Genomic DNA, 72,089 nt, shown 5'->3' on the forward strand with positions numbered 1-72,089 from the left:
CTGATCTCTTACTTCTTTGCTTTGCTGATAGAAGTAAGCTGCCGTATTGTGAATTGCCTTAACGGGAATTGAGAGTGGCCTCTGGTCAATGGCCAGCCAGTAAGGAGCTGAGGCCTTCAGTCCATGGCCTAGAAGGAATGAAATTTTTCAATCATGTAAGTGAACTGGATGCAAATCCTCCCCAAGTCAAGCCTTAAGGTAACTGTAGCTCCAGACAACATGCTGATTGCAGCCAGGGAGAGACTGTGAGCCAGATAGTGCAGCTCAGCTACGTCCAGATTCTAGACCTCCACAAACTGTGAGATAGTAAATGTTGGCTACTTCTTTCATCTTCAAGAATCTTTACTGCCACCATTTCTTTCAAACCAGAACTTCAGGGAGATTCTATAAGCCAAACAGATCTCCTTTTCTTTAATTTAGCTTTTATATTATAGTTGATTTACAGTGTTGTGTTAGTTTCAAGTATACAGCAGAGTGATTCAGTTTCACATACATATGTATATATATATATATATTTATATATACATTATATATACATGTATCTGTGTGTCCATTATTTTTCAGATCTTTTTCCTATATAGGTTTTTACAGAATATTGAGTAGAGTTCCCTGTACTATACGGTAGCTCCCTGTTGGTTATCTATTTTATGTAGTGGTATATATATATCTTGGAGAAGGCAATGGCACCCCACTCCAGTACTCTTGCCTGGAAAATCCCATGGATGGAGGAGCCTGGTGGGCTGTAGTCCATGGGGTCGCTAGGTGTCGGACACGACTAGGTGACTTCACTTTCACTTTTCACTTTCATGCATTGGAGAAGGAAATGGCAACCCACTCCAGTGTTCTTGCCTGGAGAATCCCAGGGATAGGGAAGCCTGGTGGGCTGCCGTCTATGGGGTCGCACAGAGTCGGACACAACTGAAGTGACTTAGCATAGCATAGCATATATATATCTGTTAATCCCAAACTCCTAATTTATCTCTCACCCCACCTTTCTCCTTTGGTAATCACAAGTCTGTGAGTCTGTTTTCATTTTGTAAATAAGTTCATTAGTATTTTTTTTTTTTTTAGATTTCACATATAAGTGATATGTACAATATTTGCCTTTCTGTGTCCAATTTACTTCAGTTAGTATGCATGATAATCTCTAGATCCATCCACATTGTTGCAGATGGCATTATTTCATTCTTCTTAATAGCTGAGTAATATTCCATTGTATATATGTACCACAACTTCCTTATCCATTCCTCTGTCAATGACATTTAGGTTGCTTCCATGTCTTGGTTATTGTAAATAGTGTTGCAGTGCATTGGGGTGCATGTATCTTTTCAAATTATGGTTTTCTCCAAATATATGCCCAGGAGTAGGATTGCTGGATCATATGATAGTTCTATTTTTTACAAACAGCTCTCAAACAAACATTCTGTGAAGTGAAATAAGGAGACAAAATGTTTGTTGCTTTAGACCACTGAGTTTGGGGGTAATTTTTATGGTACGATAAATGCAAATATAAGCTCTAAGACTTATCTAAAAAAGTCAGACATTCCTACAAAGTTGTATATATATATATATGTACTGATTATATTCATAATGATGGAAAAACAAAAGTAACCTAAAAGTTCAACAAAAACAGAATAGTTAAATAAATTTTGATAGTTTATATAATGTAATATCAGGCAAATATGAAAAATGATGATATTAACAGGATAATAAGGCACAATACATAACACACCATGCCCATAAATTTTACTTCTTAGCTGAAATAGACATATTTCTTGAAAGACAAATTACCAACATTCACTCAAAAGAGAAATAACCAGAAGTCCTACATTTATTAAAATTAATTGAATGGAATTCTGACTTGAAAATCTTCCCACAAATTAAAGCCACATGAATTCATTTTCAACTTTTATCTAAAGTTTAAGGAATATGTAATACCAATTCTACAGAAATTCTTCCAGAAAATAGAAAATGAGGGGATACTTCTTAAATTATTTAATAATGCCAGCCAGCACTACCCTGACACCAAATCCAGACAAAACAGTATAAAAAAAAAAAAAACTTTAAACTAAAATCCAATATTCTTCATGAATACAGTGTGAAAAATATTCAACAAAATATTAGCAATTGATCAAGCAATATTTAAAGAAACCAAGTGAGGCTTATTCTGGCAATGCAAAGTTGTCTCACATTCAAAAATAAATCAATGTTATCCATCAAATTAAAAGTCTAAAGAAGCAAAACCACATTGTCACACATTGGTTCATAATAAAACTCTCAACAAGCTAAGACTAAAAAGGAACTTTCTGTTCTTGAAAAAGGCATTTACAAAACCAACAATAACAGAAAAAAGGTTCCTAACCTCATGGTGGTTGTTGTTGTTTAGTCACTTAGTCGTGTCCAATTCTTTTGTGACCCCATGGACTGCAGCCTGTCAAGCTCCTCTGTCCAGACAAGAATACTGGAGTGGGCTGTCATTTCCTTCTCCAGGGGATCTTCCTGATCCAGGGATCGAATTCGAGTCTCCTGACTTAGCAAGTGATTCTTTACCACTGAGCCCCCAGAGAAGCCCACCATAACATCATAATTAATTATAAAAGACTAAATGCTGCCCCCTAAGATTGGGAGCACAATAAGGATGTTTAGTCTAATTACTCCCATTCAGCATCATATTTGAGTCTTAGTCAATGCAATAAGGCAAAGAAATGTATAGAAGCCTTCAGATGGGGATGGAAAAAATAAAGCTGCCTATATTCACAGGCAACATTATTGTCTATGTAGAAAATCCCAAGGAATCTACAATAAAAGCTTCTAGAAGAGGATATAAAGCCAATATACAAAAAGTCAATTGTATTTGTATAAAATATAAGACAAAAACAATAAGAAATAACAAAGGTATTAGTTTTAAAAAGTACAAAATTGGATTACTCACACCAACAAATATTAAGACTTAATATAAAGCAATGGTAATCAAGATAATGTAGCGTTGGTGAAAGGACTGGCACAAATAATTTGAATGTAACAGAGTTCAGAAGTAACTAGATACAGTCAACTGATTTTTACAAGGTTCAAAGGCAATTCAATGGACAAAGTAGTCTTCTTAACAAATAGTGCTGGAACAATTGGCTGTCCACATGCAGAGTTATGAACTTGAACCCATATCTTACACTACTTAACAAAAATTAACTCAAAATTCTTGTAGTCTCAAATGTAAAACCCAAAACTATAAAATACCTGGAAGCTGATATAGGAGAAAATCTTTGTGACCTTGGCTTGTGCAAAGATCATTTAGATAGGACACACAAAGTACAAACCACAATTGAAAAAAATTGATGTAATTTATAAATTGGACTTCCTTAAAACAAAATTTTTAAAATTGTGTTCTTCCAGAGATAATGTTGAGAAAATGAAAAGACAAGTGATGGACAGGGAGAAAATATTTGCAAAGCACATATCTGATCAAGGACAATGAATCAAAATCTATGAAGAACTCTCTGAGTTCCTGTGGTAGGCTGAATGATGTCTCCCAAAGTTATCTGGGGCTTAATTCCTGGAATCTATGAATGTCATCTTATATGACAAAAAGGAACTTTGCAGATGTGATTAAATTAAGGATCTTGAGATGGAGAGATTATCCTGGATTATTTGGATGGGCCCTAAATATAATTGGGGCTTCCCTGGTGACTCAGATGGTAAAGAATTTGCCTGCAATGTGGGAGACCTGGGTTCGATCCCTGGGTCAGGAAGATCCCGTGGAGAAGGGCATGGCAACCCACTCCAGTATTCTTGCCTGGAAAATTCCATGGACAGAGGAACCTGGCAGGCTACAGTCCATTGGGTTGCCAAGAGTCGGACACAATTGAGCGACTAACACTTTCACTTAAATGTAATCAGAAGTGTCCAAGTAAGAGCGAGGCTCCAGTGTTCTTGCCTGGAGGATCCCAGGGACGGGGGAGCCTGGTGGGCTGCCGTCTATGGGGTCACACAGAGTTGGACACAACTGAAGCGACTTAGCAGCAGCAGCAGAAGGAGGTTTGACTACAGAAAAGGAGAACACAATGTGTCTACGGAGGCAGACAATGGAGCATTGTAGTCACAAGCCATAGATTACAGGCAGCTACCAGAGAGGCAAGGAGTGGATTTTCCCCTTGTGCCTCCAGAAAGAACCCACTCTGCTGGCACTTTGATTGACACCTTGATACCCCAGAACACTGTTTAGACTTCTGGCTTCCATAATTGTATGAGAATTAATTTCTATTGTTGTAAGCTTTTATATATAGATTGGATAAACAACAAGTTCTTACTGTATAGCACAGAGAATTATATTCAATATCCTATGATAAACCATAAAGGAAAAGAGTATTTTAGAAAAAGAATGTAATCGCTTGGAGGAGGAAATGGCAACCCACTCCAGTATTCTTGCCTAGCGAATCCCATGGAGAGAGGAGCCTGGTGGGCTACAGTTCATGGGATCCCAAAGAATCTAACATGACTGAGTGACTGAGCACACACACAAGCAAAAAGACATTTCAAATTGGTACAAGCACTAAGCTGAGAAAAATGACAATGTAGATAAATATTTATGGACATTGGAAATTGTCCTTGAATATGTTTAAGTGGGGGGAAAAGTTTGAAAAATAACAAGAAAAAAACGCTGTTTGTGGTTACACACATGCATATACATGTGCATATGTTTATATGCCTGGAAGAAAATGCATAAAAATATCAATTGTGGTCATCCGTGGGCACCAGGATCTCTCCTTTATACACTTCCTCCTTGATACTTGGCCTTGGAAAAGACATTTTCCCTCTTTTGACCTTGATTTTTGCAAGAGTGAAGTGACAAAACTGTACTAACACATTTCTGTTTCAGGGCCCTTGAGTTTGCTACTCTTCCCTCACTGTTGCATTTGCCTGGGACACGGCTTGACTTACAGCTTCATTCAGCACTGACTCAAGTCTCAGCACCTCAGAGGAGCTTTCTCTGTCCATCTTGACTGAAAAAGCACCCATCACTTTGAGTCCCTGTGTGCTGTTTTCTATCTTCTTCATGGCAGCTCTCACTGCCCAACATTGTCTCATATATGTATTATGCCTATTATGTGCCTGTCTCACTAGAATATGAGCTCTGTGAGGGAAGAACTTTGGTTTGTTTTCTTCATTGCTGCTTCACTTGCAATGAGAACAATTCAGGTACTTAGTAGGTGCTCAACAAATATTTATTGAATAGTTAGCTAAATACATCTTTCAAAGTGACCCTTCTAAAATCTGTCATCTCTTCCAAAATGTTCACGATCTTAAGGAACTTACAGTCCAATTGCAGGGACGCAATCCAAAAGTGAACCGGCCACCACTTGAGTCACCACAAGCAGCACTGGAACAGAACAAGGGGGAAGCGTCGAGTCAGGAAGCAAAGAGAGGACTTGGGATTGGTAAAGTGACCTTTCAGGTTAGCCCTTGTGTGACAGGTGGTGGGGATGCCAACTGGGAAGACTCACGACAAATCCTGCCATCAGAATATGCCTTGATTTTACAGCTTTCTCAGGAGTCATTTCTCCAAGAAATTCGGAAAACACTCTCTCTGAATCCCTCATAGCCAAACCTTCTGTAGATCATGCCTCATTAAAAATTCAGGATATGCCCAGTTTGTTCCACCAGCCTTCCCAGGTAAGAGGAAGCCCAACACATGAAAAAAGTGATGCAGTCCCATGGGAGTGACAAGGCGGGAACCAAGCTTCCTATGGCAGGCCCTCAGTAGCTAAGATGCTAAAGGACTTTGGCTCCCCAGCCACCTCTGTGCCAGCTGCCAGGGCCGTGTTTGCTCCGCAGAGACCTGGAAGCTGCCAGACTTGGCCACAAGTGTTTATGCTGCTCTGTTGGCCTTGGCCCTGGTTCCTTGCCTGCTTCTGCGCCTTCTCTAACTCAACAGCAACTCAAGGCACCTGGTCTCTGAGAGTTCTCTTGAAGGATCCCCTACTCAAAAGATGCTTCTGAGCGCAAGCAATCTGTGAGCCTTAGTGAGGGTTAGGAAAAGTGTGAGACGGACTTCCCTGGTGATCCAGTGGTGAAGATTCTGCCTTCCACTGAAGGGGGTGTGGGTTCAGTCCCTGATAGGGGACCTTGCGTGCCACATGCCATGGTCAAAAACAAGCAAACACCTGCAAGATGGTCAGCCCCAAGCTGCAGATTCAATATGCAGATATAAGCTCATAAGGGCAAAGATTTTCATCAGTTTTTTCACCAATGTATATATTTATGTATATATTTATAGTGCCTAAGCTAATCGCCACTGCTTAAATAGAGCTTACTATGTACCAAGACAGGTTTCAACATTCAATATCAATTCAATCATTTACAATCCTCACAAGAACTATTATGATCCCCATTTTACAGATTAAGAAACTGAGGGACAGAGAAGTAACTTGTGCAAGATCACATAGCTAGTGACAGAATTGGTGCACTACCAAAGAAGAAAACAAAACACCACCTTACACGTAGTAGGCACTCCATAAGTAAATGGGTGATTGAATCCATGAATGGAACCGTGCAGTGTTCCTCCTCACGTGGCAAATCTGCTCTGCTGTTCCACCAGCACCGCCATCCATCACTGGTGTCTCACCTCAGGAGGCTCTCAGGATAATCAACGCCTATGTACTTTCTCAACAGTCTTCCCTCTCCCCTCCCTCCCTCTCAGCATTCTTTCCTCCCATCCTTTCCTCTGGGGGATGTTGGAGGGGAAGTGCAACTTTCTGCGGTGGGTACAAATGGGCAGCCAATCCCGCTCTTCAGTCATTCTTTCTTCTGGACGTTCAAGTGGGCCACCAGTGTTCCCTGAGCACATACAACACCAAGGACTAGAGACGCCACAGGTACTCATGAAACAGGTTCTCTCTGCTCAGTGAATGAACAGTGGGACAGGAGGTCTGGGCAAGGAAGAGAGACAGCCGATATATCGGGGTGATCCAGGAGCAGATGAATGGAAGGCAGATGGAGATGAGTGCTGAAGAAGGGGGCATCTAAGGAATTGACACTGAAAAGTGCTTCACGGAAGAGGCCGTATTTTGGCTCAACTATTAAAGATGAAAGGGATTTCAAGATTCTCAGTGAGAAGTGCATTCTGAGCCCCCAAGGCTGTTGGAATTGTAAATTGGAGATGGAGGGTCCCACCTTCCGCTGAGGGCAGGGGTGGGGTGGGGAGAGACTAGGCTTTGTGGACCATGCTTGTCAGCCAGGGAAGGGAGGCCCAGGGTCTGCTCTGAGTTCTGGAACAGAAGGACCTGTTCAGTGTTGGCCAGAACTCCCTCCTCTACAGGGATGACGACTCCTCTTGAGCTTCCAAATCATACCTGAGGGAGGTACAGGCTGGTGTTCTTGGTCCTGTCACATCACAGGGACCCATAGGGTGATCTTCCCCAGAGGAACCTCCCTTGTCCTTTCTTTTATGCCTCCTTTCCTGCTCTCTCCCCTCTGTCCACACAATCTCATTTCCAGTTCCTGTCTATACTGTCATCTTACCTACAGCCACCTTTGCATCTAAATTGGGCCCCAGTGCCTCGTCAGGGTGGTGGCAAAATCTGATCTCTGGGCCCACTCTGCCATTGCCCTGGTGGGCTTGCCATCAAGCAGGCAAGCAGCGAGGCTCTGGTAAATTCCCACTGTGTGCCAGGCCTTGGGGAGAGAAGACATTCCCCACCCCTCTGTCCACGCCTGGTGCCTTGGCTTCACCATCTGGGAAATGAAAGGGTTGGATTCTGTGATCTTGCAATTTCCTTCCAGCTGCAACCTTCCAGGGGAGTATCTGAATGCCCTTTTGAAGCTCTGAGTTCTGTAGGAAAATGATTACCATAAAAATGTTTCCAGGTTGGTGCACTGGCTTCTGTCAGGGCCTCACTGTTTGACAACCACTGTGAAGACTTAAGTGATATTTACATACAAAAATGTTTTACTATGGGACACCATCATTGCCCCTGATGTCAGGAGCCAAAGATAACACCCCATTACAGGCCTTCCCTGTTAGATGAAGAAAGAAAGATTCATTCACTCATTTAGCTAAGCCCAACTGTGTACACAAATCTTTAGTAGGTGCTATAAAAACTATGCCTGATCTCACCAAGGGCTCAGACAACACAAAGTCATCTGATGTGGGGAGGAAGAGACTAGTCCTCTAAGAGCGTCCACCTTCCACTTCCACCTCCTTCTCAGGGTGAGAGGGCACCAAGGGGGCAGATGCTTGTGTGCAACAGCTTTAAGAGTCCCACGGGCAGAAAGTGATTCTTGAGAATGAAAGGAAGCGACCTTCCGTGGTTTCTGCCCGGGGATCCTAATTCCCTACCCACTACAATCTGTACTCACTGCTCGTTTCCTTTCCCTTACCTGTGAAAGCCCTCCAAACACCTGAAGACAGAGCTCCTCCTGGCCACCTCTGCCGTGGGTGCCACGGCCTGTTCCTGCAGCCGTGTCTCAGGTGACACCTGTGTGCAAGGCGCACCACCCACTGCACTGACTCTTTGCTCTCATTCCTTTGAGGCGGCTTCCTGCATTTCATCCTGGGAATCCTTCTCGTGCGGCAGATCACGAAGCTGTCTGCGGGACAAAGAGATGCCTCGGCTCTTAGAAAAGAACTTCCACTCTCAAAGAACAGACAATTCTTCAACCGACCTTTATTCACATATCCTGGAAAGCCAACCAGACATGCCTTTAGTCCCACCCACATCTCCTTCTGACATTGACCGATGGGGAAGTGAAGTGACTTGCTCAGGGGCACATAGGAGTCCCACACAGAGTCACATGTGGTCCCCAGTTCTCTTTGCCACCCCCCCCCACAGTCCAGTTATCAGTCTCTTGTACCACCTCAGGAGCTGAAACTCCAATACTTTGGCCACCTGATGCAAAGAACTGACTCATTTGAAAAGACCCTGATGCTGGGAAAGATTGAAGGCAGGAGGAGAAGGGGACGACAGAGGGTGAGATGGTTGGCTGGGATCACCAACTCAGTGGACATGCATTTGAGTAAACTCTGGGAGTTGGTGATGGACAGGGAGGCCTGGTGTGCTGCAGTCCATGAGGTCACAAACAGTTGGACACGACTGAGTGACTGAACTGAACTGTACCACATCAGGTCTTTGCAGTTTATCCAGTGACTACTACACCTGCTTGGTCATCAAATCCTCATCACAAACCATTTCCAGATGAAGTAAACGAAAGTCCGGAAAGGGACATTGATGTGTGTGGTCCCACAGCTAAGAAGTAAAAGAGGGACTCAGATTCAAGTCCAGGTCCTTGGCTTCAAGTCTTGTTCATTTTTTAAAATGTGTTTTTAATTGGGGAAGGAGTGGGTAACTGCTTTACAATGTTGTGTTGGTTTCTGCCATATCAAATCTAGTTCTTTCCACTGTAACCCAGCTGTTTTCCCACTGGATCTTTTGTGTCTACCTTGTGGACACAGAGGTGAGATGTCACAGTGACCAATGTGGGGACAGACATTTGGTTCTAAAAATCCACCTGGGACAGGACAGAGAAGACCTGCAGAGAGACGATGTAAGGCCCTGTTGACAGTGAGATGACTGTGTTTTGGCAGTGAAATGTGGTCACTAGTAAGTGTTGGCAAGGTTAATGGGAACAGGGGAGGACATGGTTAGGCTGACCTGTGCCATCTACAGGCTACTTATGGAGGCAAGAAAAAAACTGGGGACATCTTAGGAAGCACTGAGCTCCTTGTTTCTGGAAGGGAAAATACAGGCTGGATGAGCACTTGGCTTTCCAGGTGGCACAGTGGTAAGAATCCACCTGGGCTCAATCCCTGGGTGGGGAAGATCCCCTGGAGGAGGAAATGACAACCCACTTCAATATCCTTGCCTGCAGAATCCCATGGACAGGGGAGCCTGGCAGCTACAGTCCATGGGGTCAAATAGTTGGACATGACATAGTGACTGAGCTCTTGGCACTTGGCAGTCAGCAGTTTCAGAAGGATCGCTTTTGTGGTGGTGTGAGCCTCCATTGCCTCACACGTTCTCAGAGGCAGTGTTTGCTCCAATTTGTCTCACGGAGCTCAGGGCCTTTTTGAGAGAGAAGATAGGAAGGGTAGATGTCTTGGCCAGGCTCTGTGACAGGTGGAAGCCTAATGTGTCCAGACAAAGCAGGAGACACCAGTGCCAAAGTGGCTCCTGGAAAGTGAGTGGCAGATTGCTGCCTGGGCTGCCTTATTGGTGTAGAACTTTCCAGGCGAAAGTTCTATTTTTGTCCTGCAGTGGGATCTCTGCCTGACCTGAAATCAGACGACTGAGCATGCAGCTTGTCTAAATCAGGATTTCTAAAGGAGGGGCTATTTTGTAATGCAAACTTCTGCTTTCTTTGTTGACAAGGCTATGGACAGATCTGCCTGGATAGGCCTTTCCAGGAAGCTGGCTCTTCTCTCACCCCTCCTGGCTTCCTCAGGCCCGAAGTACTGGCTTGCCCACCACAAGGGGGTGCTGGACATAATTCCTTGCAAGAAAACCTAGATTCCCTAGGGCTTTACAGAATGAGGTGCTCAGAGCATGGAGGGTGGGAGGCAGGGAGGCAGCATGGGGAGGCACGAAACTTGGTCCTTACACATTTCTAAGGACTCAGGGGATTGTTTCAAGAATACGTCTTGTAAATTCTTATTCTTTGGGCTGTAGTATTCTCACAGCACAGTTTAGGGAGCAAAGAAGCAGAAAGAGGGTAGGAGGGGTGAAGCCAGACAAGTGGGCCTTGCAAGATTTTCAGTGCAGCTCTGATTGCAGGCATCTGTTCAAGCCCCTGTGGTTATGGCAGTAGAGAGATGAGAAAGCCACCAGTCATGTTCTCCTCTCCCCCACTAGAATAGAGCCTAGTGGGATGACTAGAAGTGATGTTAACTGAAAAAAAAAGTGTGACTTAAAAGCTGCAAAGTTATGTTATTTTGGGGCCTTACTGAGAACTATAGCCTGGAAAACAGCCTCTCAGCTCACAGGAACTGTTCCAAAGAGGTGAGGGAGGAGCCAGGATAGGTAGGAATTTTTGCTGGGAAAAAAAAAAAAAAGTGTAGTTGAACATCAGAAGATTAGTGCTAATCACAAAAACCAGACCTCTCAAGTTAATACATTTAGTACTTTTCTATGTATGGGAAGTATGGGCTCCTTGAAATTCTTTGTTAGATACACTCTTATCTAGGACCTGTATACTATTATTCTCCATTCTGAATTCCCCTCAGGGCACACGTTTGGGGTGGCCGTAGCGGCTGATGGCTTGATAGTAGGCAACAGTTTTTGTCTATAGCAAGATAGAAAACTATCATGTAGGCTGAAGGTGCCACAGGGAATACTGAAAGGAGAAATGGGACTTGGCAGGTGGCAGAAATGGGGGCAGTGTCACTTCAGGTGGGGACATAGAAGGATTCGGTTCATGACTGAGTTGTTTTGGATGTCCTGTAAAGTGGTCCAAGGTGTGGGTGTAGGAGCAAGAGGGAGTTGGGGGGCATGAGAAGGGGAAATGAATGGGGAGAGGGAAGCACACTGGAGAGATGGATGTCCTGGGGCTATGTGGAGCTGGCCCTGACCTGGGAGCTAAATGAGCCAGTAAAGGTTTTAATATGGAAATGTTTTTAATGGCTAAAGATGCCTCTTGCAGTCTCACAACTCAGGAATTTCTTTGAGGGTCTTGGAGCCAAATCCTTGCAACATAATTATCAGGGAAGATAACATCCTGCCTTTGGCTGTCACATGACTCCAAATTGTTAAACCTAAGAATGGTATGGCTTGTATCCTAGCCCACTTAGCCCAACTGAGGTTTCTGTCTTTGCAGTCCCTAGGAGGTGCAGCCCACTCTGGTTTCCTGCTTATTCAATGACAACAAATATTTCTTTTTCTACCTTTCTGGAAATGTTTCCTGGCCTGGAGGGAAGTTTGTTTTTAACCCAATTTCCCCAGCAATATATACAAGCTTGCCTACACACGGATGCCCACACCTACAGCCCATAGACACGTACACACCTGCACATCCCTCAGCCTGCCCTCCTGGGAGGCAGAGTCTTCTTCCCAGCACTGTGCCTAGAATGGCTCAGCCAGGAAGGCCAAGGCCACACGTGGTCATCCATCTCCTTCTTCCTCTTTTATTGTGTATTTTCCACTGTGCCTAAATCACCAGCTCCTCGATGTCTTGCTTCTCCTGGGCTTCATTTACCCACTTCTGCAGCACTTTTCCTTTCTCTAGTTTTTGTAACTTTTACAACCAAATCACAGAAAAAGAACAAGTAAAAACAAAGAACACGGATCATTAAGAACACGTGTACCCCTGAAATTCAAATAATGTTCTATGTTCTATCCCTGGGTTGGGAAGATCCCCTGGAGAAGAGAACGGCTACTCACTCCAGTATTCTGGCCTGGAGAATTCCATGGACTGTATAGTCCATGGGGTTGCAAAGAGTCGGATAAGACTGAGCGACTTTCACTTTCATGTCTATTAAACCTCAGTAAAAGAAAAACAAAACGGAGAATAAGAAAACGAAACAAAAAAAGAAAAAGAAAAATCCTGAAACAAAACTTATAGCTCTTCTGCCTTGAGAAGCTGCCTAGAACTTTTGGTTTTTCCTTGGGTGTCTCTCACTCACTCATTCATCAGTTATGTATTAATTGTATTGGATGAATATTGGGAGTGCAGCTTGGGCTGGGCGTGCCAGCCTGGGGTAACAAGAGACCCCAGAGTCCCTACTTGACCGCCTGGAATACACACTGCATCTGCCCCAGACTCCACTGGCTTCCAGGGGTAGTGGGTGGGGTTTTCTGGTGGATGGGGCTTCCCAGCCTTCCAGGGCCTGCCCTGGCCCACCGGGCAGAAGCAGGCCTCCTGCGAGGTGCAGAAGGAGACTTCAGGCCAATCAGAGTTGCCAGAGCTGGGAGGGGAGCCGTGCCCCACCCATCCCTGCCTGTCCACCTGGTGCAGGAGTAGACCATGTGGCAACTCAACCCCGAAGTCTTGGCCCATGAGCTCCACCATGACTGTATTGCTGAACTTCAGTCTCAACGAGCCACAGCCTGGTGGTCTTGGTCTTAGCAGTTGCTTCTTCATTCAACCAATGAGTGCCTGCTCTCAGCCTGGCACTCATTGGGCACAACGTGTGTATATTGTGGGTTGTGACCCTGTCACATCAACTCTCAAGGTGCCATTGTCCAGTCCCCTTTCCCATAGCACAGCCTTTGGTGGCAAGCTCATCTGGAAAGCCCCGGGGCCAGAATTCTTCACTTGGCTTTGGCAATTGCAGTCCTGCCGCCCCTCACGGGCCGGGGTTCCTCTCCTAGTAACAAGCACACGATGTGCCAAGGATGCGGCTCCCTGGATTGACCTTGCGCCACACTAGGTAGGCCGTGGGGCTGTTACACTGATCCCCACCGTTTACTTCCATTTTGCCAGAATGTCCACAAGCTGTGCTTAGTGCAATGTAGGTCTCAACTCCTGGGCTCCAAATCCCGTGGGGTCATGTGGGTGAAAAGGATCCTCAGCCACAAACTCCAAGCATTTCTTGACCGCAGGAGCAGGTCCCTGCACTAGCTCTGGATCTGAGCTTAGCCCTCCAGCAGTAGACCTGGAAGAAGTTGCCTGAGGTACGTTTTAGGGAAATGGAATGAAAGTAGGGGACAAGGGGCACTGTGAGACCTTTACTCAACTCCACAATTTTCCTTAGCCTCAGTTTTTCCACCTATGACATGGGAATATAAATTGCAGGGATCAGTGAATACACGCAGCAAAAGGAACCACTGGACTCTTGCTTAGGGCAATGGTGGTGGCAGAAGTAGAGTGAGATGAAATAATAGAAAGAGGCAGGATTCAAGAAAAAATGCTCATTCTTGAGTAAAACTTGCATTTCATTAATAAGTGTTTGTTAAATCAGTTCAGTTCAGTTGCTCAGTCGTGTCTGACCCCTTGAGACCCCATGGACTGCAGCACGCCAGGCTTCCCTGTCCATCACCAACTCCCGGAGCTTGCTCAAACTTATGTCCATCGAGTCGGTGATGCCATCCGACCATCTCATTCTCTGTCGTCCCCTTCTCCTCCCACCTTCAATCTTTCCCAGCCTCAGGCTCTTTTTCAGTGAGTCAGTTCTTTGCATCAGGTGGCCGAAGTATTGGAGCTTCAGCTTCAGCACCGGTCCCTCCAATGAATATTCATTTGTTAAATAAATTAGTTAATTCTCTGTTGCCAGAGACAGCAACAAATAAACAAAACAACAAAAACAAACTCGTGTGTTTCATTGCACAGGGTGTCCTGACAGAGGAGATTGTTACTAAAAGAACTCCCCTAAACCCCTTATTTATATATTTTTTCACCAGGGGGCATATTTCACCAATTTGTATTTTTAAGAAAATACAAATTGTACCCACATTATAAAGAAGCCAGAGTTACTCCCTCTCTCTCTTTAAGCATGAGTTTTGTTGATTGTGTGGTAGAGCTTATTTCTATTTCCTTCAGGGCTTAGTTTTTAAAACGCCACTCTATGCAAGGACCACTTCAGAAAGTATCAGTTGGTGTTTCAAGTATGGCCATTTCTCTGCAACCCCAGTTCGGGCCACCCAAAGGGGGACTTGTTGGGGGAGGGGAGTGTTATAGTTTTGAGTCAGTAAAGCAAACTGGAGGTTGTTGTCAAATTGGACTTTTTGTGTACACTTTCCATGTCACTGGTTTTATACTACAGAATATAAAACAATACCGTGTAAAAAATATTATTACACTGAAGAATTAGGAATTTATGAATTCTCTAATCCCATCACTGATTCAGTGAATTTGGAGTAAGTCATTTCCCAACTTCAGCTCTCACTTTTTTCAACTAAAATGAAAGGGCCTGACTGGGGCTCTTTCAGTTTGAGAATCATTTTCTGATTCTCAGAGGGAACAACGGAAGCTTTACTTACTGATGCCTCTGTAATGACCATACCACTTGACATGCCATTTCATTCTCATGGCAACAGCTCTGTTTGGGCTCCGCTGCCCTCCAGCTCTTTAGCAACTGCTGCAGGTAGGAGGTTTCAGGCCTTTCCTGAGTGGCCAGAGGGCTGGCTGATTTCGATCTTTCTCTTACAGTTTCTGAGTTTATGCTACAAGTTCTTTCTCCATCTACTGTGAGATGAGCTCACAGTAAATATTGGTAGAGTGTAAAAGTCAGCAAGAAAAAGAGGTACAGAGGTTTAGCTTATATAAAACACAAATATGCTAATAAGATTAGCCATGCATTTTGTCCCACCTCAAATCGTATTTATGAATGGTTGTTGACTGAGTTATCACACAACTGCCCCAGAGGCTGCTAATGTGCCAGCCTAGGAGACAGGATTTGAGTGACGTTCCATTAGATAAATGTGTGACTTCTGACAAGTCCCTTCCAGACCAGTTTCCTCATCTGTACAAAGAGGAGCTTAGAATACCGTTATGGGCTGAATTGTGTGCCCCCTTCACCCAAAGTTTGTATGTTGAACTCCTAACCCCTCAGAATGTGACCTTACTTGGAAATAGGGTCAGTGTAATTTTTTAATTATGGTCATACCGGAGTCATACCTTAATTAGGTCATACCAGAGTAGATTGTTGTTGTTTAGTCGATAAGTCATGTCTGACTCTTTACGATCCTATGGACTAAGGCCCTCCAGGCTCCTCTGGCCATGGGATTTCCAAGGCAAGAATACTGGAGTGCGTGGCCATTTCCTTCTTCAGTGGATCTTCCCGACCCAGGGATTGAACCTGAGTCTCCTGCATTGGCAGGTGGATTCTTTATCACTGAGCTGCCAAGGAAGTCCTGGCATTGGAGACATGCAAAGTCGAAAAGCAAATATCCCTCCCCCTTGCATTCATTCTAAGTTTTAAAAGATTTAGTTGGCTAAATATAGCATAGTTTATTTTAGTTTAGTAATAATTTGTGCATTTAATCATGAGTTAACTAGGATTACCTCATCAATGTGATATAATTAGTGCCAAAAATCAAAGGAAGGTGATGTTTTTAAGTAGCTGTTGATCTCTTATGGTGAGTAAATATGTTTAATTCATTAGGTTTTTAAAAATATTAAAAATTGTCAGGACCCCCTTTACTACATTATTTAAAATATAAATTTATTTATTTTAATTGGAGGCTAATTAATTTACAATATTGTATTGGTTTTGCCATACATCAACATGAATCTGCCATGGGTGTACACGAGTTCCCCATCCTGAACCCCTCTCCTGCCTCCCTCCCCATCCCATCCCTCTGGGTCATCCCAATGCACCAGTCCCGAGCATCCTGTATCGTGCATCAAACCTGGACTGGCAAGTCATTTCACATATGATATTATACATGTTTCAATGCCATTCTCCCAAATCATCCCACCCTCACCCTCTCCCACAGAGTCCAAAAGACTGTTCTATACATCTGTGTCTCTTTTACTGTCTCACATACAGGGTTATCATTACCATCTTTCTAAATTGCATATATATGCGTTAGTATACTGTATTGGTGTTTTTCTTTCTGGCTTACTTCACTCTGTATAATAGGCTCCGGTTTCATCCACCTTATTAGAACTGATTCAAATGTATTCTTTTTCATGGCTGAGTAATATTCCATTGTGTATATGTACCACAGCTTTCTTATCCATTCATCTGCTGATGGACATCTAGGTTGCTTCCATGTCCTGGCTATTATAAACAGTGCTGCGATGAACACTGGGGTACATGTGTCTCTTTCCATTCTGGTTTCCTCGGTGTGTATGCCCAGCAGTGGGATTGCTGGGTCGTATGGCAGTTCTATTTCGAGTATTTTAAGGAATCTCCACACTGTTCTCCATAGTGGCTGTACTAGTTTGCATTCCCACCAACAGTGTAAGAGGGTTCCCTTTTCTCCACACCCTCTCCGGCATTTATTGCTTGTAGACTTTTGGATCCCAGCCATTCTGACTGGTGTGAAATGGTACCTCATTGTGGTTTTGATTTGCATTTCTCTGATAATGAGTGATGTTGAGCATCTTTTCACATGTTTGTTAGCCATCTGTATGTCTTCTTTGGAGAAATGTCTGTTTAGTTCTTTGGCTCATTTTTTGATTGGGTCATTTATTTTTCTGGAGTTGAGCTGCAGGAGTTGCTTGTATATTTTTGAGATTAATTCTTTGTCAGTTGCTTCATTTGCTATTATTTTCTCCCATTCTGAAGGTTGTCTTTTCACCTTGGTTATAGTTTCCTTTGTTGTGCAGAAGCTTTTAATTTTAATTAGGTCCCATTTGTTTATTTTTGCTTTTATTTCCAATATTCTGGGAGGTGGGTCATAGAGGATCCTGCTGTCATTTATGTCGGAGAGTGCCCCCTTTACTACATTTTGGATCCCTAGGGTTTCAGGAACCTCGTCCCAAGGTGATTAGCTAGAGCAAGGGTCCTCACACTTTCCCTGGCAAGGGACAGATAGTAAATACATTAGACTTTGTGGCCCAGTCTCTGTCACAAATAATTACACAATGCTGTCATTGTAACATGAAAGCCGCCATAGGCAATACAAAAGAATGAGCATGGCTGAGTTCCAATAAAATTTTATTAATGGACACCGAAATCTGAATTTCATATAATCTTAACATGTAGTGAAATACTATTCTTCTTTTGATTTTTTTAACCATCTGAAAGTGGAGAACCCATTCTTAACGCACACCTTGTAGAAAAACAGGTGGCAGACATGCTACAGGTATTTGGCAGACTGGCCACAGTTTGCCAACCCACAAGCTAGAGTCTCTCTAATACTACTGTAGTTCTGGCTTTAGGCGGTTCTTACAACCCCAAGGGTCTAGATGAGGCCCACAGAGTGATTACAATTTTAGTACTTAGAACACAAACCCGGGTTTCCTGCTTTCCAGTCCATGGCCCCTAAGGCGGCTCTAAGCTGTTGGTTTAGTCATGATTTCAGATGCGGTCTTTGTATCCATTCGGTGCAGAAAATAGATGTGTGGTCAGTGGCCTTTTCCAGGCGTTGACCATGTAAGGGCTGTCCTCTTATTAGCAGCCAGCGGCAACCTAATTTTGTCAAGCCTGACCCTAGGCTCATGCACCCTTTTCGTTTATACTTCTCTCCAGTTGTTCAGCCCTGGAGGCCCATCTGTCCCTTACTATTTGAGTCCCTGTTGTCTCATTGGCAGCTTTCTGAGCAGCTGCAAAATGTTTTTAACTTTAGGTGGAAGTTAGGATCACCAGCGTCTGGCCTGGAACAGTCACTCTCAGCAAGAGCTCTTTCAGCTCTGACATTCCCTAGCTTGACAGACTCGGGTGAGTGCTAAACTAACTCCTCCCAGCTTCCCAAGGCTGGACTTTCACTGCGGGCAATAATTAATGAGGCGTTTACTCAAGGGCTGGGGAATAATGTGCACTGCTTTTTTGTGTTGTTGTTGTCGTCGGAAACTGCTTGGTTGCCTAGCACCCCAGTCGTCCTCCTGGTCGTCCTTCCTCGCAGATCATCTGTTTCAGCCGCCTCGCAACCACAGATCGGCGGCAGGGGCCGGAACGGAGACGAGAGCTGCTCGCGCGCGCTCAGGGGGCGGCCGCAGCACCGCCCTCCCCGGAGGACAATGCTGCGAGGCAAGTCCCGGCTCAACGTGGAGTGGCTGGGCTACTCGCCCGGCCTGCTCCTAGAGCGCAGGCCGCTCCTGGCAGGGCGTACGCCCCGCAGCCCTGGCCGGTAAGTCACATGCAGGCTCCCAACCGCGCCTGCGCCCGCCGCCGCCGCCGCCGCCACCACCACCGGGCGTCACCTGGGCGCCGCGCCTGCGCGCTGCAGCCCACAGCCCGGCACTCGCCGGCACTTCCGGCGTGGCCCGCCTGGACCGGTCGCCCGCCTACCCGACCGAGCGCGACTGCGGAGCCCAGCCGGCGTCTGAGCGTCTGAGCTGCGGCCGTGGCGACGCCATGGAGCGCCTTGATAAAGCGGCGCTGAACGCGCTGCAGCCGTCCGACTTCAGGTAGTCCGGAGCGAGGCGGAGTCAGGCGGGGGCCTAGAGCACCAGGCGGACTGGCCCGGGCCGGGGGCGGGGCGAGAGGGAAAGCCCGGGCCGACCGGTGGGTAGGCATGAGGTCAGGACCCTCGGGGCTGGGGTTGAGGGCTAGACGAGGAGGGGGGAAGCAGGTTGGGCCCTGCATCGTCTGCACGCCGGGGCCCTACCCTTCCCTCGGGAGCGAGGGACCCGGGGTCATGGTGGCTAGGTGGGCGGGTTCTTCAACTCTTGTTTCTGGCCTAGCACTTCTTTCTCTGTTGTCTGTATTGCGATCTTGCAGCCTTTCTCCCCACTGCAGGGTGAGCTCCCTGAGGACAGGAACCGGGCCTTCTCCATCTCCGGGTTCCCTGCAGGGCCCACATCGTCAGGGCTTAATAAATGTTTGCTGCATGAGTGAACGAGTGGAAGGGATAAAGGGCCGCCCCGGGTTTGAGTCTACTTCCCTCAGGGAATCAGCAGGATGGGGGCTGGTGGCTGAGTAGGAGGAACCTGAGGAAAGAGCAGGTGGTCCTTGTGGACTAGCCTGGCCCATGATACCTCTAGAGGTCAGAAGGTGGGAAGGATTTAACTACCATTCAGTGTGTGTGCTCCAGGCCCAGCTTAGGTGCTTTGTTACATGCCCGTGTGTTAGTCACTCAGTCGTGTCTGACTCTTTGCAACCCATGGACTGTGGCCCGCCAGGCTCCTCTGTCCATGGGATTTTCCAGGCAAGAAATACTGGAGTGGGTTGCTGTTTCTTTTCTGTAGGAGATCTTCCCGACCCAAGGATCGAACCCACGTCTCCTGTGTCTCCTGCCTTGCAGGCGGGTTCTTTACCCGCTTTGTTACATACATTATCAGAATTTTAAAAGTGCTTAGTTTGCTACTTGTTTAAAAACAATGAAGTTGACTCAGGATAAGTGGCTTGCGCAAGATCACAGGATTACCTCGCACAATTAGTAAGTGTTGAAAGCTAACAGTTGTCCAAGCCCACGATCTTTGGAGCCCCCGTGATCTTTTTCACTCTCACAATGGCGATGTAGGTGGTTTTTAAAAAAAAAATTACTGTTTATTAGTGAGGCCTCCAACAAATATTTATATTAAGTGTACTTAAAATACAGCGTACGCCTCCTAGACTGATTTTAGTGTTTCTGCATGGAATTTGCAGTGAAATCTACTTGCAGTATAGGCCTTGCCATAAAGGGGAACATGGTAAGCTTCATCTGCTTAGTGTTTCCTGCAGAAGTTTATCTGAAGTGGGTAAACTCTAGATGGTTCTCAGAGTGGGGGCACAATCCTCAATTATTTGTGTGAGGCTAATTCTAACTCTAAATGTTCGAATTCTTCCTAAGAAGGCTCAGAGACACATAGGATAAATTAGTTGAATGACCTCAGTTGCTTTGTTTTGGAATACCTCACCAGGTTATACCCAAGCTGGCTTGTGCCAGCAGAACCACTGGCTGTAGTGGGCTGTGGCTGGAAGCCAAGGAGAAAATGTCATATAAACACTGGAGGAAGTTTGAAAACTAGTTTTCAAAAGTTTGTATGCTTAACTTAGTCCTGTATTTGAGAGACTGAAAGTCAAATTTTGGGGGCTTAAGATAGAGAGGTAAGAAGGAATTGAAGACAAGCAGCAAGTTGTTGAGATATGCTCTATGTAGAATGTGTGGGCTTAGAAATTAACATGCAGAAAAGATTGTGTTTGGGTGGTGGGATCGTAAGTGATTTTGTGTGCTTTAAAACATGATATTATATTCTCTTTTCAGTAACAAACTTTTCTCAAAGTCAGGCCAGATAATTGATAGTCAAGAGATAAAGAACAGATGAACTGGTTAACCTTCCCTTTCTCTAGATTCTCAAGCTTTGTTTGTTTATCAGATTAGATGATCTGAACTTTGCACACCAAAAACACAAACATTGTGAAGGCCAAGTTTTTTTGGGGGTCGGTCCACAAAAGAATTGGCCAGATACTGACTTCTTGTATGTATGTATGTATTTTTAAATTTTTTTACACAATTTTTAAAGGTTACACTCCATTTATAGTTACTGCAAAATTTTGGCTATATTCCCTGTATTGTACAATACATCCTTGTGGCCTGTCTCCACAGTATTTTGTACCTCACACTCCCCTCCCCCCTGTTGCCCCTCCCAACCCTCCCCACTGGTAATCACTAAGTTTGTTCTCTTTATCTGTGAATCTGCTTCTTTTTGTTACATTCCCTGGTTTGTTGTATTTTTTAGATTCCACATATAAACGATATCATACAGTATTTGCCTTTCTCTGCCTGGCTTGTTTCACTTAGTATAATGCCCTTTAAGTCTGTCCATGTTGCTGGAAATGGCACATTGATTCTTTTTTATGACTGAGTAGTATTCCATTGTATGTATTATGCATGTGTGTGTGTATTGCATCTCCTTTGTTCATCTGTTGATGGACACGTGGGTTGCTTCTGTATCTTGGCAATTGTAAATAATCCTGCTGTGAACACTAGAGTGCATGTATCTTTTCAAATTAGTGGTTTTTGTTTTCTGTGGACATGATTTTTCTGTATTTTTATAGAACTGCAGACACTCATTCTTGATGAAGATAAATTTTCTAAAAATTTTATATTAGGAAACAGTGTAAGGAAGTTTAGGTATATTAGATGAGAATTGTATATCTCAGTGATCACTAAAGTGAGATGTATTAAAAGATGTTTCCTTGAAGTATGGAAAGAAAACAGATTTCTATGTAAATTTTTTTAACCTTAACATTTTTAGTATCTGTTTTTCCTTGTTTTTGTATTTTAAAGACTCCATGACTAATATGTGTATAGATAATTTATTTAAAAATCATTATGCCAATATGGGGGTATGCGACTTCACTTTCACTTTTCACTTTCATGCATTGGAGAAGGAAATGGCAACCCACTCCAGTCTTCTTGCCTGGAGAATCCCAGGGACGGGGGAGCCTGGTGGGCTGCCGTCTGTGGGGTCGCATAGAGTCGGACACGACTGAAGCGACTTAGCAGCAGCAGCAGCTCAAAACTTTAATGATGGATCACACAGTCAAAAAAGTTTGTAGACCATCGGTATAAACTTAAGATGTTCCCTTTCTTTCTGGGCTGCCAGAAGCCTCCCACCCTGTAATGGTATACACACAATTATAAGAATTCCTTTGCCTGGATTTTCTAGGGGTACAAAGCAATGTGTACCTCTGGGTACACATTGGACTGTCTGGGACACAAGCTGTCATGTTAAGTGCTGTGATAACAGGCATGAAGTAAGTGTGGTTGGGTCCCAGAACAGTGAATCGTTCCAGCTGGCATAATCAGGAAAGCTGCCTAGAGGAGAGGCAGCTTATTATTTTGAAAGGACCTTGATGGCTGGGCTGTATTCTTCATAGAGATGTAGATAAAAACTGGAACCTCTTGCTGAGGATTACCAGGAAGAATTAAGTTCAAGTGTTGACTATGAACATAAATTTAGACATGTGTTAAGGTTATAGAGGAGCAACACTTGCGGCCCCAAAATGTCTCTTTGATGTGCAGATTATTTCAAACTGAAAACCGTCAAGGCCCCAGAGACTCAGGAAGAAACTTTAAGCTTCCCCTTAATTGCCTGAAAAAATTTAGACAGAGGGCCTGTTCCTGGAAGGGAGCTGTCACCAGAGATATTTGCAAAGAATATGGGCTAGGTGTGGTGGGGTCGGGGGACAGAGCATAGAAACCAGAGACTACTCTGGGTCCCATAGACTCTACATGGCCTAGGAAACACTTGTTGACCAAATATCTGCTTTTCCATCTCCATGTGTATTGTCTTCTTCCTGTTTGAAGTCCCAAACCCCTACCTACAGCATCTTCTTTTGTCTTTACCTGAAGACAATATTTAAGGCGAGGGTTTTGGCCATTTGGCAAGTTACTCAGTTCTCCTGGGTCTCTTCCGTGTATACATGTTTTTAAACTTTGTTTGATTTTCTCCTGTTAATCTGTCTTGTGTCCGTTTAATTCTTAGACCAGCCGCAAAGAACCTAGACAGTAGAGGAAAATTTCTTTATCCCTGACAAGGTAGTGTGAGAGTGGTTAGATTTAAGGGAAAAGGGACCTTTAATCTACAGGATAAAACTATGGATGGGGGGTGGTGGGTGGGTGGGTGGGGGTGTGTGTGTGTGTGTGTGTGTGTGTGTGTGTCCAGGGTTGCTGGAAGCTTACTACAGCTTCACTGTCAGAAGTGTTATCATTTGTGATGATGCATGGGGCCAATATTGAAAAGTGGCTAAAACAACATTAAGGAATATTTGAAAGTGGGAAAGTTACTTTATTATTGTGTATTAATCTGGAGTCCTTTTTCATGTGCACACCTTTTGAATATAATCGAAATAGTATACATCTATACTGTTGGCAGAGTTTTTCTGGAAAGGACCGGATAGTAAATATTTTAGATTTTGAGGGTCATGTGGTCTGGCACCACTACCAAGCTCTGTCTCTGTATCTCCCTGGAGTCTTAGGTGATGCATAAACAAGTGGGTGTGGCTATATGCCAGTTACACTTTATTTACAGAAGTAGGCAAGGGGCCTTTCAGGGCTTATTTGGCAGACCGCTGATTCTCATAAAAACAGTGTAATCTGCCTTGTTGATTTTTCACACAGATATTTACTGAATAATCGTCAAAATAAATTTTAATGGTTCCCTATTGATAAGCATCATTTGTGAAATCATTTCTCCTTTATTGGACGCTTTTATGTTACCCATTGTTACTGTTTTAAGTAGCCATTTATCTAACTTGTTTTTCTTTAATAGTATGATTTTAGAAACTTGATTACATTCTTCAGAATCATTTTATTGTATTCTGGAACAAAACTTTCCCATTGGAATATTTCCATTGATTTTAAAAGTCTATGAGCGATACAATGCACGGAACATAAAGTGTTTTGATATCAAACTTTTAATGCATCCATGCTGTGTGAAGACCATTTAAATTGTACTCTCGCTACTTAATTACAAAGAAATGTGAGCAAAGTTTCCTTCAGCTGCATCCAGATTGCTCTGGGCTCCTTTGTCTTTGGAGAGTCTCATACGTTGTCTGTACTGTATTCAGCTAGCCGCTGATAGGATGCTTTGTGAAGGAACCTCATTAGTTGTTTTCTGTGTATCTTCTGCCTTGCTACCTCCATCCTGAATTCTGTAAATCGTGTATATTTGCATAGCACTTGGAAGATTCCAAACCACTTTTTGCACTTTACACTTCTTTTCACCCTGGGCCTGCCACTGGATCTCTAGGCTATTCGAATTTTGAGTCCCTGGCACTGCTCTTCTTCTGGCCACTGTTTTCTAGGCAAGGGCAAGGTTCCCAGCATCTTTTCTGTGGGTATTTATAGCATTTACGAACACAAGAATAGTTTGAAATGGCTTTGCAGGCTCTGATTTTCTCTTTGTTTACTTTTTTCCAGAAATGAAAGTTCATTAGCATCCACTCTGAAGACGCTCCTGTTCTTCACAGCTTTAATGATCACTGTACCTATTGGGTTATATTTCACAACTAAATCTTACGTTTTTGAAGGTAATCCTAGACATAAAACAAGACATTTTCGCCCTTAACTATATATGAGATTCTATGCTCTCATGATCTCTTTATATCTGTAAACTGGATATTAATTTGCTTGCTTGCTTCTGTTTTGCTTTTCAAAAATCCCATTGCTCATAATGAATCTTCATGAAATGAATTTTTTATCACTCAGTTATTTGTTTGACATCGTATTGGTTTATGGTTTTCTGTGTGATAGCTTGCAGATCCTTTCTTTTAACAGTCCCTGGAGAGCGAGAGTTGGTTGACATGGGAGGAGGACTTTGGGGGAATGTTTCCTTGCTGGCAGACATTGGAAGGAAGAGAAAATAAAGCCCTCTTTATTATGTCAGAGTCCTTAGATGAAGTGATTAATTGTGATTTTCATTGAAAATAATGTTCTTCATGTGTAGAAGGTATTCACATCTTTACATGAATACTTGATTTATCACCACACAAAGTATTCCTTTTTAATTGTCTGACTTGTTCAATAAATATGTAGCTAATAAAAATAATGTTTTGATTTTTATATTTTTATATATTTTGGAATAAAATGGAAACTTTTTTCTCTTGATAGGCGCCTTTGGGATGTCCAATAGGGACAGCTATTTTTATGCTGCTATTGTTGCAGTGGTCGCCGTCCACGTGGTGCTGGCCCTCTTTGTTTATGTGGCCTGGAATGAAGGCTCACGGCAGTGGCGTGAAGGCAAACAGGATTAAAGTGAACATTACCTTTTGATAGTGTTAAATTGATTTTTTAAAATGGTAAATTGATCTGGGATATTGATGATTTCAATAAAGTTGTAAGAACTTGTTAAAATCAATCTTGAGGAGTCACATTTGACCAATGTAAATTTTGTTCCTTCTAAAACAATGCCTTGTATCATCAGTTTTAATTGTCTGAGTCTCTCATTTGCAAATGAGAGTTTGGAAAAGCTAAATTGATTATAAATAAGTATGTGAAATTAATTATGCATTATTCTGGGAAGAATTTGATTATCTTACAACAAAAAAATGTTTTATAGCATTTTGTCTTTTAGTTGGCTTTGTTTTATGCTCTGGTTGTATTCAGATGTACATAGTGGAGCAAATCTAAATTTTATTTTTCGCTGGAACACTTTTCCTGACTATCATGAAAATACAAAGTCATTAGATTTTGGGTTGTAAATGCCTGTTGAAAATTGCTTAAATTGTGGACACTGGTATTAATCTGAGTGTCACTGAGAAATTTTGCATAAAGTAGTAGTAATCCCTAGTCAATAGAAATCTTTCATTACATTATTTCATGGGGAAACTAGGCTGAATCACAGCCATTCATGTAAAAAGACTGGGTTTATTAAAGAATGCAGATAGCAAAGCAAAGAGCTAGCTGCCTGGGCACCTGGCCTGCTCCCTAAAGGCCTCTTACAGGCCAGCCTCCTCCTTTCAGAGAAGCTCTTTAATGGTCTGCTTTGCTCTGTCACTCAACAGTGAACTTACACTTTAATTATGAGGTTGTGTAAACTCGGTTTTTCCTACTTTTAAATAATGTATATGAAAGAATTTACATTTAAATATGTTCATTTTTGCATACTTACAGAGTGTAAACAATCATGAAAATCAATTATTTTTATCACCCAGGAAGTATTCTTGGAATTTTTAATCAGTGCTATTATGTCCCAGATATATATAGATAATCCTTGAAGTCCTTCCTGATAGAAAAAGACCCCGTTTTTTAGTATCCTTGGTCTGTGTTCTTTTCAACCACTTGGTACTATTTGTGTGTAATCTAAACACACGCAGGGAAGAATGCATCTTAAAACAGGAAGAAAATGTTAATTCCCTGTAGTGTGGCCACCTGGAGATAACCACTGTTTTGGTTTACATCCCTGTGCATTTCTAAATGCTAGTTTGATACACAGTAAAAGTTTGGTTTAAGTTCAGAATCTGCCAATATTATCTGGTGTCTATTTGCATTTTTTCAGATGAGTGATTATTGGATGTTTTCTTAAACAGCACATTCTACCTTACTCTTCTAACTAGATATTTCATTGTATGTATCTCTGTCATTAATAATTCCTCATACAATGGCCCTTGCTGTGAGTGTTTGCCATCTTGGATTTTGTTAGTTCTCCTCTACTTTTGGATGTCGTGGAATTGGACTAAAGGAGCAGAGACGTAGTTAGGCATAAAAACCAAGAAGCCTTTTATGTTTAATTGCCAAGAAAAACCAAAATGATTATTGTAGGACTATTTTTTATTCCTGCTTATAGTTAAATGTTATTTGCAGTTTAAATGTCTTAGGTAGTTATTCTGAATGGAACATGGTTTCTTAAAAAGACTACAGTTTTGGTATACAATTGCACAAATAATATGAAATTGTCAAATACTCCAGTTTGAATCTAATGTACTATAAGGTAGATTTCTAGATGGTCCCCTCTTTAGATGTCTTGTTGTACTTAGAATTTGTCCACTTAATTTCTTTTTCTATAATGCCAAGGTTTTTCTTGTACTTTTGGAATCTTATGCTATTTTTAAAATATTGATGTCCAGTGTTGGATTATTTTGTTTGATTTCAGACATTTGCTGAATAGATAATATGGGTGTTTTTCTGCAAGTATTTAAACTAGGGATTCATGCAAAAACAGTGTAATTTCCTCTTGGAACTAGTACCAAGCGTTTGAAAGTTACACTTGGATGCTAAGGTTGATATATGGAATTATTACAATAAAAACTTGCTTTCCAACCAGTTAATATTTTCTTAAGGTTTTAACTGTTAACTCACTAGTTTGCTGCTGTTGAAATAATACAGTGTATGACAAATAGATTTATTTTTCAAGATGTCTTAGTGATTTCCTCTTGTACAATGTACATACTTCAGGATGTATAGAAAGAAAAGCTACAATTGAGCCCTTATATAAATATTATAAGGTAGGACTATGTTCACTATTGTTTGAAAATGGTTTGTAAGAATAACCTCAATTAGGGGTCTTAACTTGAAGTGTCAGTACAGGCTACTGATTTAACATATGACCTTCACCTCACCTCACCTCCCATTTTGCCCCCCAGAATATAATCTCTTTTCTCATTGTGCTAAAAAATAGTGTGCTGTAGAATGCATCTGATGTCACTAGCTCTTCAAGTGGATCCCATTTTACATTTGAATTCACTTTTGAGTTGTTACTGAAGAAATTTAAACCCTCCGTTAAAAACAATAACAACAACCAACCTGCATTTCATGGGAATCTAACAGAAATATATTGTAAGGTTATTTTCATCATAAAGATCTCATCAACTTTGCCCCCAAAGCAACTACTTGACTTGTTTGGTGTTTTCCATTTTCATATAAATTTTATATATACAGCTAGTGTACTCAAGGACACCAGTAAAAGCAGTTAGATAAGTGTACCCAAGGAAAGATGAAAGGTACATGAGAATTTATATCCTGTTTTAAATGTATCTAGTGTATACTTCTTGTCTCCAGAAAAGTTCATGTTTGTTCTTTTACTTATGCTCAAGTGAAGTTGTAGACTGTTAGGCCCATTTTATAAATAAAATTGTCACATATTAGGTCATCAGCCGGAGAAGGCAATGGCAACCCACTCCAGTACTCTTGCCTGGAAAATCCCATGGAGGGACCTGGTAGGCTGCAGTCCCATGGGGTCGCTAGGAATCGGATACGACTGAGCGACTTCACTTTCACTTTTCACTTTCATGCATTGGAGAAGGAAATGGCAACCCACTCCAGTCTTCTTGCCTGGAGAATCCCAGGGACAGGGAGCCTGGTGGGCTGCCGTCTGTGGGGTCACACAGAGTCAGATACGACTGAAGCGACTTAGCAGCAGTAGCAGCAGCAGGTCAGCAACAGATATCTCTGCTGTCAGGCACTCTGTGCTCCATCAGAAGAGTACAACTTTATTAACTCAGACTCTGCTCTTACATTTAAGATTGTTTTTGCAAGAGCTGGACTGAAGCAGCGTATTCATAACTTGACAAGATTTCTTTTTCCTTTTTGCGGGGGAAAAAGGGTCACCTGAGAAAATAAATTATTTTCAGGGACTTTGGGATCCTAATGGTATATATTACATGTAACAGATGAACAGATTAATCCTTTATATATTCATTAAATAGTCTGGAATTCCTCAGCTTACCATCACTCCTGGCCATACTTTCCTTGCTTGTTTGTTTGCTACGTGTATTTGAAAGTAATACCTGCATTCCTTTGAAGATGTTCTATAGGTCATATTTGTCAGTTACACAGACTAGTCTTCCTTTTTCTCAAGTTCAGTGAAATCTCACTGAACAGTAATAATAGCAATAGCTAACATCTGCACAGCACCTTACAGTTTGCAAAGAACGTTCACATATTCTTGTTTTTTTTTTGCTTAGTGAACCTGTTACCAGATGTCCTGACCTTGATGATAAAAGTGTTAGGAGCTTTAGAGTCACTGAATATGCTGTAGTCTTGAATAGTGCCCTGACAAGGGGCAGAGTTTAGATGCGCTACCTTAAAAGCTGCGTGTAATTATCAAAATGGGGGGGCTTGAGTTCTTTAGCCACTTGAATCAGATTTACTTTTGTAAGTGATGCTTTTCTAACTGTTATCTGGATGGGTTTTGTATTCGTTATATTCTAACCTGTAATTTGTATAAATTTACCATCTGTTGTCATTAAAAAAGTGTTCATAATGCCACCTTGATGTCTCCTCGTTCAATTAATGGTATATTAACCTCTTCAGTTTTTTACATTTGTTTACCTCTCTGTTTATACCATATCAGATATGAACAGAGCTGTCAAGGGTAAGCTTTTGTGCAGGAAATGTAGGCCAGAGGTATTCAAGCGGGTGGGGCCGTGAGGGATGCTGAGACAGGAAGGGTTGTGATGGGCCCATGAGAATTGGTGGAGCAGTGGGGGAAAGACAGCAGCTCCTTGCCTTGTGGGTTAAGAAAATTCATTTGGGAGTGAATGGGCTTCAAATACCACTGAAGGAGTGAGGTTGGGAAATACTTGTGGCTACTTTATTAGACAGGGGTAGTCAGTTCCTGGTGATGCCCAACATGCCATCCCCTCATGCCAGTGCCCTGTTCCTCGGTCCTCTAGGCCACTTGTTGGTTGTACAGTTGACCCTTGAACAACACGGGTTTGGACCAAGTGGGTCCACTTATGCACGGATTTTCTCAGTACTGAATACTACAGCACTGAACACTCAGAGGTTGGTTGAAGCTGCAGATGGGGAACCGCAGGTGGGGAGTGTGGAGCTAAAGGATTTTCCACTGAGGGGAGGGTCCAGTCCCTAATCTTCATTGGTTCAAGGATCACCTATACTCATTCCAGCTGCTTCCTGTGCTTTGGAGAGTTCCAGCTAGTTCTCATTAATAATATCCACTCCAAAAAAGATTTGAGACATCTACATATCCAAATGTACAGGTTACATACAATTGTATTTATATACAGAAGTATGCAATGTAAAATATGCTGTGAGCTCAGGAGACAGAAACCACTGGAATCTCCTTGTGGGATTTACTGCCCAGACCTAACCCTGGCTTGAGTCAGAACCTCAGGAGAGTGGGGGAAATACATACTTAAAACAGGTTGTGCTCTGATGCAGACAGCTTGAAACCACCACTGGACACAGAATTATACATGTATGCTTTTAATGCTGGACTTGATGCCTGTATAAAGCAGGCCTGAAGTAGCAGGCACTTTATTAGGCAAAGGTAGAATCCTGTGTAATGCTATATTGAAGGTTTAGTTTACAATCAGAATTTACGGGGTCCTTGACCATATTGACTTCACTTCACTACTAATGAATTATGTTAACTGAAAACTGGTGTACAGGAAACAGCCCACTTGGAGACAGCTTCGGCACACCGAGAAATGGCCACTGTGCTCCTCTGGTGCCTTCCCCTCATTTGGAATCCTCACTACTGTGGTCTTAGGAGAGAGGCAAAAACCTAACCCAGGAACTTAAGTGAATTTGGTCTCAATGGTAAAGGAAGTCATGGAGAAAAACCAAAGAAGTGGTTTCCTAGGCATATCTGCTCCATTAATAGTATGACACCCCTGCCCCCAAATATTTTCCCTCTCACCACTGACATCATTCCACTTCATCTGACACACATCCTGCTGTTCTGCCCATTAAAGATGCATTTAGGTTAACCCTCAGAAAATGCAGGATTTGGGTGGAGAGCAGCTCACCCCCTTGCCCCTCAGTTGACATGTCCCTTCAGGGGACCATCAGGCTGCCTTGAGGGAATGGATGCTAGAAATGAAACTCCCTGTATCTTTCTGCTTCTCACTGTCTTCCCTGCAACTGCCTGGGTCTGGACCAGCTTCACTCCTCGCCTGCTGCCTCTAACTGCTATTGGCTGCTCTTCTTGCTTCTATAGTCATTTCAACACAGAGCAGCTAGAAGGTTTCCTCCTTTAAAAATCTTCGATCAGGCATGCCATACCTCTGCTCAAAATCCTCCAAATAGCTCCCAGTCTCCCCCAGAGTAATATCCCAGCTCCATGCATAGCCTACAAGCAAGGCCTCTGCCCTTTGTTTCATTCGCTCCCTCTTGCTCAGCATTGGGCAGCCTGTGGGACCACTTTCCCTTTACCAGATCTTCCCTGCTTGCTCCCATCTTACAGCTTTGCATCAACTCTTTACTCTGCCCTAGATCTTCCCACGGCTGGCTCCTCCTCACTCTTCAGGTCTCAACTCTCCTGTCTCCTCCCTAGAGAGGCCTCCTAATTGAAAGTCGCAACTCCCACATCACTCTCACAGCACAAAACTTTGATTGAAATGATCTTATTTATTATCTACCTCTCTCCCTGAAAGCATAAGCTCAGGAGAGTAGGCACTATCTTCACCACTGAATCCCCAGGGCCTGCCTCTGGTTTTAGTAAGGATATTCTTGGTCAATGGCAAGTAACTGAAAATGCAGTTCAAATGATGGAAAAGGCCAGCGATGGGGCTAATCCACTGGCACAGTTTAATCAGGGTGCCTGCTCCATTTCTCTGCGATTCTCTATGCATATCCTTCTCAGTGCATTGGCGACATCCTCAGGTTTCCCTCCCTCATGAGGACAAAATGATGGTAGCCATTCCTGGGCTTCACCAGCACACCGCTGACAGTCATCAAACCTGCGAACAACCCTCTGGGCTTTACTCTGGACTAACTCAGGTAAAACCATCAGTGAAACGATCACTTTGGTAATGCATTGCCAAGCATTGGTGAGTTTGTGCCTGGACAAGTGCCCAGTCCCAAACCAATCACTTGGAGATGATGCCGCTTAACTCAGGCCACTCAGTGCCCACCCCTGGGAGAGGTTTGACGGGGTTGGGGTGGTGGGGTTTGATGCTGGTAAGGCTCCCAGCAATGTTGGCTGCAGAGTTCCACCAATTTCTTAACTGGATGAGGCAATGCACAAGTTCAGGTCTGGCCCATTAACATGCACAAAAACAAAGAATGGAGGGGAGGTGGGCGGGAGACTCAAAAAGGAGGGGATTTATTCTAGAACATCGTATGGAAAAACCTGAATGAACTTTTTGGCTAACCTTATATGCATATATACAGCTGATTCACTTCGTTGTACAGCAGAAACTAACTGACACCCCAATTATAATTTTTTTAAAGCAGAATGAGAGTAGAAACAGAATCTGATTTTCTCAGCTATGTGTAAACTATACAAATATATATTTAAAAGCAAAATATATGTGGCATAGCCAGACTTTGTTATTTTAAAAATATTCACAATAGAAAATGAAAATGTTTTGGGGCTGTAAAAAATGAAGTCTGTTCACATTTCTCTATTTCATTTCTTTTTCAAAAAAATTGGATGTAGGACAGATTGAGAGTATTGTGCCTCTTTTCTCCCTAGTATTTCTACTGCTCTTAGATAGAGACAGTCCTCATCCTCCACACTTTGCTCACTCTTCACTCCCAGTCCACCTTGATCCCAACTTGAATCGCTCAGTCATATCCAACTCTTTGCGACCCCATGGACTAGACAGTCCATGGAATTTTCCAGGCCAGAATACTGGAGTGGGTAGCCTTCCCCTTCTCCAGGGAATCTTCCCAACCTGGGGAGTGAACCCAGGTCTCCTGCATTGCAGGTGGATTCTTTACCAGCTGAGCCAGAAGGGAAACCCAAGAATAATGGAGTGGGTAGCCTGTTCCTTCTCCAGGGGATCTTCCTGACCCAGGAATCAAACCAGGGCCTCCTGCATTGCAGGCGGATTCTTTACCAGCTGAGCTATCAGGGAAGCCGCAACTAGAATTAAAATTGCATAAAAATTGAGTGACCAATAAACACAAATAAAGGTGAGTGGGAAAGGAATAGAAAGCTTGGTAAAATGAGACAAGCAAGAGAAGTTAACCAAGTTCTGACTAACATGGCAAAAGGAGTCAATGGGGAAGGCCACCTGCACTAGGCTGAATTCTAAGATACCCCTCAGAGCCCCATCCCCTGTATACATGCTTGTGTAGTCCCTTCCCCTTGGACTTGAATGAAATCTGCAAATATGGTGGGGAAGTAGCTCCCTTAATGGGGCTACTGTATTAGTTTGCTCAGGCTACCATAAAGTACTGCAGACCAGGCAGCTTGAACAATTGGAAGTTTATCTTTTTACAGTTCTGGAGGCTAGAAGGCAGAGATCCAGGTGTTGGCAGGGTTGGTTCCTTCTGAGGTCTCTCTCCTTAACTTACAGGCAGCTGTCTTCTCCCTGTGCCTTCACATGCTCTTCCCTGTGTGGGTGTCTGTGTCATCATCTCTTCTTTTAAGGACACCAGCTATATTGGATTAGGGCTCATCCTAATGACATCATTTTAACTCAATCATCTCCCAAAGACCCTGTCTCCAAACCTAGCTATATTGTGAGGATCCAGGAATTAGGATAGCAACATGTGAAGTTAAGGGGAACACATTTCAGCCTGTAACAGTTAGGCTGTATCTCTCATGGGCAGAATAATGTTCACATGTTAATCCCAGGAACCTGTGTGTTACCTGACTTGGGCAACGCAGACTTAAAAGTGAAGATGAAACAAAGGTTGCTATTTAGCTGACCTTAAGAAGGGGAGAGTATCAAGATTTATCTGGGTGGGCCCAATGTTATCACACAGGTACCCCTAAGATACATTCACTTACTAATTCCTAGAATCTGTGAATGTTAACTTAAATGGCAAAAGAGTGGAACTTACCTTATATGAGGAAAGATGGGATTAAATTTAGGATCTTGAGAGGATATCCTGGTGAGATAATCTTTGCTAATGCCTGACAACCTAAATACCATCACATGTATCTTTATAAGAAGGAGGCAGAGGGAGTTTGAAACAAATCCATACAGAGGAGAAGCCATGTGAAGACAGAGGCAGAGATTAGAGTGATGTGGCCACAAACTAAGGAAGCCTGCACCCACCAGAAGCTGGGAGAGGCTTCCTCAAAACACCCGCCTCCCAGTGGTGGGCTTAAGAGAATTCAGGGGGATCTTCAAGACTTGGTTCTCAATGGCCTGACTCCCACCTCGGTTTCTGCTGGGGGTGGGCTTTTGTGATCTGTGCATTTCTGTGTTATTTTAAAAATATGCACAAGAAAATGAAAATGTTTTGGGGCTGTGAAAAATGAAGTCTGTTCACATTCCTGCATTCCATCTGCAGGCGGATACCACAGCAAGCAATTTTCCTTACACTCTTGTTTGCCCAGTGGCCTGACCTGTGTCTGACACAGAGTACGTGTCCAGTGCATATGTTAGGTGAATGAATGTCATTCCATATTATTTGCCTTTTAAGAATCCTTTCTAGTGAGTTCCACATTTATATATTGTTTCTGTTTCCTTGAGCCCCTGAAGCAGCTGAATCTGCCATAGAAGGGGAGTCCTGGGCGGGGGCAGGTGCAGCCCTGCCAAGGACTTAACCCACATGAGTGGCAGGGAAACTGCCAGAATATGGCCCCATGTTGTTGTTCAGTCACTAAGTCATGCCTGACTCTTTGCGACCCTACAGGCTGCAGCAAACCAGGCCTCCCTGTCCCTCACTGTCTTCCAGAGTTTGCCCAAGTTCATGTTCATTGAGTTGGTGATATCTGCCCTCAATATGATGTTTGCTGCAGAATGCACATTATTCATGTTTGATATCATTTGAAACGATTCTTTGATGTCAGAAACAGATGTAGTTTTCATTCTAGAACGTATTTATTCTTTCTGTTAACCCAGTGCATTTTAAAAGTTCAATTTGTGACAATTCCATAATAATAAGTGATATTTTTTATGTTCTCATCTGTTTCATTAAGCTTTGGTTTTACTACTTTACTTTGCTTTTAATAGTAATTACTTACTTCCTTATAATAACCTTCAGATAACTTGATGATTATGCCCAATCCAAGAGGTTTAGCCACTAGAGTGGCTATTTCAGCACGACCTCTCTAACCAGAAATGACATGTTTTAATCATCACACTGAACTCAAGGAACAAGCTTCTTCAATCCTGGTCACATGTTAAAATGTATGTAATTGTTTTAACAAAATAAGCATTAGACTATTGAATATTTAATTATTTTCATAGTGAATATGCAATGTGGTTTTTGGTGCCTAAAGAGATCTTCTCTCTGTACCAAGTATTAGCTTCTTTGGGGGTGAAGTCATTGTCTTTCATGTTCCAAAGAATATATAGTGGATTTTCTGAGAATCTATCAGACTGTCCCTTGTAAACTGGCCCAGTGGGGTACGTTGAACTTCCTATTCCAAATTCTGTGAGTTGTAAAAGATCCTAAACAAAAATTACAGCACATTAAAAATTTTTAATAGTTATGTAAAGTTTAAAAATTAAATAAAATTAAAAAATATATATATAGTTTAAAAAAATAAAACAGGAAAAAAAATAAATAAAAATTTTTAATAGACTTAACTTTTTAGGGAAATTTTATGTTCGTAAAATTGAATGGAAAGTACGCAGAGTACCTATATACCTCCTCCCCACCCCAACAGCCTCCCCTACCATCAATATTTCAAACCAGAGTGGTATATCCTTCCTGCCTCTGCCCCTCAACCCCCAACTCCTGGCAACCACTGATCTTTTCACTGTCTCCATAATTTTGCCTTTACCAGAATGTTATATGGTTGGAATGATGCATTATATAGACTTCAGATTGACTTCTTTATATTTTCTCATGGCTTGATAGCTCCTTTCTTTTCAATGCTAAATAATATTCCATCGTCTAGATAGACCACAGTTTGTCCATTCGCCCACTGAAAGACATCTTGGGTGTTTCCAAGTTTTGCCAGTTATAAATAAGGCTGATATAAACACACGAGTGCATGCTTGTGTGGAAATAAGTTTTCAACTCTTTTGGGTAAATACAAAAGCATGCAATTGCTGGTTTGTATGGTAAGAGTCGGAGAAGGCAATGGCACCCCACTCCAGTACTCTTGCCTGGAAAATCCCACGGATGGAGGAGCCTGGTAGGCTGCCGTCCATGGGGTCGCTAAGAGTCGGACACGACTGAGTGTCTTCACTTTCAATTTTCACTTTCATGCATTGGAGAAGGAAATGGCAACCCACTCCAGTGTTCTTGCCGGGAGAATCCCAGGACGGCGGAGCCTGGTAGGCTGCCGTCCATGGGGTCGCTAAGAGTCGGACACGACTGAAGCGACTTAGCAGCAGCAGCAGCATGGTAAGAGTATGTTTAGCTTTGTAAGAAACTGCCAAACTGTTTCCCAGAGTGGCGGTACCATTTTGCATTTCCAGCAGTAATGAATGAGAGTTCCCATTGCTCCACATCCTTGTCAGCATCTGGTGTTTCTGTTTTAGATTTTGGCCCTTCTAATAAGTGTCCAGTGGTGTCTCGTTGTGGTTTTACTTTGCAGTTCCCTAATGACGTACGATACTGAGATTTTCATGTGTTTATTTTCCATTTGTATATCTTCTTTCGTGAGGTATTAAAGCACATCTTTATAATAAATGCTTTAATAAAGATAAAAAATCTGACAAACTTTTCAAACCCTTTTTAGAAGTCTTCCCGTTCATTTGGCTGTTACTTCCCATTACCATTAATAAGAAACATTTTGTAAAATCTAAAGTCCAGCCACTAAATATACAGTTGGTGCTAACAACGTGAGGGTTAATCTGTGGACCATGCAGCATTGTACTATTTACTACTAAAGAATATTTGTGTGTAAATGGACCTATGCATTTCAAAGCTATGTCATTCAAGGGTCAACTGTTTAGGAATGCCCAATTTGGGAGGAGTGCATTGGGCAAGGAGACAAAAGTTATAAATTTTGGTTCCTTCTTGCTACCAAATGTTTCATCTTGGGCAGGTCACTTCCCTTTCTTAATCTCTGTCTTCTATAAAGTAAGGGTAATGGCTAAGATTCAACTATAGCTTTCTTTTATTTTTGTGTTTTTTGTCAGTCACTATAGCGGCCCCATCAATATAGAGATATATCTGAGCCCCTTGATTGCCTCATGGTAAAGTTTATATTATCATCTTTAAATTTTTCGTAATTTTGTTCTATACTGACATGAAGAGCTTAGAATGAGGCTGAAACCTAGCAACCAGCTCTCCTGAAATGCCTCATTGAATGTGTTGTATGTAGAGTGTATCAGGGGAGAGCATATACAGTGAAAATGGTAACCATGCTCCGGCATTAATTTCATTTGGTGACTCACCGACTGCCATCCAAGGATGGCATTGATCTAAATTGTGACCTTTTCTTCTATCTCATATTATTAGAATAATGCCAGTAAAAGGACAGTGACTCACCACTGGAACAGATTCTTCTTGAAAAAATTAGCAGAGCTTTGTCATGGAAATCTTGGTCACAGGGTCTTTTATTAACTTCACCTGGTGAGTAAGCCCCCATCCTTTGCCCAACTAGTTAAGGACCTCTTTTATAATACGTCCTGTGGATTCAATCTAGTCTAACCGTATTATTTTGTTGATGCTCTCCTCTTCTGGCTGTCATTTAGGCTTTGAAAGCACAAAGTAATTTTTCACCAAATCAGTTAATTGTCATCACCTCTGTAATTTGAAGGGGCTTACAGGGCTTGTTTTGCACTCTAGACTAGTTTTCATACACAGTTTGTGGAGATAAATCCCTTTATGGATGTATATTAATTGTGTGTCTGTACTTGCAGAAGTGGATACTTGATGACAAGAGCGTTGAAATTACTGTATTTTCAGTTACCAAATGAGCACATTAGGAGTTTGGGTATTAAAAATAAGACCTTGTAATTAGACACAGTGTGCTTATTATGTCAATATACCCTGGTCTTATTCAATTATATGTCATGGCAATGTTTAACAAGTATAATAATTATCACTTGTGTTTAATTTAATCCACACTTCTCTAGCCTACCAAATTCTAGAAGGCCATTGGGCATAACTGGTTCTATTCCTCCAACAGAAAATTGCACATACTTGAAAACTTGTTAAATACCTCACACAACTAGAAGCAACCATCATGTGATCAGCTGGTCTCCCTCTTGATTGTGCAGTTGAGGCCTAGAAGAGGGGAAGTATAATTGCTTGCTGAAGGTCACACAGCAAGCCATGGAAAAGGTGAGACAACACTCAGTTCCCCAGCTCCCAGACCAGCCCCCTGGGATCGCAGTAGTCCCTCTGAATCATAGTCTCTGGGGATAACGGTGAGTGTTCAAGAGAGTGTTAAATGATATTCTGTGCCATGTGCTTGAGACGCCTGTAGTATATTTAGAAACATTGGTTTTCCAAGTGGTCGCAGCATATAAGGGCTGGGACTCAAAGCAGGTAAATGAAGATATTTTAAAAATTCCTTTCTATGGTCCCTCTTGAACTCACCATGTAAGTCTCCTTGAGTGTGAGGGAAATTATAGGTGAATGACCAACTTCCCTCCAAGCTGGGAAACTGCTGGATGAATTGTGACTTAGTCACAGAATGGCAAGAGTGAATGAATCAACTTTACATGTATTTATATAAACATGGATAATATTGAGGGGGACAAAGGAAGTTGAAAATAGGATATATATACATACACACACACACATATATATCACATATATATATATATATATGAAAACAGTTGTATTTTGGACGTATTTGGAAGGATGAGTCAATGGACTGGGTGTTAGGGAAATCATTGAATCAAGCAGGACCTCAAGGTTTCTGTCTGGGACAACTAAGAGTTATTCCAGGAAACGGGGCAAATGCAGTTTGGTGTAGAGATGAGAAGCGTCTCAATGTCCTGTTTCACCATATTTTCAGGTAATAGAGGTGAGAAAATAAAGCCGAGGCAGTGTTTTTGCTTTAAAGAGCTATAACTCAGAGTGATATTTTTCTACTCTGAAGAAATAATTGTTTCCAAAACACATTCATTTTGCCCAGACATGCAGCAAGCCAAAAAGCTGACACCAAGGTTTGCAACAAACAGAGGGTTTATTCGAGAGGCAGCCAAGCATGGAGATGGGAGAACAAGTCTAAGGTCCGCCTCCCTGAAGGCCAGGGCCTTGGGGCATTTATGGGATACAGAATAAAGAGGCAGGGTAATCTGAGAATGGGAAGCAAGGGACAAGGTGATTGGGGGAAAAAGTGTGGGGAAAAAAGCTGTTCAGGGCAGGTATAACTAAGCTCCAGGCCTCCACATGTTCAAAAGTGGAGGCACTTAGCAGGATTTGAGGGTGGAGTTTTTGGCCCTATGACGTCAAAAGGTCCCAGTTGGAGGGTCAGTGGTCCTATCTAGTCTTAACTCACTTAGCTCCAATTAGATATGGCTGACTCCAAGTTCCTGGAAAATAATGTAGGCAAACATATTATTTAGTCTACCTGCCACTTGGAGGACCTGCAAGTCTTTTGTAGCCACAATTAAAATGACCTTGGTTAGTGAAGGCCAGTGAAATTGATTTGACTAATAGTTACCCACAGGTTCAAAGTCATTCATGAGTAAGTGGAACCATGTCATATATGGGTGCACCATTTTTCAGTTTACAAAGTGCTTTCACATCCACTTTTCAAGCTGACTGACTATCACCTCTGGAAGTTGGTCCAACAGGATCCATTCTCATATTCCAGGAGTGGAAACTGGGATGCAGAGAGTGTAAGTCCAAAGGCTGGAACAGAAGGTGTGTCCTCTCTTCCTAGGTCAGCAGAGGGCTGTTAAAACTGAGCTTTAAAAAAAACAGAAAACAAAAAAAAAAACTGAGCTTTGTCTTTCATGGGCAATATGTTTGCTTTTCTTTACCTTTGACATGCACCCAGCTAAGAATCCACTTTGGTTTTCTCCTCTTTTAATATTACATGCAAACTTTATGTTATTTTACATTTTAAAATCTCCTCTTATTATTTTAATATTTCTACATCAAAAAAAGCAGACAGTAATTGTGTTGTTCACTTATTTTTAGACAATTTCATGTAAGTGTTTTGAATCATCTCTAAAAGCTTATTTCCACAGCACATAACAAAATTAATTAAATTGCTTTTTGAAGCAAAGCTGCTTTGTTTCCCACTGAAACGATGACTCATGAGGTCCGACTGAGGCTCATTTATATTCCTCCCCCAGCAAGTAATTTAAATATGAGTTATATAGAAAGGAAAAGAAAGAAAGAACAAGGAAAACAAACACACAAACAAAGAAAACTTTCCCGGCTTACCTCTTTGGCAAGTTTTCCTGGAGGTGGAGCTACCTGGGAGAAAGCTCCCTCAGTTCCAAACATTCTTATTGATAACAGTACTGATAACCAGCATCTCCATGTTCTGGGTTATGTAAATGAATCAGGGAAGGTAGATTTTGGCTCAATATGAGGAAACATTTTCTGATCTGCCGAGATTCCCAGCGTTGGTACCATCTGCTTTGGGTGGCAGTGAGCTTCTTGAAACATGGATGTAGTCATGGCTGCTTGGTGGTGGTGGTGATGGGGTGGGTAAAGGATATTCTTGTTAACAGTGCATGGTCTTGGCATATTGAAGGAATAACAGGGAGACCAGCCAATCTGAACCATGAGACACTAGTGCAAGGTCAGGCTGGGTAGTAAGGTGTGGCAGGATGATAGGGTATCTTGAGTTGAAACAATATCCTGAACAAGAAAACACGTGTGTAGACAATCACTTTTTATTTTATCTGGAACTTTTCGGCACTTGGAAACATAACACCTAGCACGCAACAGACACATCATGAATGTTTGCTGAATGCCCACCTATAGGGCTTAGGAAGAGGAGGAGTGGTAGAATGAATGAGCTAGTGCTTGACCCAGCATGGTGGATGGCGGAGCAGTGGAAGGGATTTGCAATGCCCCTCTGTGGACTTTTGAAGGCTGGCTTGGAACTGAGGGGAACTTGGAGCCTGTGTTCTATCTGAACATTGTGGCTTCACTACAAATCTGTGTTTTTTCACTGATGGGCCAAGTAGGCTTCTTGTGCTTCTTCTGGTGGCAGTGGGCATTGAGAGACTGTCCAAGCAGCCTTTCTGGGTTTTCTGTCCATTTTTCCCAAAAGTCAGTAAAGCAAGTCCACTGAGATATACTGCCATGTCCCTCCTAACTATCCTGCCGCCCCCAAAGCCCTCCCACCTGCTCACCAATGCACACACTGGGTTTTCACACCAATAGCAGAAACACAATCAGTTCATTTTCTTGCTTTTTGTTGAGACCTATTCTGCTCTTGGCTATGGTGAATTTCACTGATAGAAAGGGAAGGAGGACCCTCAGAGAGGGTGGCTAGGTGATTGATAGGGATGGTCATGGGTGGCTCGATTTGTTTCAGAAAGGCATCCACAGAGCCCTACTTAGAGTCTATTTCTCCTTGATTTTTATTTTTTTTTCTTTTTTTAATTTTATTTTATTTTTTAACTTTACATAATTGTATTAGTTTTGCCAAATATCAAAATGAATCCATAGCAACACAAGGCCAGGTAGCCCCCAGGGACTGAAGGGACATGGAGATGATTTGGGTCCACGTTTATTTTTTCCATTTTTAGAGGCATGCCTCATGGATGAGCTCAACGTGATACACATTGGGGAACGCGTATCACATGTTTCAGGGGACACTTTATCTACTTCCTATAATCACTCTGGGCCTTAATGACCTCAGGGTGAGCCAAGGCAAGACTGGCCTGTGGCACCCATGGAGGTGGGTTTGCTGTGGGGGTGAGTTCAGGGTGCCCTTATTGAGATTATGATTCCTATATTCTGATGACTAGTGCTTATTTTGAAATCTATTTTGGAAACTGTACCCAAACAAAATGAAAATCCCCTCCTGTGACAAGCATGGACCACTTTGTAAAACCACAGTTGTCACTGAAAGGCTACATTCTGCAGAAAATAACTGCAATTTAAAAATATGAGCCTCTAATAGAACCACCATGGAGTCTGCACCTATTTCATGTGGTTTCCAGCCACAGCACAATTATCTCCTGAGCTCTTTGCTAACAACATTAATTACCTGTGGGCCCTCAGACAGACAGACAAATCCAAGTCAGAATGCATTACCAGGTTCAACACTCTAATGGTGAGCAGAAACTTTGCTTTTATCATTTCCACTGGCCACCGCTCAAGCAAGCTTGAAAAGAAATCCCCCATTTCGGTATCTACAGAAAACACTTTTTCCCAGGTTAGGATACACGACAGCCACCAGATAATAGGAATTAGCTACAAAGTTGCTTATTTTTCAAAGTTCAACATTTTATCTTACTGATAGTAAATAAAAGAATGATTCATAATAGAATAATGACCCCCTCATTATTCCTTAATCTTTTATTAATCTCCTTATTATGAATGAGGGAAATATGCGCAAAAAGATATTATTGCTTTTTCTGCTTCCATAATAAACAACAGTAATTTTATGGTGGAATGTATTCCCTCTTCTCTACAGGGAATGACTTATTTGCTTCAGGACTGAACAAAATGAGAAATTATGACATCACTGAATTCACTTTTAAAATTAATATGAAGCGTCTGTCACGAAAATATGGATCTTCCCAGCGGGGGAAAATGTGACTAATATCAAATGAATCAGAAATCTGAAATGTCAGGCTGTCATTTACCTGAGCAGTTTGTTTTGGTTCTGTACAAGGGAGCCTGGAAGGCAATAGGCAATTGGGAATAGAAGCATGGAGATAAACAAACAAGGCCAAAAATAAAAATAAAAACCAAGAAACCATTGCCACCCAAATTCTTATGAGCTGACCATATTTTCACTGACTTGTTACCTGAGTATAGAATCAACAAATCTGCTGCCGAGATCACAGAATCTTAGAACTTAATGAACCCAGAAGTTTCTTAATAGTCTTCATTTCTTTCTTTCTTTGTTTTTAAACAGAATATCTTTTCCTATCAAAATTTAATATCATTATGGGAAGGTTTGGTGAGCACAGCTATTCTGGCTGAAGTGCACACGTGTATGTGTGTTTGTACTGGGGGGCTGAGGGATGTTCTTTCATACTCATCCCCACTACACCCACCCACAGCCTCTGAGAACCTTCCCAGGAAACTCAAGGCCTTGAGGAGCTAGGAGAACAGACTCAATCCATTCCAAAGTCCTCTGGTGATGGGTGGCTCAGAGTTTCTGAGGTGGCCCAGGATAGGCCTGAGGTCACCCAAGGAAACCAGAGCCACATTAGAGCGGGGCTCCTGAGCTGAGCTGTGGATCTCTCCCCATGCTCGCCTTTTTCTTGGCCCCTCTGCCTGAGGACAGTTTGCTACTTAAGGGTGTTGCTATCATTAGCTGGCCTCACATTTCAGATGTTAAGAAACTTCCCTGCTCTGCTGTTCATCTGTGGTTCTTTGGTCCTTGATTAATTTCATGACATTTATTATAGAAATGAAGCTTAGAAGTTTGAAGAATCCTTCCTCATTAATAATACATTTTCTCTTTTCATAATATAAATATCATTCAAGACCCAATTAAAATGTCCCCAATTTTTTCAGTAAGGAAAGACCATTTATAATGCAACTTTGCCATATGTTCTTGTCCCAAATGCTTGTCATCTCAATTACATTGTTCACAACTGTTTGGAATGTAGAAGCCTTGGCAGAGTTGGGCAGTCGTATTTCAGAGCCTGAATACACAGCATTATCTGGTCTGCTTGTATGGGTGATGGTAAAGGAGCCAACTTAGATACAGATCATGTGCTATTTTTAGTGCATTTCTGAGACATTATTAATTGAATTCAGTTGATCTCTGCTTCAACTTGGCCTGCCATCATTAATTGCTGAAACCTAAGACAGAACTAAAGGCTACCAAAACAAAGTTCAATTTGTTGGTCAGTCTACTGTCTTGACTTCACTTTCACGCATTAGAGAAGGAAATGGCAACCCACTCCAGTATTCTTGCCTGGAGAATCCCAGGGACGGGGGAGCCTGTTGGGCTGCCGTCTATGGGGTCACACAGAGGCGGACACGACTGAAGCGACTTAGCATCAGCTACTGTCTTGAAAGCAAAGAGCATAGTTAATAACATCCCATAGTCAGAGATACCAAAGGAACTTTTCTTGCAAAGATGGGCTCGATAAAGGACAGAAATGGTATGGACCTAACAGAAGCAGAAGATATTAAGAAGCGATGGCAAGAATACACAGAAGAACTGTACAAAAAAGATCTTCATGACCAAGATAATCACGATGGTGTGATCACTCACCTAGAGCCAGACATCCTGGAATATGAAGTCAAGTGGGCCTTACAACAGCATCACTACGAACAAAGCTAGTGGAGGTGATAGAATTCCAGTTGAGCTATTCCAAATCCTGAAAGATGATGCTGTGAAAGTGCTGCACTCAATATGCCAGCAAATTTGGAAAACTCAGCAGTGGCCACAGGACTGGAAAATGTCAGTTTTCATTCCAATCCCAAAGAAAGGCAATGCCAAAGAATGCTCAAACTACTGCACAATTGCACTCATCTCACACGCTAGTAAAGTAATGCTCAAAATTCTCCAAGCCAGGCTTCAGCAATATGTGAACTGTGAACTTCCAGATGTTCAAGCTGGTTTTAGAAAAGGCAGAGGAACCAGAGATCAAATTGCCAACATCCGATGGATCATCAAAAAAGCAAGAGAGTTCCAGAAAAACATCTATTTCTGCCTTATTGACTATGCCAAAGCCTTTGACTGTGTGGATCATAATAAACTGTGGAAAATTCTGAAAGAGATGGGAATACCAGACCACCTGATCTGCCTCTTGAGAAATTTGTATGCAGGTCAGGAAGCAACAGTTAGAACTGGACATGGAACAACAGACTGGTTCTAAATAGGAAAAGGAGTACGTCAAGGCTGTATATTGTCACCCTGTTTATTTAACTTATATGCAGAGTACATCATGAGAAATGCAGGACTGGAAGAAACACAAGCTGGAATCAAGATTGCCGGGAGAAATATCAATAACCTCAGATATGCAGATGACACCACCCTTATGGCAGAAAGTGAAGAGGAACTAAAAGCCTCTTGATGAAAGTGAAAGAGGAGAGTGAAAAAGTTGGCTTAAAGCTCAACATTCAGAAAACGAACACCATGGCATCTGGTCCCATCACTTCATGGGAAATAGATGGGGAAACAGTGGAAACAGTGTCAGACTTTATTTTTCTGGGCTCCAAAATCACTGCAGATGGTGATTGCAGCCATGAAATTAAAAGACGCTTACTCCTTGGAAGGAAAGTTATGACCAACCTAGATAGCATATTGAAAAGCAGAGACATTACTTTGCCAACAAAGGTTCATCTAGTGAAGGCTATGGTTTTTCCAGTGGTCATGTATGGATGTGAGAGTTGGACTGTGAAGAAGGCTGAGCACCGAAGAATTGATGCTTTTGAACTGTGGTGTTGGAGAAGACTCTTGAGAGTCCCTTGGACTGCAAGGAGCTCCAACCAGTCCATTCTGAAGGAGATCAGCCTGGGATTTCTTTGGAAGGAATGATGCTAAAGCTGAAACTCCAGTACTTTGGCCACCTCATGCGAAGAGTTGACTCGTTGGAAAAGACTCTGATGCTGGGAGGGATTGGGGGCAGGAGGAGAAGGGGACGACAGAGGATGAGATGGCTGGATGGCATCACTGACTCGATGGACGTCAGTCTGAGTGAACTCCGGGAGTTGGTGATGGACAGGGAGGCCTGGCGTGCTGTGATTCATGGGGTTGCAAGGAGTCAGACACGACTGAGTGACTGATCTGATCTGATCTCACTAGGAGAAAGTGACAGTTACTCAGTTGTGTCCAACTCTTTGTGACCCCATGGACTATAGCCCACCAGGCTCCTCTGTCCATGGAATTCTCCAGGCAAGAATACTGGAGTGGGTTGCCACTCCCTTCTTCAGAGGATCCTTCTGAACCAGGGATCGAACCTGCGTCTCTTGCATTGCAGGCAGACTCTTTACCTATCTGAGCCACCAGGGAAGCCCCTCACTAAGAGAACCACTAAATGAATAGGTACTGTGCCACGGCCACTCCTTGATTCTGGAGCTATTCCAAAGAAAGGTGCCAGAGTCTGGGCTAGAGGTGCAGCTGACTCAGCCCTCACTGTCCACAATGCCCTTTCTCCTCCCAGGACAGCCTCACAGAGCTGTAAAGGAACCCAGCCATAAACACCAGCTGGCTTGGCTGTAGGTGAGCAATGCCATTCACTTCCATTGCAACCACACTGAGTGCCTGTGTTTTACCAGGCCCTGTACATGGAAACATCAGTATTGAGATGGATGAGACATGGCACCAGTGAGGGTTGGAAGGACCGAGGCATAGATAAGCAGGCCAGTATTATGTGGAAATTGCACCAAAGGAGGTAGGGATAGGGTGCTTTGGGCCCAAAAGAAGGAAGCAGCTAACTCAGGCTGCAAGGCAAGAGCAGCAAAATCAGGGAATATCGAGGGCATCTGTGAATCAGTGATGGATAGGCTGAGTATTTCATAAAGATTTAAATATATCATTTGTTTTTATTATCAGAGGATATATATTCATTGTAGAAAACAATGACTCCTTCCAAAAAGAAAAAAAAAATTTACAAAAACCACCACCAGAGGTAACCACTGTTTACATTTAAAGTATATCTGAAGTTTAGTCTTTCTATCATCTACCTATGTATGTGACACAAGTGCTTAAAAATGTACAGAGAGACTAAGTGACTGATTTGTTGCTTCCTCTTAAAAAAACCTAATAATACACAACAAATGCTTTTTCATGTCATTAAATATTCTTCCACATAATATTTCATTGTATGAGGTACCATGATTGCCTTAACCAGTTCTCCATTATGGATATTTAAATTATTGCAACATTTTCACTATTATTAGCTATGATGATTATCCTTACATTTCAGTCTTTTTGTGCATCTATAATTATTTCCTTAGCACAAATTCCTGGAAAAGTGCTGGGTGGGTGTTCTGCACATTTTAAGACTAAATACCAACCAGCAGTGTGTGGGAGTTTCCATTTTCTCCCACTCTTGCTAATGCCAAGGTGCTTCAAAAAGTATTAACCAGGTTAAAATATAAATATCTCTGGGGACTTCCCTGGCGGTACAGTGGTTAAGAATCTACCTTTCAATGTAGTGAATGTGGGTTCGATCCCTGGTCAGGGAACTAAGACACCACATGCCTCGGGGCGACTAAGCCCTTGCAGCAACTAGAGAAACTGAAAGTAATAAAATGTAGTCTATTATGTAGTCTATTATCTGAGAAATCATCATACCACCTTGATGTTACCTCAAAGGAGGTAGCTTAACCTTTATTTTTTTCTGAGTTGCAGCAACATCAATGTGGAGTGACTGATTTCTCAGATAGTAGACTACATTTCATTACTTCTTGTGAGACAGTGGCTAATAAGATAAGACACCCTGCGCTCTTATTCTGTGCCCAGTGATAAGAGCACAAGTGCTGTCTCAGTGCCCTGGGAGGTAGAGCCTGTTTAAAACATGAGGAAATGCAGGGTCTAAGAAGTCAAGTAGCTTGTCCAAGGTCACACAGTCAGTATGTGGCTGAGCCTGGCTCAAGGTGTTCAGTTCAGTTAAGTTCAGTTCAGTTGCTCAGTCATGTCCGACTCTTTGTGACCCTGTGGACTGCAGCATGCCAGGCTTCCCTGTCTATCACCAACTCCCAGAGCTTGCTCAAACTCATGTCCATCGAGTTGGTGATGCCATCCAATCATCTCATCCTCTGTCATTTCCTTCTCCTCCCTCCTTCAATCATTCCCAGCATCAGAGTCTTTCAAATGAATCAGTCCTTTGTATCCAGTAGCCATAGTTTTGGAGTTTCAGCTTCAGCATCAGTCCTTCCAATGAATATTCAGGATTGATTTCCTTTAGGATGGACTGGTTGGATCTCCTTGCTGTCCAAGGGACTCTTAAGAGATTTCTCCAGCAACACAGTTCAAAAGCATCAACACTTCAGTGCTCAGCTTTCTTTAGAGTGCTGACTCTAAAATCCCTGCCCACAATGAGCACTCAGTGGTGAGCAAAAGTCAGGGCAGAGGAACTCAGGCTGGGATGGTGGCAGGCAGGGTTGTGATTGGGCAGGATGGCTGACCTTAGATAGTAGGATGCATGATCATTAGTAGTGCCACCTAAGTTTGTTTGCTGTGACCAATCATGATACAATGGTATTAAGTGATCAATACTTACAAAAGTAAAAGACAGTTGACTATTTCCTTTCCCATAGGGAAGTTTTCAGCTATTATTTCTTCAAATATTTTCTCAGGTTGTTTCTCTCTCTCTTCATCTGGGACCCCTATAATGCAAATGTTGGTGTGTTTACTGTTGTCCCAGAGGTCTCTTAGGCTGTCTTCATTGCTTTTCATTCTTTTTTCTACATTCTGTTCTGTGGCAGTGATTTCCATCATTCTGTCCTCCAGGTCATTTATCTGTTGTTCTGCCTCAATTATTCTGCTATTGATTCCTTCTAGTGTATTATTTGTCTCTGTTTGTATGTTCTTTAGTTCTTCTAGGTCTTCGGTAAACATTTCTTGCATCTTCTCAATCTTTGCCTCCATTATTTTTCTGAGATCCTGAATCATCTTCACTGTCATTATTCTGAACTCCTTTTTAATGAAAGTTGGCCCATCTCCACTTCATTAAGTTGTTTTTCTGGGGGGTTATCTTGTCCCTTCATATGGGACATAACTTTCTGCTCTTTCATGCTGATTAACTGTCTGCAATGTGTTTTTTTTCCCCTCAAATGAAAAGAAAAGAAGAGAAGCTAAAGACAAAGGAAAAAGAAAAGATATACCCATCTGAACGAAGAATTCCAAAGAATAGCAAGGAGAGATAAGAAAGCCTTCCTCAGTGATCAATACAAAGAAATAGAGGAAAACAATAGAATGGGAAAGACTAGTGATCTCTTCAAGAAAATTAGATACCAAGGAAACATTTCATGCAAAGCTACCACAAAATTGTACTCATCTCACATGCTATCAAAGTAATGCTCAAAATTCTCCAAGCCAGGCTTCAACAGTACGTGAACCGAGAACTTGCAAATGTTCAAGCTACATTTAGAAAAGGCAGAGGGACCAGAGATCAAATTGCCACCATCTGTTGGATCACAGAAAAAGCAAGAGAATTCCAGAAAAAAATCTACTTCTGCTTTATTGATTACGCCAAAGACTTTGTGTAGATGACAACAAACTGTGGAAAATTCCTCAAGAGATGGGAATACCAGACCACTTTACCTGCCTCCTGAGAAATCTGTATACAGGTCAAGAAACAACAGTTAAAATTGGCCATGGAACAACAGACTGGTTCCAAATTGGGAAAGGAGTACATCAAGGCTGTATATTGTCACCCTACTTATTTAACTTATATGCAGAGTACATCATGTGAAAGGCCAGGCTGGATGAAGCACAAGCTGAAATCAAGATTGCCGGGAGAAATATCGATAACCTCAAATATGCAGATGATACCACCCTCATGGCAGAAAGTGAAGAGGAACTAAAGAGCCTCTTGATGAAAGTGAAAGAGGAGAGTGAAAAAGCGGGCTTACAACTCAACATTCAAAAAACTAAGATCATGGCATCTGGCCCCATCACTTCATGGCAAATAGATGGGGAAACAATGGCAACAGTGACAGACCTTATTTTCATGGGCTCCAAAATCACTGCAGATGGTGACTGCAGCCATGAAATTAAAAGACACTCTCTCCTTGGAAGAAGAGATGTGACCTACCTAGACAGGATATTAAAAAGCAGAGACATTACTTTGCCAACAAAGGTCCATTTAGTCAAAGCTATGGTTTTTCCAGTAGTCATGTGTGGATGTGAGAGTTGGACTGTAAAGAAAGCTGAGTGCCAAAGAATTGATGCTTTTGAAATGTGGCATTGGAGAAGACTCTTGAGAGTCCCTTGGACTGCAAGGAGATCCAACCAGTCCATCCTAAAGGAAATCAGTCCTGAATATTCATTGGAAGGACTGATGCTGAAGCTGAAACTCCAGTACTTTAGCCACCTGATATAAAGGACTGACTCATTTGAAAAGACCCTGATGCTGGGAAAGATTGAAGGCAGGAAGAGAAGGGACAACAGAGGATGAGATGGTTGGATGGCATCACTGCTCAATGGACATGAGTTTGAGTAAACTCCGGGAGTTGGTGATGGACAAAGAGGCCTGGCATGCTGCAGTCCATGGGGCCACAAAGTGTCAGACAGGACTGAGTGACTGAACTGAACTGAATGTGGGTTTTTAGTCACTGTGGGACTGTGGTTTTCTTCTTGCTTCTTCTGTCTGCCCTGTGATGGAGGAAGCATCTCATTGCAGCCTTTTCTTTGTCTTTGGACAGGAGGTGTCTTTTTTGGTGGGTTCCAGCGTCCTCCTTTTGATGGTTGTTCAACAGCTTGCTGTGATTTGGGTGTTCTGGCAGGAAGAGATGAGCAGACATCCTTCTACTCCACTGTCCTTCCCTCTCTTTTGACAGCACCTCCTAATTTGGTCTCCAGTTAGAAAGCTGTAAGACTCATTTGGCAGAAGTCCTCACTTGCCTTCTCAACACTCATTGCCTTTCTGATCTGATTCAAAATCATCACTTTTGAAACCCTTCAAGTGCTCCTCCCAAATTGATACTTCCAGCCCAGGCCTCTTCCTTGATCCCCGGGCTTGTACACTCGACTGTGAACTTTGCATAGACTTGCAATGTACAAGGCACCTCACATCCAACCCCTAGTCTTCTTCCCTCAACCCATTCCTCTCGCCAACTTCCACATCTCCATAAAGAGCAGTTGCTCAGGCCAAAACCTTGGAGCTTAACTTATCACTTTTTCCAAGCCCGTGTCTCATCCAGCAACATATTGTGTCCTGATTTCCTATAATAGCCACTTCTCACTCTCACCGCAGCTTCCACTTCATTCCCTCTCAGCAGTAGCCTCTCTGCCTGGCATCACTATAGTAGCCTCCTGCCCACTCTTCCTGCACATACCCTTATCCTGTTCCATCCATTCTCTGCCCCATTGCCAGGCTGGTGTTCTCAAAGTAAAACTGAATTGTGTCCCTCTTCTGCTCAAAAATCTCACTTAAAGGAAACCCCAAAGTCCTATCTAGTCTTCCTCCCAGTCACCGTACCTCCCCCTCCTGCTTCCTCTCTGATTCCCTTGGGTCCTCTCTCCTCCTTGCCTTCAGTGAGCTGGGTAGGGAGAGGGAATACAATTTGCTTCAAGGAAAAGGTCAGGCATGTGTGGTGTAACAGCAGAAACCAGAGTGGTATCTGTTTGCAAGAACTTTGCTTTCTAAGTATATGGACTCTGGGCAAGGTACCCAACAAGTGTCTCCTCACCATGACTCAGGGATAGCGGGCCACCCAATGTGTAGGGTGATGGCTGAGATTCTTTTCTAAGTAGACAAAGGCACCACTACATGGAGGCTTGGTGTGTTGTCACTTCTGTTTGATTGTTTGGCATTGTATTGAGCCTTTTAATCCCCTAGGTTGTGCCACCAAAAAAACTGTAATAACCAAATGTAGGCTATGAACACAAAAATTAGAGGACCGCTTGTGTCAATTACAATATTCTCGAACCTAATAATAATTTTAAAATAGTCATTTTAGACTCTAATAGAATCTGGGGTTGCCTTGTCCACTGCTCCTTCATTTTGTGTATTGGGAGGTGGGCTAAGAACAGTAACCTTATGCTGTGTTACCCAGGGTGTCCTACCCAAAGCCCCATGAAGCCGCCTCTTAAACAGTGTTGATAAGACTATAATGATGAAGGCTCCTGGTGATTTTTTTTTTTCAGAGAAATTAGTGAAGTGCTCTGAAGGATTTTTCAAATATCAATGATCTCCAAAATAGTTCACTGTTTTCTAATTTCACATGGGGTTTAAGTATTTATTTTAGAGGCTAAGTGCTCCAATCATCTACAATATGCTTCTTGAAAGGCTTTGATTTAAGGCTTATCAGTTGATTTCTGCCAAGGTGGTATTTTGGAATCAATGTATGATTTCCATTGCTGGTAGAATGTAAGGCTGTACTCATGTGCTGAGCTGTCAGGGGAAGTTTTGAAAGCTCCTAATGGATTAAAAGATTTTTCAGCAAAGTAGAAACCATTTCAAAGTATGCAAAAATGGATCAGAAAATAAAGTTGTTAGAGTAACTTGAAAGTGATTATAGATCCACAAGACTAAATGGGCTAAAATTGCTTGTACAAATCTAATTATGGTGTACTAACTTTCAAGTTTTCAAATAGGTTAATTTTTGAAACTTGTTGTTTGCACTTGGAAGACTTGACCAAAGCCAATGAGAAAAGTACTGACCTAGGTCACATCAATCCACTGATGGTAAGGAACGAGCCTGGGCCACCACTGAATCTTAATGGTTTCAGGCTGCAAGCCATATGTCGCCCTTTAGACCCAAGGAAGAAACTCAGTCCAGAAGCACTATGTGCCCCGGTGCTACTAGACAATGTGGAAGTGATGCTCAGTCTGGCAGGAATAGAGGAAGCACAACACATAAATAGGTCTGCGATCAGGTGTGAGTTGAGGAGACCGTGGGCTTTTGAGTAAGAGCTCCCTGAGTTCAAATCCTGCTGCTACCATGTCATAGTCATAAACCTCAGTAACTTAGTCCAACTTTTCTGAGCCTTGGTTTTCTCATCCGTCGGTTAGGGTTAATAATGGTGGCCATTGTGCTGAGCACGTTGTGAGATTCCCTATGTAAAATATCTGCACTGAGCACACGTTGAGTAAGTGCTGGTTATTTCCCTTCTCCTGTTCACCTCTCTACACAGTATAATATCAATGCTCAGAATAAGGCAGTTCACTGGTATTTTCTCATCTGTACCCTGAAAAGGGGGAAATCCATGTGTCCTGAAGGCTGGGCAGGAAATGACAGAGGAGAAATGCACAGAGGAGATGGGAACAGATAAGGTTGCCATGGTCAGAGAAAGCAAGCACAATGCATCATCCACGACTTCCTGATGACTTGGCACATAAAGTCCCACTTAGAAAACGCTGTTGTGTGGTACACTGGAGTTAGACCAAGGAGGCTGTTCACAGTTCGAGATGTACTTCCCACAGGTGGAGCCCCTACCCCAGCCTCTGTGAGCCAATGGAAAGACTGAGGAGATCAACTATGTGAGCCTGTGACTAGTTTGTAGCCCACTGGTTGGAAGGTTCTGGTATAGAGAACTTAACAGTTCACTGCCCTAGCCCCCTTTAAGTCCATTTTGGAATGAGATAGAAGGGAATGAATAAGACTCCAAGCAGTCGGTTCCCTAACTCGGCTTTGCAGTGGCCAAAGATGGCTGGTGGCACTGGTTCCTTAGGTATGGTGTCAGAGACTAGGGAGGGGGAGCTATGTGTACATGGGAAGCAAAGGCCAAGTGCATGGATATTTTCAGTGCCCTCCTCTCACTTTCCCACCTTCTGTAGGCGAGCTCATTGCACTGGCCTGCTCTAAGCCCTCTTTGCATTACCCATAATGCTTTGTGTGTCAGTACTCAATAACCATGTGGTAAGTTGGATGGGAAACCACTCCAGTACTATTGCCTGGAAAATCCCATGGACAGAGGAGCCTGGTAGGCTACAGTCCATGGGGTTGGAAAGAGTCGGACATGACTGAGCACACTTTCACTTTCACAAGTTGGATTGAATAGATAAAGCTGCTGGAAAAGGCCCTGGCCTTCAGGTTTGAGCTTATGCTCTGAGCTCAGTTATTTTTCTGTTCTTTACCTGTTTCTCCAAATCTTGCTCACAGAGCTCAAGATTCATCTCAAAACATAACCGCTTTCTTTATTTTTTTTTTTAATTTGAAGCAAAGTATAGCTGATTTACAGTGTTGTGTTACTTTCCACTGCACAGCAAAGTGATTCAGTGATACACATATACAATGTTTTTCACATTCTTTTCCATTATGGCTTACTACAGGGTGTTGAATATAGTTCCCTGCGCTATGCAGTAGGACCTTGTTTATCCATCCATAATCACTTCCTAGTGGCCTCTCTCAGTTGAAAATGATCCACTGGTTAAGTTTCTGAAGGTAGACCTCTCCTAAAAGAAGTAAAATGAAGGACGCGCTGACACCTGCTAAAACATACATGACCCTTGACGATGCTATGCTCAGTGAAATCAGCCAGTCACAAAAGGACAAATATTGTATAATTCCTCTTATATGAGGGACCTGGAGTAGTAAATTCACAGACACGGGAAGCAGGATGGTGGCTACCAGGGGATATGGGGAGGGGAATGGGAGGTGTTCATTTGATATGGATTTTCAGTTGGGGAAGATGAAGAGAGTTATGGAGATGAATGGTGCTGATGGCTGCCCAACAATATGAATGTACTTAATGTCAGTGAACTTCACACTGAAACATGGTAAATTTTAATATTATAGATGTTTTACCACAATTTTTTGAAAAAAAAAAAAACAAGAAGAAAAGGGGTAACATATGGTCTGTAGACCTCAGAAAGAGAGACTGCATGAAGATTGAGCAATAAATTTGATCCTTCATTTTATTATTAAAAGAGAAAACTTAGCATATGTCCAAGTTACCGTGCTTTTCAATCTTATTTTGTAATCAGCTGAGTCACCTTTCTTTATTTCCTCCTTCTGTCTTTGCTCTTTCACTTTGGAAATGAATTAAACTGTTCTTGGAGCGGTGAAAGAACCCATTTCAGTTGAACTCACTGTCAGGCCTCATGGATACCTGGGAGGGATGAGGGCAGGGGAGAGGCCACGGGGGAGGACAGAAAACCACCGAGACAGTGGCTGCGAGCCACTAGTTGCCGTCACAATAAGCTCTGTGGGTGAGTCCTAGGGAAAGGGTACTCCTCTTGCTATCTTCCCTAGGGCCTCTACCCAAGGCTTCTTGCACTTTCTAAAAACTGAGCTGTGGTCTCAACTGAGCCACTAACTTATGAATTTAGTATGGTGTCTAGGGGTACACTGTAGCTTTGTCCGTGGGTCCAAGTCTCAAAATCTCTTACCAGCAATAAACTCCACAACATGGGAACAGTCCTTTCCTCCAGGGACCACATGATAGGCTTGATAAGTGTCATAGGTTGAATTGTCATGGCTCAGACGGTAAAGAATCTGCCTGAGATGCAGAAGACCCAGGTTCAATCCCTGGGTTAGGAAGTTCCCCTGGAGGAGGGCATGGCAACCCACTCCAATATTCTTGCCTGGAAAATTCCATGGACAGAGGAGCCTGGTGGGCTGCAGTCCATGGGGTCGCCAAAAGTCAGACACGACTGAGCGACTAACGCTTTCACTTTTCACTTCAAATATGATATGTTGAAATCCAAACCCCTAGTACAGCAGAATGTGACCTTATAAGGAGGTAATGTTTTTATAGACATAATGAAGTTAAAATGAATTCATTAGTGTGGGCCCTAATCTAATAAAGGAGGAAAATTGGACACAGACACAGACAAGCACATAACGAGACACCCGGAGCAGACAGCCATCGGCAAGCCCGGGAGACAGGCCTGGAACAGAGTGTACCCTCACAGCCTCAGAAGGAACCAAGCCTGCCCACACTTTGATCTCAGACTTCAAGCCTGCAGAACCGAGACAAAAATTTTTTAAGGGCTTCCCTGGTAGCTCAGCTGGTAAAGCACCTGCCTGCAATGCAGGAGACCCCGTTTTGATTCCTGGGTCAGGAAGATCCCCTGGAGATGGGATAGGCTACCCACTCCAGTATTCTTGGGCTTCCCTGGTGGCTCAGCTGGTAAAGAATCCACCTGCAATGTGGGAGACCTGGGTTTGATTCCTGGGTTGGGAAGATCCCCTGGAGAAGGGAATGGCTACCCAATCCAGTATTCTGGCCTAGAGAATTCTAGGTCACAAAGAGTTGGACACAGCTGAGTGACTTTCATTTTAAGCCTTCTAGTTTGTGAGATGTGTGTGTGTGTGTGTGTGTGTTAACAATACCCCTAGAAAACTAATGCAGCAGGTAAAGCATATTTTCCCCAAATTCCCTTCTGTGGATGCTGTCAATGTGATATACGGCTGTTCCGAGTTACTGAAGTCCCCCTGAGGATTCCTTTCACCTCATCTCTCAGGGTCCCCCCACAAGCAGGCTGTGTTATTGGGCTCCAGGGAGAGTGTCACACTGCACAAGAGGCCTTCATCCCCTTGATCATGCCTGTCTCTTCCTAATGGGCAGGTTCTAGAAGTGGAAGGAGACAGAGGAGGCTGGTGTTGAAGGGCTTCTTTGTCAACGCTCAAAGCACCTTTTTGGAACAGGGAGTGCATCAAGTGTTCTCAGCTCAGGGACTAGTCACTGGGAGAGGGTCACTTGTCTGATTCACACAACTCCCCTCTTCATATAGTCTTGTCACTGACAAAGGGAAGTAAAATTCTGTGCTGAGATGGAAGGGCTAGTTGAAGGAATTTAGTATGCTAAAAACTTAGTCACACGGACTCTCAATGCTCCCTAATCAATGTCACTTGGCTATTGCTAAGGTTTTACTAAGCCCATTATCAGCCTCTTACCTCCTCTCAGTTCATAATTTTGTGCAGTTAGAGTGCCTATTATGGGAAATATGTACTGTCATTGGCAGCTAGACTTAAAATTATGCTCTGTATGTAGTTGGTCAAAGCACCTCTACTCAGCTCATCATGATTTTTCAACTAGTATGGAGCAAATTGCTGTCTGATTATGCTCTCCAGCTCCATCAGTTAAGGGGCCTTTTCCAATCCAGTGTCTGAAGACTTGGCCAAAATAAGTTTTTGTCTAAAAAGATTGGTCTTGAAAAATGAGATAAAGAGCCGTTCAGGGTGGTTTAGGGAACACAATTTATTTCATCAACGTAAAGTGTCTTCCTTGAAAATCCTTTTCAGTTTAATTCCACTGCCTGAATTTGTGCAAATCGTGCAGCCGTTGGGGTGGCAATGATGTCATATTGGAAATTAAATCAAATGCATTGATTTCCTACTGGAGTTCTGGCACCTTTCTGCAAAGGTTTTTGCCTTTTTTCCCCTCAAGGAACTGTCACAGGGAAGCAACATGTTTCTCTAGCCTGGACCCTCCTCTGAATTCCAAACCTGGCGAGCCACATGCACCTTGGACGCCTCCGCTCAGTTACCCCCTGAGATCCTGAACATCCTGTAGAGCAAGTGAGCAAGGAAAATCACCGTCCTCTCATCTCACCCAGATGAGCTTCCCTGCCTCTCTCCAGCATCTCAGGGAGGAGGACCCGCTGACTGGCCAAGCTCTGCAACTCCTTCTTCAACTCCCATCCTCAATAACTCTCCCTTTGCATCCCCATATCAGTGGTCAAAGCTTGTAAACACAATCTTCTGAGTCTCTTCTACCCTCCCTCCCCTCACTGTCTCTCTAGTAATTGAGTGTTGGGTGGACAAGGAGATACCCATCTGGGATTCAAGTTTGCTGTGGAGGAGCCCCGTGATGACCCCATTCATGAGTGGGTCACCTCAAGCTTCTGTATCTTGGCAACAGATGTCAGGAATCGCTTTCCCTTTCTTGATGGGAGGTCTGGACCAACGGGCAGGGGAGAAGCTCTGCTTTATGTCATGGAAGCAGAAAGGATGGTGTTGGCACACTGTACCTCTTCACCCCTCAGACCCTGGAACTTCACCAGGGGAAGGCAGAGAATGGGCCAAAATATACCTTCATCCTTGGAAGGCATTTCCCACTGTTCTCTGGGGTAAAGTGTGGGAGCCAGGACTGAGCCTAAATTAGGAAGTAGATGGGGTTTGTCTTCAGTGATTCTCACCTTTCTTTATGAGCTTCCCAGGTGGTTCAGTGGTAAAGAAACTGTCTGCCAATGCAAGACACACGGGTTCGATCTCTGGGTCAGGAAGATCCCCTGGAGAAGGGAATGGCTACCCACTCCAATATTCCTGCCTGGAGAATCCCATGGACAGAGGAGCCTGGCGGGCTACAGTCCATGGAGCCACAAAAGGGTCAGACATGACTTAGAAGCTGAACAAAAACAACCTTTCTTTATTCTCTTCTCAAGAACCCTGGTATTCAATACCTTTGCACTGGCCTCTGGTGCCCACGACCCTTTCGCTACTGCCATCTCCTCAAAGTAGTCCTGGATCCAAAATCAACTCCTTCACCTCCTCCATCATTCATTCTGTCAGTGGGATGCTGAGTGACGTCAGCTAGACAGTGGAAGTCAGCAGGGTGATTACACCCAAGAGTGATCATGGCAAATGTCTGATGACTCACAGCTCGAGCAGGGGCTGGTTCCTATTCAAAGGCTAAGGTATGCCACTTCTCTTTTTCTTACTCCTGTCGCAGACTTTGACTGTACTAGAGAAATGTTTGTGACTGATGATGATGATATTTGCATAGATTGACCTTATTCCTAGGGCTCTGTGTTTTAGTCTCAGTTCTACACCAAGAGAATACCAACAAGGAGACAAGCTCTAAAGTGGGGTCAAAGGATCTGGGCTGTCATCTGAGTTTACTCCTCTTTGAGTCACTAATGAAATGCCAGCCCCAAGGGCTCAGAATTCATGTGATGCTTCTCCCTGCTTCTTGCCCCAGCTACAGTTGTGGCTACAGTCCATGGGGTTACAGAGTCGGACACGACTGAGCCACTAACACACATCTTAACATGCCACACATGGTTTTCAGCCTCACAAAGTGGTATCATGCTGTAAATGACTCCTCTGCAACTTGCTTGGCTAATTAGCTGTTCTTGAGACCCATCCATGATGATATATGCACTTTATTTAGTTCATGTATTTTAACTACTGTGTATTATTCCATTGTATGAATACAGCACAGTGCATTTATTCATTTTCCTGCTGATAGTCATTTAGGTGTTTCCAAATATTCTAATTTAATTGGTTTGGGTAGTGGCCTGGGTAATTGAGATTTAAAAGCCAAAAAGATAACTGTAATATTGACAAGATTGAGAACCACTGCTTTACTGGATCTTGAAATCAATTCTATTAGTTGTGCTGAACATTAAAAAATTAAATAGAATAAAATAAAAGTATGAGAGGGCTTTGCATACAGGATAAAAAGTCCTCAAGAAAACTTTTGCTTCCATTATAAATACACATTGGGTTACAACTTAAAATTAATGCATACTGTGACTCATGACCAAAAAAGATTTCAGAGCACTATTTAGGTTATAGATCTGTGAGTGAAATTGTTGGGTCACAAAATAGATGCATTTTAACTTTACTGGCTATTGCCAAATTGCTTCCTAAAGCACTTACATAAAATTACACACTACCTGTATGAGGGCCCCATTGTCCCAATTCCTTGCCAACACCTGAATTGTCAGACCTTTAAAATTTTTGCCAATGTGATGGGTGTGAAATTGTTTCTTGTGGTATTTAGGCATCTCGCAGATGACTTGTATGGCTGAGTACCTTTTAACATGTACATTAATCAGGTTTCCTCTTCGGGAACTGTCTGTACATGTCTTTTGCCTATTAATTTTGTTTTTAGTTTATTGATATATTTGTTATGTATTCTGGATATCAATCCTTTGTCAGATGCCTGCACTGTATGTATTTCCTGGCACTCTGTAGCTTGTCTTTTAAAATGGTATTTGTTGCACAGAATTTTTATTTACATGTATCAATCTTTAACTTTATGGTTTGTGCTCCTGTCTTTTTAAAATAAATCTTTCTTACTAGGGAGTCATAAAGATATTCTCCTTTGTTTTCTTCTAACAGCTTTAAAGTTGTGTTTCTCACACGTAGACCTTTAATGCCTCTTCGGAGTTTATTTTTTAATGAAATCTTTGTAGGTTCCAATGCAATTTTGAGAAATAATTTGGAGACTTTGTATTGGGGAACTGTCCAGAAACTCTGTCCAGTTTCCCCAATAATAACACTTTGAAAAATTATAGTAGTTTTCACAACCAGGATATTGACATGGATACAATCCACTGATCTTATTGAGATTTTTCCATTTATACTTGTGCTCCCGTATGTACTTGTGTGTATGGGTGTGTCTGTTGAATCCCATACAGTTTTATCCCCTGGGCAGGTTCATGTATCCACCATCACCATCAAGGTATTGAATAGTTCTTCCATCATTGCAAGGATCCTTCAAATTGCCCTTTATAATCACACCCATTTCCCTCTAGTGACTGCACCCTTGTCCCATCCCTAACTCGTTTTTCAATTACTGAGTCGTGTCCAGCTCTTTGTGACTTCATGGACTGCAGCACGCCAGGCTTCCCTGTCCTTCACCATCTCCTGGAGTTTGCTCAAACTAATGTCCATTGAGTCAGTGATGCCATCCAACCATCTCATCCCTGAACACCTGGCAACCACTAGTCTGCTCTTCATTGCTGTAATGTTGTCATTTTAAGAATGTTATACAGGGACTTCCTGGGTGGTCCAGTGGCTAAGACTCCGAGCTCCAATGCAGGGGGCTTGGGTTTGATCCCTGTTCAGGGAACTAGATCCCACAAGCCACGACTAAGACCTGGTACAGCCAAATGAATAAATAAATAGTAAAAATAAATATTAAAAAATATGTTATATAAATGGGTCCATACAGTATGAATCTTCTCAGGATTGACTTTTCACTTGGAATAATTCTCTGGAGATTCATCCAGTTCATTGCATGTATCATAGTTCACTCCTTGTTTTTCATGAGTAGAACCCCATGTTGTGATTGCTACCTCTGTTTGTTTATCCATTCACATGCTGAAGGACATCTGGGTTGTTTCCAGTTTGGAACTAATACAAATAAAGCTTTATCAACATTCATGTATGGGGTTTTTGTATGAACATAAACTTTACTGTCTTTGGAATAATCGTCCAAGAGTGCAGTTGCTGGGTTGTACAGAAATTACATATTTAAGTGTTTTTTTTTTTTTTTTTGCATATTTAGTTTTATAAGAAATGGCTAAATAGTTTTGTACCATTTTATATTCCTACCAGAAATTTCTGAGTCATCCAGTTCCTCCACATCCTTCCCAATGTTTGATGGTGCTGCTATTTTCATTCTAACAATTCTGATAGGGGTATGGTGGTATCTCACTGTGGTTATAATTTGCATTCCTTGATGGCTAATGATGGTGAGCCTCTTTTCATGTGGTTTTTGTAATCTGTATACTCGCTTTGGTGAAAATATCTTCATGTTGCTTGCCCATTTTCTAATTGGCTTATTATTTTTTATTTTTGAATTTGAGAGCTCTTCCTATATGCTAAACGTAAGTCCTTTGTTGGATACGTACTTCAAAAATATTTTCTTCCAGTCTGCAGTCTTTTAATCCTCTTCACATGGGTTTTTGCAGAGCAGAAGTTTTATATTTTGATCAGGTCCAATTAGTTGATATTTCATTTTACAGATCATCTTTCTGGCGTCAAGTCTAAAAACACTTTGCCTAATCTTAAGTTGAAAGATTTTGTCCTATTTTTTAAAAGTTTTATATTTTATATTATGATCCATTTTGATTTAATTTTTGTGTGAAGTATGAAGTTTTGGTCTCTCTTCATTTTTTGCCTGCAGATTTTTTTGCTGATTGCTCCAAGTTTTTACCATTTGCTCAAAAGGTTATCTTTCCTCTATTGGATCTATTTTGCAGATTTGCAAAAAAAATCAATGGATCACTTTTGTGTGCACCTCCTTGATTTTTTAACCTTTTAAGGACTTTGACTGGCTCTGGGTCCCATTATACTTTGCCTTAATTTCCTCTGAGATATATAAAAAGTGAGTCATCATTTTGTAATGATAGCCATATTGTAATTAACAAGGATTTTACATCAATATCTAATAAACACTGATCATGTAGTAGGAATTCAACTTGATTATTGTTAGTTTCAACTCTTCAAGGGACTAATTCTAACAATTAGCCTGAAACCATAGAGAATCATGAGGTGAATCAGAACTTAAATGTATAAAAATACAACTTTTTTTTTTTTACTTTAGAAGACTAAGAGGGGAAACTTCAAAGCTATCAGATCATAGAAATGTTAGGAGAGAAAGCAGCAGATAGAAGTGTCTCAGCTATGAGGTTCTGCCAGCTAATGAAACTAAATGTCTCTTTTTATTCTATCTACTAGATGGGCCTTCACTTATATATAGTTATGTTGTCTTACTTAGGAGTCATGTTCTTAGAAATTTGTATGCATGTCACCTCCACAGTATAATGTACTAGAAAGAGTGCTCTCTAGACTGGAAGGCAGTGGGTCAGGCATCAAGTCCCAGCTCTGTCTCTAATCCACTTAGCTAGAGACATTGAATTTTGAGGGACTGTCATGGGATTATTGGCAATCATGATCCAGGGGGCACTGGACACATTAGGTACTCTGTACTATTATTAGCAGCGCTTTACATGAGGCCTTCCCTGGTGGCTCAGACAGTAAAGAATCTCCCTGCATTGCAGGAGACATAGGTTTGATCTCTGGGTCTGGAAGATCCCCTGGAGAAGGGAAGAGGACATGAGGAGCATGGTGGGTTAAGGGTCACAGAGTCAGACATGAATGAGCAACTAACATAGCTTCCTCACTTACGTGAGGCAACCAAGGCCCGAACAACAGAAAAAATGTAAAAGCCACTATCATCCTGAAGGCTTGTATCTGATTTGGGCATGGGGCCTTGTGGCTCTGAGGAGTTTATGGTCAGGAGAGGCTGATATTTTGAAGAGCTTGAGATGTTTTTTGACTAGAGCTTGGAAAACAGAATAATGTGGGGTCTGACTGCTCAGTATCATTGGGAGGTAGTCTATTGAGTAGGTTTACCCATGGTCCAGGCTCAGCAGACTGATGTTCTGCCTTCTCTAGCCCTTGAAGTGAAGTGAAAGTCACTCAGTCATGTCTGACACTTTGAGACCCCATGGACCATATAGTCCATGGAATTCTCCAGGCTGGAATATTGGAGTGGGTAGCCTTTCCTTTCTCCGGGGGACCTTCTTAACCCAGGGACTGAAGACAGGTCTCCCACATTGCAGGCGGATTCTTTACCAGCTGAGACACAAGGGAAGCCCAGGAATACTGGTGTGGGTAGCCTATCCCTTCTCCAGGGGTCCTTCCCAACTCAGGAATCCAACTGGGGTCTCCTGCTTTGCAGGCGGATTCTTTACCAACTGAGCTATTAGGGACATGAGACTGAGCCATTAGGGACACTAGCGTTACCTCTCGCTCTTAGGACATTGGAAGGAAGAGAAGCATGACATCTAGTACTCCTTTTCAGTTCAGTTCAGTTCAGTCACTCTGTGGTTTCCGACTCTTTGTGACCCCATGAACTGTAGCACACCAGGCCTCCATGTCCATTACCAACTCCCAGAGTTTACCCAAACTCATGTCCATCAAGTTGGTGATGCCATCCAACCATCTATTCCTCTGTTGTCCTCTTCTCCTCCTGACCTCAATCTTGCCCAGCATCAGGATCTTTTCAAATGAGTCAGCTCTTAGCATCAGGTGGTCAAAATATTGGAGTTTCAGCTTCAACATCAGTCCTTCCAATGAACACCCAGGACTGATCTCCTTCAGAATGGACTGGTTGGATCTCCTTGCAGTCCAAGGGACTCTCAAGAGTCTTCTCCAACACCACAGTTAAAAAGCATCCATTCTTCTGTGCTCAGCTTTCTTTATAGTCCAACTCTCACATCCACACATGACCACTGGAAAAACCATAGCCTTGACTAGATGGACCTTTGCTGGCAAAGTAATGTCTCTGCTTTTTAATGTGCTATCTAGGTTGGTCATAACTTTCCTTCCAAGGAGTAAGCGTCTTTTAATTTTAATTTCATGGCTGCAATCACCATCTGCAGTGATTTTGGAGCCCCAGAAAATAAAGTCAGCCACTGTTTCCTCATCTATTTGCCATGAAGTGATGGGACCGGATGCCATGATCTTCGTTTTCTGAATGTTGAGCTTTAAGCCAACTTTTTCACTCTCCTCTTTCACTTTCATCAAGAGGCCCTTTAGTTCTTCTTCACTTTCTGCCATAAGGGTGGTGTCTTCTACATATCTGAGGTTATTGATATTTCTCCCAGCAATCTTGATTCCAGCTTGTGCTTCCTCCAGCCCAGTGTTTCTCATCATGTACTCTGAATATATGTTAAATAAGCATGGTGACAATATACAGCCTTGACATACTCCTTTTGCTATTTGGAACCAGTCTGTTGTTCCATGTCTAGTTCTAACTGTTGCTTCCTGATCTGCATACAGGTTTCTTAAGAGGCAGGTCAGGTGGTCTGCTATTCCCATCTCTTTCAGGATTTTCCACAGTTTATTGTGATCCACACAGTCAAAGGCTTTGGCATGGTCAATAAAGCAGAAATAGATGCTTTTTCTGGAACTCTTGCTTTTTCAATGATCCAGTGGATGTTGGCAATTTGATCTCTGGTTCCTCTGCCTTTTCTAAAACCAGCTTGAACATCTGGAAGTTCACAGTTCACTTATTGCTGAAGCCTGGCTTGGAGAATTTTGAGTATTACTTTACTAGTGTGCGCTGCTTCTGCTGCTGCTAAGTCGCTTCAGTCATGTCTGAGTCTGTGTGAGCCCAGAGACGGCAGCCCACCAGGCTCCCCCGTCCCTGGGATTCTCCAGGCAAGAACACTGGAGTGGGTTGCCATTTCCTTCTCCAATGCATAAAAGCGTGTGAGATGAGTGTAATTGTGCAGTAGTTTGAGCATTCTTTGGCATTGCCTTTCTTTGGGATTGGAATGAAAACTGACCTTTTCCAGTCCTGTGGCCACTGCTGAGTTTTCCAAATTTGCTGACATATTGAGTGCAGCACTTTCAGAGAAATATCTTTCAGGATTTGAAATAGCTCAACTGGAATTCTATCACCTCCACTAGCTTTGTTCATAGTGATGCTTCCTAAGGCCCACTTGACTTCACATTCCAGGACATCTGGCTCTAGGTGAGTGATCATGCCATTATGATTACCTGGGTCGTGAAGATGTTTTTTTTTCAGTTCTGTGTATTCTTGCCACCTCTTTTTAATATCTTCTGCTTCTGGGTAAGGATGAATTAAATAAGTCTCCAAAAGTGTAGTGTATGAAAAACGGTATAACTTGTGATTTTGATTACGTTCAAATAAAAAAATTCTGTGCATCAAATGTCATCTTAGTGGAAAAATGTCAAGCAATACATGGAAGTATTTAGACCACTTATTCCTGACAAGGGGGTAGAGTATGTAAAGAATATATTAGAAGTTCTTATCAATCAAAGCTGAAAAACAAATATGTTAAAAATTGAGCAAAACAAAAACAAACAGAATCAGGGAATTCACAGAAAAGAGCACCTGAATAAGATCATGAGAATATGTTCAACATCACTAGTAATCAAGGAAATGCAAATTTAAAACATATCCCTCATGATTGGCAAAATTTTAAAAATCTGATAATACCAAATTTTGACTCAGATGTGAGAAACTGGAATTCTCAAACACTGCTTCTGATGGTATAAATTGTCATAAACACTTTGGAGAGGAATTTGGAAATATTTAGTTGTTTCCAAGGTTATTTCCAAGGTTAAAAAACTATGTATAAAATAGATAACTACCAAAAACAGATTGTATGACATAGGAAACTCTACTCCGTGCTTTGTGGTGACCAAAATGGGAAGAAAATAAAAAAAAGAGGGGGATCTATGTATAGGTATAGATGATTCACTTTGCTGTACAGCAGAAACTAACACTACATTGTAAAGCAACTATACTCCATTAAAAATGAATTAAAAATAAAATAAAGTGATGGCAAAATCTGAAAAAAAAATGTGTGTAACCTATAATGCAGAAATTACCATGGTAGATATATGCCATAGAACAACAGTTCCCCAGACTGCAGGGGGTTCCTAAGAGCCTTTCAGGGGATCTAGTAGATCAAGAATATTTTCATAAGAATACTGAGACATTATTTATTTTCTCATGAGTGTACAGGGGAGTTTCATGAGGCTACAGACATATAGGATCACAATATATTGGAGAAACAAGGAGGAGTATCCTGTTGTCATCTACTAAAACCAGATGTTAGAGAGATTAGAAAACAACAAACAATGCCACTCTTCTAATATTTTTTTTGCTTTGTAAAACAGAGTTTTTTTCCCACTAAAATGTTATTTCTAAATGAACAAAGAAAATATTTACATTCTTTCACCTTTAATTTCTATGTTAAATAGCAGTAGATATAACCATGTAAAAAAAGCTCTTCGAGGTCCACACTTATCCATGAGTCCCCAATTGAACTCGTTCACCAAGTGTTTGCTAAGCACTTTCTCAGTGCCAGGCTTGGGTTGGGTTCTTAATGGCACAGGGGGGCACTCCATAAATGACACACCACACCCCAGCTCCTCTGCCCTGACACACTGGACCTGGTTGATTCCTCCAAATGCAGGTGACTCCACAGAAGACTCGGACTATTTTGTTTATAGCCCTGAAATCCTTGGCTACTTTCCTCCCTCCCAACCCTGAGAAGGTGGAATTCCCTAGTTGTTCCACTATCATATTACCACTGTGGTCATCTACCAACCTCAGAGCACAGAGCCTAGGAAGACTCCAATTAGTTCCAGTGGCATCTGTGAGCCTAGATTCCATCGAATAAATTGCCAAGGAATAGGAAAAAAAATGGAAACAGACCACATCTGTGGCCATATTTAATTTCCAGCCAAGTTCAACTAGTCCCCACTGTAGAACCTTTGATTTGAACGCTGTTTACTCTTAGCCATATTACCAACTTATTTGGGGACTTAAATATGCCCCTAGAGAGCTGTGGTTATTAAGACTCTGGGACTTTTCACAAGCCCCACTATAATACCACTATTTAACTCATCTGAACACATGGGCATAACCGGCCACTGAAAGGACTGCCTGGGGCATTTATGGCTTTTTAAAAATTCATTTCACAGATGTTTGGTTCACCACACTCTTCTGCAGGTCTCCTGTGTGCCAGATACCAGGAGATGTACTCTACCCAAACATGTATAACTACTTCAGTGCTATTTTCTTCACCTAATCCTTGTAATAGCTCTAACAGTTAACAATGTCATCTTTGTACAGACCCAGCACATAGATGGACTTCAGTGCTCAAGCTACTTGGTTGCTGGTTCGCTTTGAAAAATGGGGGATGATGGAAACAATGACAAGAGGGACCTGATCTCTGGATATTGTGGGTTCTCTCTACATGGGTTCCCTATCTTTCCATAATCTCTCTACCTCTCTATCCATCATCTGTGTATATACTTAATGATCTGATCTATAAATATGTTTTGATGAAACACACATGTGTATCTACACATGTACATATATGCATGTTGTTCCCTCATTTGACAGTTCCAAGAATGGGTATTACACTCATCTTATAGGTAAAAATAAAAGGGCTCAGAAGCAAAAACTTTGATTAAGCCACTTGTTTGAAGTTATAAAGCACCTAAGTGATGGGCTATGGCTTCCTGCTCAGCCTCATTCCATCCAATAGCCTTCTTTGACTCCTTAGCAGCCATCTTCCTTGCATTCCCCTAACTCAAAGAGGCCCAGAATAAAAAAACTGAGTGAGAAGCTTCCTCCGAGCCCACCAGAATCTGCTGTGGGGTCCTCCCTCCCAGCCTTGAAGACTCATGGAAAATCCACTGTCTCTACCCTATGACAGCTCTTTTGAAATGTGAAGAGAGGTCATGGCCCCTGAAGATAATTTCTGCCATTACCTTTGTGATCTTGTCTCTTATTCCCTTCAGAGCTTTGGTCTTCTAGGCTGTTGATTGAAAAATTGAATTAATCCTCTAAATTACCTTTCAGCTCTGAGATTTTATAATTCGAGATATTTTTTAAAAAGTCAGTTCTTCTCAGTAAAAATCAAAGTACTCTGATCTGCATTTCCAAAACTAGAGAGCATACTTGTGGATTAGCTGATCTGTACCAGGCAAAGATATTTGGCAGAAGATAAGCTCTTGACGAGCTGAAAATCAAAGCAGCCTGATCCCACATAACTTCAGCACAGTTGTGACATAGCAAAGCCAAGGCTCAAGGCCAATTCAGCTGCCACCCTTCTCCAACATGACCCTTATGAAGGTCATTTGCCAGCTGGCCTCACACGATCCCTTACAGGCAAAGTCCCTGGTAGTATAAGGGAATGAAAGAACTATTAGCCTGGGAGGTAAACAATCCGAGTTCTGGTCTCAGCCCAGCCACTTTGGGGCTATTACACTTTGGGCCAGTTGTTTCACCCTTCTGAGTTTCAGCTTCCTCATCTACAGTGTGGGTGAAAACAGTGACAATTCCTGCCCTATGTGGTCTTCACTGGATTGTTATGCAGTCTTAATGAGATAATAACTGTCAAAATTCAGTGTGACCAGCTAGACAGGGAAGTTTCAGTCACACTTCAAATTTCTCCTGTAAGTGCTTTAATAACAGCCAAACAATGGACTCTTCCTAGAAGAATGCAAAGAGAGGACATAATGACTGAGGCCCACAGTTGATTTGAGTAGAATTCACTTTGGTCACAATCAAAATTAATACACTTACCTCGAGTGCCCAGAACCAGAGGAGGCTGCCCACAGGCCCAACCAGACTTGATGGCTCCCAGAAAGGTTGGTCCCTCCATTATTGACTGATCAGTGGCAAATGATGGAATCGTGCTTGGTGAGTAGAAAACAACACAGTCTCCTATGGAGAGGAGGGTGGCATTATCCAGGCTGGTCTTTCTTCTGAGCCAGGTTTCCTCATTTCTTGCCCGGAGAGGTCTTTGCAGAATCCCCAGAGGAAAAGGCTGTCAGTCTTGGACTTAAGCAGATGGGCGATTCCTAAAATGTCATCTGTTCTCACTAAAGCCTCGGGACTACAAAGAGCAGAATTGGCCAGGTTGACAAGATTGTCTTTGCTCTATGACTCATTCCTCTCCCTGGGAGACTCTCAAGACAATTACCACAGGAAGAATTTTTTATGGATGTTCCTCTGGCCCATGCAGCCAAAGCCAACCAGAACTGAAGAAGTGTGAGGGACCCTTAGAAGCTGGGCACCTGGTTGGCCAGGTGGGTGGGGAGACATATAGGCAGGTGGGTAGCTGGGCCAGTGGGTGAGGGCTTTGGCTTGGTACCCCAGGACACATAATCTGTGGACCACAATCATTGGTTTACAATGAGATTGGAGTCTAGTCTAGGTATTTGTAGCTGCTGAAGATCCTCAGAAATTTCAAAAAGTAAAAGGAAAATTCTGAAAGAGATGGGAATAGCAGACCACCTGACCTGCCTCTTGAGAAACCTGTATGCGGATCAGGAAGCAACAGTTAGAACTAGACATGGAACAACAGACTGGTTCCAAATAGCAAAAGGAGTCTGTCAAGGCTGAATACTGTCACCCTGGCTTATTTAACATATATTCAGAGTACATGATGAGAAACACTGGGCTGGAGGAAGCACAAGCTGGAATCAAGATTGCTGGGAGAAATATCAATAACCTCAGATATGTAGAAGACACCACCCTTATGGCAGAAAGTGAAGAAGAACTAAAGGGCCTCTTGATGAAAGTGAAAGAGGAGAGTGAAAAAGTTGGCTTAAAGCTCAACATTCAGAAAACGAAGATCATGGCATCTGGTCCCATCACTTCATGGCAAATAGATGGGGAAACAGTGGCTGACTTTATTTTCTGGGGCTCCAAAATCACTGCAGATGGTGATTGCGGCCATGAACTTAAAAGACGCTTACTCCTTGGAAGGAAAGTTATGACCAACCTAGATAGCACATTAAAAAGCAGAGACATTACTTTGCCAGCAAAGGTCCATCTAGTCAAGGCTATGGTTTTTCCAGTGGTCATGTGTGGATGTGAGAGTTGGACTATAAAGAAAGCTGAGCACAGAAGAATGGATGCTTTTGAACTGCGGTGTTGCAGAAGACTCTTGAGAGTCCCTTGGACTGCAAGGAGATCCAACCAGTCCATCCTAAAGGAGATCAGTTCTGGGTGTTCATTGGAAGGACTGATGTTGAAGCTGAAACTCCAGTACTTTGGCCACCTGATACTAAGAGCTGACTCATTTGAAAAGACCCTGATGCTAGGAAAGATTGAGGGCAGGAGGAGAAGGGGACGGCAGAGGATGAGATGGTTGGATGGCATCACCAACTTGATGGACATGAGTTTGGGTAAACTCCGGGAGTTGGTGATGGACAGGGAGGCCTGGCGTGCTGCAGTTCATGGGGTTGCAAAGAGTTGGATAAGACTGAGCGACTGAACTGAACTGAACTACCCAGAAGATATAAAAATCTTAAAAATCTTTTCTAAGAATTTTAAAGATCTTATTTTCACATTTAGCTCTTTAAGTTGCTTGAAGATTGACAGATTTTTGGTACAGTGTTAGGTAAAGATATACTTCAAAAAATTTTTTTTGGGCCATGCTACATGGCTTGCAGGATCTTGGTTCCCCCACCAGGGATTGAACCCATGCCCTCGGCCATGAAAACACTGAGTCCTAACCACTGGACTGCCAGAGAATTCCCAAGATATATTTTTTAATCTTCATCTTTTATATAAAGATAGCTAGGTGTCCTAGGCTTATATAGTAAATGTACCATCATGTCCCCCACTTTTTTCCATATATGTGGAGAGCTGTTTCCAGTTTCTCCATTTTGTTCTTCAGCTTGAATTCCCTCAGTTCATTTTTCTTCTTCAAAATATTTTTGTTATTCTTAATCCTTTACTATTACAAATTTTTAATAAGATACATAATACAGTTGAACAAGGCAGAGGTTAGGCACACTGGCCCTCTACACAATCTAAATTTATAGTTGGCCTTCCATATCCCTGGTGACTTCCCTGGTGGCTCAGACAGTAAAGCGTCTGCCTACAGTGCAGGAGACCTGGGTTCAATCCCTGGGTCGGGAAGATCTCCTGGAAAAGGAAATAGCAACCCACTCCAGTACTCTTGCCTGGAAAATCCCATGGATGGAGGAGCCTGGTAGGCTGCAGTCCATGGGGTCACAAAGAGTCGGACACTACTGACTGACTTCACTTCACTTCAGTTCACTTCTCCAATCCATGGGCTTTCCTGGTGGCTCAGATGGTAAAGAATCCGCCTGCAATACAGGAGACCCGGGTTCAATTCCTGGGTCAGGAAGATCCCCTGAAGAAGGGAATGGCTACCCACTCCGGTATTCTGGCCTGGAGAATTTCATGGACAGAGGAGCCTGGTGGGCTACAGTCCATGGAGTCGCAAAGAGTCAGACACGACTGAGTGACTTTCACTTTCTTTCCATATCCACAATTCCTCTATCCATGGTTCCACATCCACGGATTCAACCAATTGCAGATCGTGTAATGCCATAGTATTTACTGTTGAAAAATATCTGAGTGTAAGTGGACCTACACAGTTCAAACCCATGTTGTTCAAGGATCAACTCTACATACTAAAGAATACATAAGTTGTTTGTGTAGAGTTTACATTATAAAATGAACACCTAACTAGCACCTTGGAAGTTTCTTTAAACCTCTATCCAATCACATTATTCCTTGCCCCCAACAACCATAGATAAACACTGTCTTTAATGGGTTAATCATTCACCTGCTTTTTGTTAGTTTTACTATGTATGTACCCCTGCTACCTGTTGTTTAGTGTTCCCTGTTCCTTATATGAATGGAACCATATCATGTATTTTCTCCATGTTCTCTCTTGTGACTTCTTCCTTTACCTCATTGTGTTCCTAAGTTTCAGCTTAGTGAGATGCATGTAACTATAGTTTATTCATTTTTATTGCTACATAGGGTCCCACTGTATGAATGCATCACCATGTATTCTACTATTTGTAGACACTCAGGGTAATTGTTTCTGATTTATACACATTTCTAACAATACTACAATGACTATTCTTTTATATACATCCAAATGCAAATATGAAAGAACTTCTCCAAACCAAGGAATGTAATTACTGGGTTATAGGTAAGGACCTACCAATTTCAGCAGGTAATGCCCAGCTTTTCCAAAGTAGTTGTTATATTACTTTCAGCAGTAGAAGCAAGTTCCTGTTGCACCTCATTTTGTCAACAAATGCTTTCTAATTTTTTTACCTTTGCCAATTTGATAGATATTAAATATATCTTTAGTTTTAATTTACATTTTCTTAATTAAAATGATCTCAAACCCACGTATATATGTTTATGGAATCCATGCAGTTCATTTCCTTCAAGATGTGTCATTTGTCCAGTTTTTCTATTAGGTTTTACTTTTCTTGTTGATTTTTAGGAGTTCTTTATAACCTAGATATTAATTCTTTATCAGCTTTATATACTTAAATATGTTGTTCCAGCATGTAGGTTGTCTTTGTTACTTTCTTTAGGGGTTCTTTAAATGAACAGAAGTTCTTAATTTTAATGTAGCTGAGTTTGATCATTTTCCATAT

The 72,089-nt window shown here is 42.3% G+C and overlaps 1 protein-coding gene across 3 annotated transcripts; it reads left to right on the forward strand.

The window, feature by feature from the left end:
* Positions 1-18,045: 18,045 nt before the first annotated feature.
* Positions 18,046-29,168, forward strand: VMA21 (vacuolar ATPase assembly factor VMA21). Of its 3 annotated transcripts, none has more exons than XM_070784587.1 (4): positions 18,046-18,253; positions 18,402-18,662; positions 24,384-24,493; positions 25,074-29,168. In XM_070784587.1, the coding sequence occupies exons 2-4, from the start codon at positions 18,553-18,555 to the stop codon at positions 25,214-25,216; spliced, it is 363 nt and encodes a 120-aa protein (XP_070640688.1). In that variant the 5' UTR covers positions 18,046-18,253; positions 18,402-18,552; the 3' UTR covers positions 25,217-29,168. The 3 variants fall into 3 exon arrangements, with proteins under 3 accessions (XP_070640688.1, XP_070640689.1, XP_070640690.1); XM_070784588.1 differs by having other exon boundaries at positions 18,438-18,662; XM_070784589.1 differs by lacking the exons at positions 18,046-18,253; positions 18,402-18,662 and adding an exon at positions 18,747-18,942.
* The last annotated feature ends 42,921 nt before the right edge of the window (positions 29,169-72,089 follow it).

Source organism: Bos indicus, chromosome X (genome assembly GCF_029378745.1).
Source record: "Bos indicus isolate NIAB-ARS_2022 breed Sahiwal x Tharparkar chromosome X, NIAB-ARS_B.indTharparkar_mat_pri_1.0, whole genome shotgun sequence".
Lineage (NCBI taxonomy): Eukaryota > Metazoa > Chordata > Mammalia > Artiodactyla > Bovidae > Bos > Bos indicus.

Coding starts and splice junctions, on each gene's coding strand:
- VMA21 (XM_070784587.1), top strand. CDS start 18,553: ATGCTGCGAGGCAAGTCCCGGCTCAACGTGGAGTGGCTGGGCTACTCG. Junction 18,663..24,383: donor ACGCCCCGCAGCCCTGGCCG/GTAAGTCACATG, acceptor ACTTTTTTCCAG/AAATGAAAGTTCATTAGCAT. Junction 24,494..25,073: donor TAAATCTTACGTTTTTGAAG/GTAATCCTAGAC, acceptor TTCTCTTGATAG/GCGCCTTTGGGATGTCCAAT.